Source organism: Schistocerca serialis, chromosome 8, assembly GCF_023864345.2.
Source record: "Schistocerca serialis cubense isolate TAMUIC-IGC-003099 chromosome 8, iqSchSeri2.2, whole genome shotgun sequence".
Classification (NCBI taxonomy): Eukaryota; Metazoa; Arthropoda; class Insecta; order Orthoptera; family Acrididae; genus Schistocerca; species Schistocerca serialis.
In genome coordinates this window covers 165,835,287-165,907,375 of record NC_064645.1, presented here as the reverse complement: position 1 = coordinate 165,907,375, position 72,089 = coordinate 165,835,287, and the positions used below count along the sequence as shown (strand labels likewise).

General features: G+C 42.9%; 1 protein-coding gene across 2 annotated transcripts; it reads left to right on the top strand.

Moving 5' to 3' along the window:
- Positions 1 to 24,083: 24,083 nt before the first annotated feature.
- LOC126416406 (cuticle protein 64-like) lies at positions 24,084 to 53,235 on the top strand. Of its 2 annotated transcripts, none has more exons than XM_050084119.1 (2): positions 24,084 to 24,222; positions 52,940 to 53,235. In XM_050084119.1, the coding sequence occupies exons 1-2, from the start codon at positions 24,211 to 24,213 to the stop codon at positions 53,177 to 53,179; spliced, it is 252 nt and encodes an 83-aa protein (XP_049940076.1). In that variant the 5' UTR covers positions 24,084 to 24,210; the 3' UTR covers positions 53,180 to 53,235. The 2 variants fall into 2 exon arrangements, with proteins under 2 accessions (XP_049940076.1, XP_049940075.1); XM_050084118.1 differs by lacking the exon at positions 52,940 to 53,235 and adding an exon at positions 30,479 to 30,913.
- Positions 53,236 to 72,089: the final 18,854 nt, after the last annotated feature.

Below are 72,089 nucleotides of genomic sequence, written 5' to 3'. Positions count from 1 at the left end.
CACACTCTATGCTGTACCCAGGATCTCTGTCAATACTGTTACCTGCCCCACCCACTATAACCACGGTGTCTTCCTTAGTGAAATCTTTGCAAAGTGATCCTAAATCCTCTGTCACCTGCTCCAGACCAGCACTAGGTTTAAAAAAATTGGTGACCTGGTATTCTGATCCTAGTTCATCCTGCAAGAGTTGGCCAACACCTCTTCCATGGGAACTACCTAACAACAACACTTTCTTTCTCTTTACTGATTTCCCTACATTCTTACTTTTCAATTTGCTGCTGAAAGTTTGTTGTGCCCTGTCTACACCTGTAACTGCTTGAGGCTCACCAGCTTCTAACTGAAGCAACAGGTCAAATCTATTTTCCACATTCACCATAAAGCTGTCAGACAAAGTTCTAGGCCTGTTCCTCCTGTTGCCTGTTGCCACTTCCCACCTCTCTTTACCCTTCTCCCTCCTTAACCTGTCAAGATCTCCCCTGGCCTTGTCTAACTCAGCCTGAAGGGCAGCAATTTTCCCCTCCTGTTCCAGTATCTTCCTATCTCTACTACAAATCCTACAAAACCACTGATGAGTCTCATTTACTTCCCCTATTCCCACGCCACTACAGTCACCCACATGGAAAAAACTACAGCACCCATCACACCAAAGCCCCGACCTAACAATTCTACGGCAAGTCAAGCACTTTTCACTCATGATAAACGTAATAATTTATTAAGAATAAGTCAGTTAAATTACAGATAAACACGAAAATATGGTTACACAAATTTGGCCTATACGCAACAGTGTGTAAACAAAAACAAAAGTGCAAAGTTTCTGAGACAACAAGTTAAACTTTACGCTACTTTCCGGAAATGCTAGTTAAATAATGAAGAGGTACGCTAAGTTAAATTGCTGGAGAGAGCAAGGAACAACTAAACGAAATTCTATAGATTTGCTGCAGCAGAACGTAAACAGAAAATACGACTGTACGGTCTTTTCGCGTTTTCTGCTATATTACGTAATGAGAAATGAAACCTTTAATGGTACACTTAAACGGCACACTAATACACTTATTTACCACGTAATCAGTACTAATCTATGTGTTTTATAATCTAAAATAACTTATCTTTACGAGAACACCAAACCTCGCGCTAGTCGCGTGGACGGGGTTTGCGTCCGTAAACTCCTGTACGTAAGTGTTCTATTGCGGAGTCCGTCACGAGTCAATACTCAAGCTACTTGCACATATGCCAAGAGTAGATGGTCGACTCAAGTGCGCGGCAGCAAAGGTACACTTCAGATTGCATATGAACGCCACAAGTTAGTACAAATCTGTTTCTCTCCTCAGAGGAACAGATAATGCTACGTGTGTGGAGTCGTATGCTCTACACTATTCAGTCTGGGAGAGTAACCACTAGACTCACTGCCGGTAATTACTCCAACCTACTTCTCTCCACACTCTCCAAGCACGGCAGCCAGACACCGCGACAGCTCTAGTCCATTGCAGACCCTCGAGTCCTCCTTCAGAGTTTTTGCAAATCTGGCCATACTTCGCCGCATGGATCCGTGCGCGTTGCTAACCAATCACGACAGAGACTACCATGTATCCGTGCGCGTTTGTACCCAACCACGACACAGAATTCTCCCGCGGTTACTGTTGCCGCCAAACTTTTAGTATGTATCTCTACTCGCTCTGCGCCAATCCCGTCACAGTCTTCCGCAAATTTTCCACTGTGGAACGAAATCGCGTCTCTCTCTATCGCATATAGCTCGTTCTCACTTCTTGTTGTGATGGCCCAGCCTCTCCCAACGTCTTCGGTGGTCTGAAGTGCCAGCCGACAAAGGGGTCCGGCCACGGCCATCTGTTAGATTGACATGACATAAACACCTTCCTTAGGGGTTACGGCCGTGTTCCAGCCTCTGCGGCCATCTCGTTAGTTTGACATGACACACACAACTTCCTTTTCTGTGTCCATTCTCTCCTACCGGTGGGCCAATTATCAATTATTATTCGGTGTATTAGTACTGATTTAGCATCATGTAAGGTGCAAAATCTGCTAACTTACAAGGTATCCCACTTTCGAATAGAGTATCAGCTTCAGTTCTGCAACCAGATAGTGGACACCTTCTATTAGTTGACTTCTTCTAATAGGTTCAACGCACACATCGACTGTTGTGAAGTGGAAACACAAACCAACGACCACGGCAAAATAATCCCCAGGCAGACGTCATATACTGACGAGCACGGAGCGTCGAGCACTGCGGATGGTGGTTGTCAAAAGTCGTATGAAATCATCAGAAGGAATAATTTGTGAGTTCGAAAATGTTTGCAACAGTCCAGCTACTACAGTGACAGTGCGCGGGGAGTTGACAACTGTGGGGTACAATGATCGAGCAGCTGCTCGTAATCCACACATTTCTGTAGACAGCGCTAAGCTACTCGAACATTTGAGATGGTGTAGCGCCACGCCTCTGGATAGGGGCTGACTGGATGCGAGTGGTTGGGAGTGACGAATGACGCTCTAGCCGATGACAATACAATGGAAGTTTCTGAGTTTGGTGAATTCTTGGAGAAGGCTACCCGCCATCATGCTTGGTGCTAACAGAGAAGTACGAAAGAGGTAGTGTTACGATATGGGGGTGTTTCTCGTACCTAAGGTATGGTTACCGAATTGGGCTGAAGAAAACGCAAAATCTTGAAGGACAAGAACACATTATATAACGTTGTGTACTGCATACAGTTTCACTTTGATAGTTTGTAAGTAGGCTGTTTAGGTTTTTATGTTGGTAACGCCACGTAGCGCTCTGTATGAAAATCACTGACTGTGCTGTGTGCAGTCTGTGTCTGGTTGACATTGTTGGAATATTCGCTATTGTAGTGTTGGGCAGTTGGATGTGAACAGTGTGTAGCGTTGGGCAGTTGGAGGTGAGCCGCGAGCAGTGGTGGATGTGGGGAGAGAGATGCCAGAGTTTTGAGAGCCGTCGATCTGGACGTGTGTCCGCCAGAAAAAGGAAATTTGTAAGACTGGATGTCATCAACTGATATATATATATATATATATATATATATATATATATATATATATATATGATGGCATCTGAACACTATTAAAGTAAATACATTGTTTGCTCTCTATCAAAATCTTTCATTTGCTAACTATGCCTATCAGTAGTTAGTGCCTTCAGTAGAATCTTTTATTTAGCTGGCGGTATTGGCGCTCGCTGTATTGCAGTAGTTCGAGTAACGAAGATTTTTGTGAGGCAAGTGATTCATGAAAGGTAAACGTTGTTGTTAGTCAGGGCCATTCTTTTGCAGGGATTATTGAAAGTCTGATTGCGTTGCTCTAAAATATTGTGTGTCAGTTTAGTGATGATCAGAATAAGTAAAGAGAAAACTGTCTGAGTACGTTGAGTTTTGCTCAGCTGTTTGTAAATCAAACAACGTGAGAGGTTTACTAGAACAGTAATTCATGATTTTACAAAGGGGACGATACAAGTGCACACTGCCATAAAGTAGCATCAATGAAGAAACGGTTTAAGGACAATGACATTCCTGAAGTGAAAAGGCATGCTCATTGTACAGTGGAGCACCTTTGGTGTTAGACAGAACACTGACTTCTTTCTAGACGCCAGTGTAGAATTCGTCGCTTCCTCAGGTTTCGGCTTTTTCGGAAGAATATGCTTCCATACCTCCACACACAGAGCTCAAGCCGTCACAAACCGAAGGATGGACACTGGTAGGTGTTTGAATACCTTCGACTAGATAATGTACACTTCGTGGCATAAAATCTTATTTGTTTGAAAACCGTGTCGTAGTGTCCGACGTTGACTCTAAGGCACTTTTAATGGCATGCATCTTTTGTCACTTGGTGTGGTAGCTTCAGTTTCTTCAGTTATGCTTCACTGTCTCTCTTTTATTTATTTTTTTATAATCCAGTGATCTACAAGCTATAAAATTCACCAAAGTTCTTAAACTGATCTAGCTACTCATAGTTTTTATTTATTTTTCTGTTTAAAGCCTCTCTCTTGAGGTACTTGTAATGGTAGTTCTGTTTATTTATTATTTCTTTATCAAGATTTTTAATTGTTCTAGCCACGTTCCTTACAAACACTGAATGTCACTACTTGTTAGTATACGGAATGATATGTAAAGCTCAACTGATTTAAGGACGAGCGTCTAAGAAAGGATCTCAGTAAAGGTAAAAATATTGCCCTACGACGTTAAAAATCTAATTTTTATACGAATATTTCAGCACTCTGAAATATGTTTAGTGCTGTAAAAACATCGCACAAAGATTCTGGTAATTCTTAGGGATGCACCATGGAAATTTTTCAGCGGTGATGGTGTAGTAACCATCTACTGCGCTACAAAATATTCGGCATAATTTGATTGGAAACGTATCTGCTTACCCGATAACAATTACTTCTCTGTATTAATTTGTTTACAAAATTATGCAGCGCCCTTCCGGGACGGCCTCATGAAATTTAATCGTTCAGATAAAAAAATTCATTCCTTTTATAAGTACCCCGTGCCTCCCAAATGCAAAAATGACTGGTAAATTAGTTATTTCACGAAGTCGAACCTCCATGATTCTTCATGATTTTAACCAACATGTTCGCCAGTGTCAGCGATTTTATTTCTGATGATTACTTGTAAGGAAATAAATAATCCATGATGCGTTGCTTTTATACTATGTTAGTGCATTTTACCGTGTTTACATGTGAGGTTTGAAAGTGGATCTCCATGATATTCACTCTAAATACTGTCATGCAAATTTATTGCAGAACTGATGTGAACAGCAAGTTAAATAAACAGATCAACTACCTCGTTTCTTAACCTTACTTAGATTAGATAATGCAGATTGTCATATCTCTATGATGACCTTTGCGATCGTTTAATTTACGCTCACGTCAGGTTATGTTTAGATACAGTGTAATGAATCCTGAAAACTTGTTTTGGACGTCCAAGTTACACCACAGATTTACTCTATTTGCCAGATATGCCAATTTCCAGCAATTTTCTGTGTCGCAGATATGTTCTCACACTTATCTTCGAAGCATTGGCTTACATAACATGATAGTATTTCTTGATGACGACGACTATTGTTAGATTCTTTGAAGTGTAAGCAATGTAACTCATACAGTAATCAAAATATCCACGGGTGTGCTGCCGGTCTATAGTGTCCAACGGGCACAATATTTCGGCGATCATACATGTCGCCATCATCAGGTGAACTGACGGACTGAGCTCCTGTGAACGTGCCGGCACGGAGATCCGTACGCTATGGCTGCTCAGAGAGAACTGGGTTCGGTCGCGGCGGCGGCCGATCTAAATACCCTCCGCCCGCGGCGCGCTCCCTCCGCCGTCCGCGCCCCGCGCCACGGTCGCGCGGTGGAACAGATTGCGACGGCGTCTGAGATGACGTCGGAGTGATGGCTCTGTCCGCCGTGATCGTCACAACTATACGTTTGCTCGATTTACTCTTGATTAACCCGATCGCTGGTTCCCAAGCCTTGCTAAGATTATAGCCACAGTCACGGTTTATGAGGTCGTCATTGGTGCGAATTTTGATGGCCTCTCTAACAACGCTGTCCCAGTATCTCGACGTCTGTACCAGAATCCTCGTGCGGTCATATTCCATGGCGTGATTTTCCGACAAACAATGTTCAGCGACCGCCGACTTGCTCGGATACATCAGACGAGTGTGCCTCTGGTGTTCACGGCATCGATCCTCGACGGTACGCATCGTCTGACCAATATACGACTTGCCACATTGACACGGAATCTGGTACACGCCGGCCTTCCTCAAACCGAGGTCATCTTTGGCGCTCCCCACCAGTGCACGAGTTTTATTTGGAGGACAAAACACAGTTCCGACCCGGTGTTTCTTCAGAATGCGAGCGATTTTCCCCGAGAGTGCGCCTGTGTATGGAATAAATGCAGTGCATACCTCCTCCCTCGGGACTTCATCCATCTCAAGACTATGCACACTGATCTGTATTTGCACGCAGACAGCAGCCACCACCCTTCACAGAGGAATGGGGTACTTAAAACTCTAGTACATAGGGCGCGCACTATCTCTGACGCAGAGAGTCTACCCCAGGAATTGGAACATCTGAGAACTGTATTTCGAAAAAATGGGTACTCAGAGTGGCAGATTCAACGTGCTCTCCGCCCAACCACTGCAGCACAACCTCTACTGAATCACAATAATTTTGTTATAACCTTCAGATCAATGCTGAATAAAACACAATGAACTATTTACAAATTATCCTCCTAACTTGCATTGGCAGTAACTGTGTTAAAATTGGTCCAAAACGCGATCTCTTATAACATATATACGAAGAACCACTACACTCCAAAGTACCGTGAAACCTCTGTGGAAACAGCAATTGCAATTGATCCAACTATTTAACGTTACTCCTAACACAGGCCGAAGCGGGAAAGATCTCACCGTAATATTCCTGTTGTAGCGGCGGTCTCCGACGGCGACGGCTCGGCCGTGCGGTCGGCGTGTGACGTCTCGGAAAGTACAATCCTACAGTATTCAAACACCAGACTGCCGTCCGTAAACTTCTCTAATTGCGACAATGATTCCGTCAGCAATCAGCTGGCGCGGCTAACGTCCTCTCAGAACGAAATACCAAGAAAGGAGACGACTTGGCTAATGTCCTCTCAGTACGAGATCTCCCAACGGAAGACTTCTACCGAGAGTATAGGAAGATCGCTCTTCACCTTTGTTTTCTCACCTCAACTTTTAACGAGCGAATCACATCACTAGAAGCTCTCAAGATACCCAGTTTGTCAGTGCCGGCCAATGTACGGCCTGGGAATAGAACTCTTTTCCACAATACTTTTATTTCTACAAAATTTCACAAGTAAACTCCGCCCTCGCCTGCTGGGAAGAACCACAGCTGTAGGCAATAACACGTTTACTGGAAGTTTTCTCCCAAGAGACCACTCGAGATTCCCCATCGTAGCGAACACAGATTCTTGCATTGAAAGTTTGTTATTCGGAACTCCTGGCCTGCCCCACGAGTTACTCGAAGGCGCAAAATTAGTGGGACATAGGCGAGAGCACGCACAGGAAAGCCTGTCCAGCTATCCACTGCTCTGTTTTGGTAAACACCTGAACACCTGCATCCGCTCGTCCCTCAGAGGTTGGCGACCGCTGTGGCCTCTCTAAGAGGATCACAGAAATCCTCCAGTTCACCATTCATACCATCAGGCTGTGGCCTTCAGTGGCTAGGCGGGGACGTAGCCGAGCTCTGTCTATCGTACTGCCATTCGGCAAAATCTTATGATTACAAAATCGCGAAATTCTCGCGTGCCGATGCGTTTCCACATAGATTTCCTACACTGTAACTTAGAGTATTACTACAACAAAACCTAAAGTGTCACGTTAAATGGACTCATGTAAGGTGCAAGGCTGTTGCCACCTTACAATGGAATAAAACACATTGGACCGTGGATCCTCGATTTAAATCGTCAACATCTGTATTATGCCATCCAATTTCTCAAAGCACACTGAACCAGGCCGTGCCATACTGCCCTGCTTCGGTGTAGTATGCGGTGTGTTATGTTACGGCCGTTGACAAGTGTTGACGACTTAAATATAGGACTAGGACCCAGTTCAATGTGACTTTATTCTATTTTATCTGATGAATGCCGAAATTATTATTTTTGGTAGCCTTTTCTGAGTGTATTAGCTTCATCAGTTGTTTTAAGGCCTGATGATGAGAGTCTTTAAATGGGTTGTTGAGCTGTGCGTAGGACAGAGAGGCGGCTGAATGCTCCCAATTACTACTGTAAAAACTTGGCGATCATTACGTCACGAGTGTAATGGATAATATTAAACTGAGCCTTGGTCATTGTACCCTGTTGATGATATATCCACGAGACACACAACAGTGGTATCTTGCACACAGTCAGTCCTAGACAGCGAGCGGGAATTCAAATCAGCGGGTACTGGGAACGAAAATGAACAATCACATCTTCCCTTCCCTTAGATGAAACCTTACGTGAGGGAAGGAAGGAACAGTGAATCACTCACAAGGCATATTAGCCTTTGGGTTACAGCACTGTATCATCCTATGAAGGTTATCACAATCCACCTCTAAATGCAATACTTTTACTCACTCCTGTACTTAGAACAGCATCAGTTTCTCATTATGTGGCTAGTGACAACATTCAACGCACTTAGGAGACTACTAGCTCTCTAATCTATTCACAAACCACTTCGTAAGTAACCACTTACTCAAAAGATTTAAACAATTTATTTTCACTGGCAGTATCATGCTCCTGAGTGGCATACTTTATGAAATTTGTACCCGAAATAGTCTCTTGGTCTTCGGATTCCTATGAGCAGGATAACCAGCGTCAGTAAACGTAAGACATGAAACAGGCCCACAAATCTGAGCAAGAGTTTCCTCTTGCCTTACCCTGCCCCTGGCTTACTGCTGTAAGCACTGTCACCTGACTTCAACAATATCGGCTTCCTCCCAGCATTGTAGGGCGCTCGATTTCTCATCAGCGAGTTTAAGATTGCTCCGTACACAGTTCTAGCTGTGAATGGCATCAACTTTCTTGGAAAGCAAATAATTCAACGTCCATAAATTTGACAGCAGAGAATTAGTTATAAAGGCAAACATTAACGTGGCCAGAGTTTGTCTGTGGGTCTCATGCGTGGCGGTATCAAAAGCATATCCCAACCAGGGCAGGGAACTGGCCCGATGCGTTTTATCCTCACTATGGGAGGCAATGAGCGCCAACTACGGTTGTTGTTAACTCTTTCAGCAAAAGATTGATTAGGATAAACCACCATAGTCGTGGTATTGCTAATGCCGACAGCGAAATACAGTTACAGAAGGACGCCGATGTAATGTTCACGGAATTACCAACAACCAAGACCCTACAGGCCAAATGTGACAAATACTGACTGGAGAAATTTCATGATAACACTGAAGGTAGTGACTCGCAGCAGAGTCAACCAACAAAACGCTTCAATGCGTCGACACACACAAGCATGTACTTGTTACCCTCTCATGAATGTGGACAAGGACCCACGTCGCCAATATACAGGGTGATTCAAAATGAATACCACAACTTTAGGAATTTAAAACTCTGCAACGACAAAAGGCAGAGCTAAGCACTATCTGTCAGCGAATTAAGGGAGCTATAAAGTTTCATTTAGTTGTACATTTGTTCGCTTGAGGCGCTGTTGACTAGGCGTCAGCGTCAGTTGATGCTAAGATGGCGACCGCTCAACAGAAAGCTTTTTGTGTTATTGAGTACGGCAGAAGTGAATCGACAACAGTTGTTCAGCGTGCATTTCGAACGAAGTATGGTGTTAAACCTCCTGATAGGTGGTGTATTAAACGTTGGTATAAACAGTTTACAGAGAATGGGTGTTTGTGCAAAAGGAAAAGTTCTGGACGGCCGAGAACGAGTGATGAAAATGTAGCACGCATCCAGCAAGCATTTGTTCGCAACCCAGGAAAATCGACTTGCAGAGCTAGCAGAGAGCTGCAAATTCCACAATCAACTGTATGGAGAGTCCTACGAAAAAGGTTAGTTATGTACCTGAATGTCAACTACCCGAGGCGATGGATCGGCCGCCAGGCAGCCCGTGACAGAGCACTTCATCACTGGCCTCCAAGAAGCCCTGATCTTACCCCCTGCGATTTTTTCTTATGGGGGTATGTTAAGGATATGGTGTTTCGGCCACCTCTCCCAGCCACCATTGATGATTTGAAACGAGTAATAACAGCAGCTATCCAAACTGTTACGCCTGATATGCTACAGAGAGTGTGGAACGAGTTGGAGTATCGGGTTGATATTGCTCGTGTGACTGGAGGGGGCCATATTGAACATCTCTGGACTTGTTTTTGAGTGAAAAAAAACCTTTTTAAATACTCTTTGTAATGATGTATAACAGAAGGTTATATTATGTATCTTTCATTAAATACACATTTTTAAAGTTGTGGTATTCTTTTTGAATCACCTTGTACATTCTTTCCAAAGGCTGACTACTTCAGATGACAAAAAACACTGCCGAGTATCAATCACTAGTTTTCTTATAGCAAACTTCTTGCAAGTAAGAACTTATTCCGTAATTTGTTTATCTATTCCCTTCCGTATATAGTATTCCCTGACCTTCTGGTCTTAAAGACACCAAGAAAGGGTGATGTTCCAAGCAGATCTCGACGTTTTCAGTGATTAATAACAGAGCCAAAACCTCTAATTCACATATGGAGTACTTTGCTGCAACAGGCCAGAGGGCTCACGATGCATAAGGAACAGGACACGCTACACCACTTTCCTCCTGTAGTAACACGCCTGTAATCCCTACCATCAATGCGTCTGATTGAACGATGAATTCTTTATGAAATTGGACGTTGCTAGCACTGGCCCAATACCCAATGCAGTTTTCAGACTTCGAATTTCCTCCGCTTTTTTCCTAAGATCATACAGTGGTGTCACCAGCTGGGAAAATTACAAGTTTTTCTGAAAAACACGATCACGCCCAACAAATCATGCTACTGATTTCGTAACCCTTGGGAAGCGGAAGTGGCTGAATACCTTTAGTATGGCTCTGATCTAATCTGACACCAATAGCGCAAACTATGTGCTCCAAGAATGAAATTTCGGATGGCGCGAACTTCACTGCGATGGCTTGACACCGAACCAAGCCTTGCGAATACGCTCTAGTACTTTATTAATATGTTCCAAATGTTCATCGAAACTTCCGCTGCAAATTACCAGGTCGTCAAAGTAGCGATAAACGCTACGGAACTTAACGTCAGGGAAATGTCTAAACTCCTGGACAGCACCGCAGCCCCCGTCGGCTGCCCAGATGTAACTCTGTTGTATTCGTAGAGGTTCCACTCAGTAGTAAAAGCCGTCACAGATTTCTATTCTTCAGATAGAGTAATATGATAATACGCCTTATTCAGGTCGAGAGCAGTACAAGTATTTCTTTCCGGAACCATTCAAATGAAATGTGCAGGTTGGCTAGTAGTATCGACTGAAGAACTATCGTTCTATTTAATGCTCAGTAGTCTGTCGCAGGATGTATACCGCCTTGTGCCTTGTGGATTGCCGAATACTCCCTGCCTAAGCAGTTTGTCTATGGCAATATTCATCTGCTTTATGTGAGGTGGGGAGAACCGATATGGGAGATGTCTTACTGGCATATTGTCAGTGAGTTCTGTCTTATATTCTTCACCTTTCACTTCACGCAAGTGATTGGACAATATATAAGGAAGCTGACTACATACCTGGCACAGCTGGCCAGCTTGTTCAAGAGATGAGTGATGGAACTCATGATCTTGCTTGCTACCCTCACTCATCATAAGCACTCTTATTAAATACAAAAGAAAATCTCCCTCTCCTCCAATATAGAATCTGTCCAACCTTATGGATAAAATCGGCCACTAGAATGGCAGGAACCAATAAACGGCGAGCCACCTTCATCTTATTTACCAAAGTGAAGTTTCGAATATGCATCTCGGTTATTGTACATATTGTACATTAACCGTCTTTGCCTGTAGCTTACTCTAAGCAAATATGAAGTTTGAGTTCTACATCTCGCACAAAACAGGAAAATATTCTTAAATTAATGTATGGATTAGATCTCGTACGACCTCTAAGAATGTCAAAATCTCTTTTTACTTTTGTATTGGAGTCGGAGTTCAGTTTCTTCCTTAAACGGACAGGTCTTACGGTCCGGAAATTTTTCCTACATAATAACTGGGGGGCTCAATGCTCCGTACAGCGCAAGTGGAAACGCAGTGAAGCTAACAGTGTTAGGCTCTCATTGGTTCACTGGTTGTGGGTAAAGTGCAGCTCGCCAGCTATAAAAGGCCACGTACTTTAAAATGGACTATAGAATTTTTTGCCTTACAATCGCACCCAGCGTGTAAGTAAAAAATATTGTAACTAATAGTCTGTGATAGTAGAGTTGTTGTAATACTGTATTCGTAAGATGTACGAGCGATGTAGGAAGTAGTATTTCTCGACTGGTATTTGAATGGGTCCCTCTGAATTTTTATCCCAAGGTTTTCTTCGATGTCGCAAGGTTTTCTTCGATGTATCTTCTTTTTAGCGTAACTCATTCCATTACAACCGCTGGTCATTTCAGTTACACTCCAGTGGTGCCCCACTTCTGAGTCTGTTTTTCTTCCGTTCACGGAGGCTGATGCAGATGTCATGTTGAGGAACAGTTTTTCCTTCGAAATCGCTATTAAAGCATTATCGTCCTTTCTAGGCAATGGTTGAGGTTTCGCAATAGTAACTGATGCGTGCCCATCGATTTTGTACGGTGTCTATTGAGACAGGCAAAGACACTGACGCGTGGCTCCAGGCCAGAAGATGTGAGTATAACATTTGAAGGGAGACCTGATATATACACAGGAAACGCAGTGAAGCCAACAAAGTCATGCTCTCATTGGTTCACTGGTTGTGGGAAAAGAGCATCTCGCCAGCCATCAAAGGCTATAGTGATCGGAAGACCGGCTGTGAACGGCCAGCTTTGGGCTCCGGTGTTGCGTACACGCACGTAGTGGATGACAGCGCGAGGAGAAACGGGCGACCGCTGTCAATGGAAGTTTATGCGGCACACCGGGGTTGTCTTGTTGGCACAGGGGTGAGGGCTGCAGCACCGGTACGGCCCCGAACAGTGATGAAGGCTGCAATCTGGCTTGGAGAACGATTTGCCTGTGGAACTAGTGCTCTCTGTGAATTACCCAGCTCCTGAAATTACATTATACAGTGTGGCGAGGCAATGGCAATGGCAATTAGAGAAGATTACGTAAAACGGCGCCTTTCAATGTGTGTTAGTTGATTGACAGTTGTCCAAGGAGCACGCATGCCCGTAATAATCGTTACGAGAGAAATTAAAAGTGCTGCTGCATTTTGTAACACGAAGGTTACTCGATTGAAGTAGGCCTGAAGATGACGTAGTGTATCGTCAAAACGGTAGCCTAAAAAATAAAACCTAAATAACGGCGACTGGTATTGTTTTATTGGACTATAGGTTTGGTGTGCCACTTACTAGTATCGCTTGGTTAATGCTATGTTATGTTTCTTCTAAATATTGGATATAATTTCTTGTTGTACTGGTAAAGTACGGCTGTCTGTGTCTAAGAAATATTTGCGTATTCATAGACTCATGTACTAGTTCTTCTTGAGAGTTCTTTGAGTACGTGCCTGGTATTGTGTGCGTAAGCTGAGTGGTGGGCAGTAATGGATACTTGTCTAATGCTGTGTTACTTTGTTTTTAAATATTTTATCTAATTGTTTCTTTTACTGGTCAATAACGGTCGCCGTCAGTTAAAGAATACTAACATCGCCTGTAGTCGAAATTCAACTAACTGTGTTATATTAAGGAATATCTAATGTCTTTTATTGGTATTTATTCGTATACAGATTCTTATTTCTTACCTGAACGCCACCTTTCAAAACAACAATAGAATTATCATTATCAATGTCCATATTATTCCTACAATGAACCGCCAAAGAAACTGGTATATGCATGCGTATTCAATTACAGAGGTATGTAAACAGGCAGAATACGGCGCTGCGGGAGGTAACGCCTAAATTAGACAAGTGTCTGGCGCACTTGTTAGATCCGTTAATGCTGTTACAATGGCAGGTTATCAAGATTTACGTAAGTTTGAACGTGAAGCTAGTGTAGGCGCGCCAGTGATGGGACACAGCATCTGCGAGGTAGCAATGACGTGGAGATTTTCCCGTACGAACATTTCGGGAGTGTATCGTGAATATCAGGAACCCAGTAAAACATCAAATCTCCGCCATCGCTGCGGCCGGAAAAAGACCTGTAAGAACGGGACCAACGACGACTGAAGACAATCGTTCAACGTGACAGACGTGCAATCCTTCTGCAAACTGCTGCAGATTTCAGTGCTGAACCATCAACAAGTGTCATAGTGCGAACCACTCAACGAAACATCATCGATATTGGTTTTCGAAACCGAAGTTCAGTCGTGTACCCTTGATTACTGCACGACACAAAGCTTTGTGCCTCGCCTGGGCCCATAAATACCTGAAGTGGACTGTTGACGACTGGAAACATGTTGCCTGGTCAGATGAGTATCGTTTCAAATTCTATCGCCCGGTTAAGAATCCGTGGACCCTGCATGTCAGCAGGAGCCTGTTCAAGCTGGTGGAGGCTCCGTAATGATGTGGGCCGTGTGCAGCTGGAGTGATATGGGACCCCTGACACATCTAGATACGACTCTGACAGATGAAATACGTAACCATCCTGTCTGATCATCTGTATCCATTCACGTCCATTAGACTTTCCGACGGACTTGAGCAATTCCAGCAGGACAATGCGACACCAAACACGTCCAGAAGTGTTACAGAGTGTTTCCAGGAACACTCTGCTGGGTTTAAACATTTCAGCTGGCCACCAGACTCCCCAGACATGAAGATTATTGAGCATATCTAGAATGGCTTGCAACGTGCTGTTCAGAAGAGACCTCCACCCCTCGTACTTATACGATTTGTGGACAGACCTACAGAATACATGGTGTCAATTCCCTCCAGCACAACTTCAGACATTAGTCGAGGTCATGCCACGTCGTGTTGTGGCACTTCTGCGTGCTCGCGGGGGCCCTACACGATACTAGGCAGGTGTACCAGTTTCTTTGGCTCTTCAGTGTATTATTCTGTGAACGCAAAAATTGTATCTCTCTTGCTTTCCGTGTTTCAGTCCGACCCGTTTGTGTTCTTTTCAGAGGCATAGATACAATATAATAAGGGAAGCCGCAGCTATTCAAAATGAAGAAACTGAAAGTTACGAGCTTACTTCCGGTTTAATGGTAACGGCGGCAAATGAATAAGAAGTTAGTTCTTTTTACTCTGAGACAAAATTAAGTTACAAAATGGAGCCAGCAAAAAACTTTATGTATAGTCATCCTTGTCCTCGATTGCTTCATTACTATGATGTTTCGTTTTCCGCGGCTGACATCATCAGCGACCTAACAGCCGTGGGATTGCTACCGCCAGGTAGGCGTAAGTTATTGCAAACGAACGATATGCAACGCTTAAACATGATCGTACCTAGAATGTAATTTCACGAAATGTTACTTTCATGTGTCATTTCCATATTATTGAAATATTTCTATCTTATTGAAATAATTCTTTTATTTCGCTTGAATTCTTGCTTAATTTGATGTGCGTCCTTCATATAGTGCATAGAAAAATTATTTTTGCGTTAACGCTGCAAATTACCTTTTCGTTTAAGACAAAACAATGTGGGTGCCGTTGTATCACATACAAAAAAATGGTTCAAATGGCTCTGAGCACTATCCCCTAGAACTTAGAACTACTTAAACCTAACTAACCTGAGGACATCACACACATCCATGCCCGAGGCAGGATTCGAACCTGCGACCGTAGCAGTTCCGCGGTTCCGGACTGAGCGCCTGAACCGCTAGACCACCGCGGCCGGCTGTGTATCACATACAGTAACGTCTGATGCGACGTGTTTTGCATTACAAAATCTCCACAGTAAATTCATCAAACCGAAATTATCACTATCAAACTTGTATGGAATGACCTTCAGTGTATATTTAAATATATCGTTCAGTAAAACATTTCCATTATCATTATGAATGTCCTCATTCCTGTCACTTTCTCTGTCTAGCTCTGCGTCTTTTAGTCGACTCGTTAGCGTTCTCCTTCTAGGCATAGCCTAAAACAAATATAGTTTCCGCATAACAAGGGAAGTCGGAAGTCGTACTTATTCAAAATGAAGAAATTAAAAATAAGGAACGTGCCTCAAATTAACAGTGGCAGATGACCACAAAGTAACACTTACACAAAAGTAAGCGAAATAACGCCACTAGTCTACAATGTTATTTACAGCTTCGTTAATATGGTATTTTGACTTCCATTGCTGATATTATCGACGTACCAGTTGCCGCATTATAGCTGCTTGAATTGCGTGTGTTATTGCAAATGAACTACGTAAAAATAAACGTCTCTAGAATGCGATTTCATGAAAAGTTTTTCTTTCATGTTTCATCTATACCATAGCACCTGAATGGTACGTTAGACAAGTTGGCAGAACTTCAATTTGAAATCAACACCTATCGGACATTTTAAAGTATTAAAATTGAAATGAATGAGCCCTCGGTTACAGTTATTTCAAGTCTTATTGACCAGGTTGCAACCTGTGGCTATACAGGTACGAGCAGCCCATAGTGGCTCGCTTTCACGCTTCCTTTTGATATATTTTGTGTCTAAAGCCCTCGCCGGCCGGAGTGGCCGAGCGGTTCTAGGAGCTACAGTTTGGAACCGCGCGACAGCAGGTTCGAATCCTGCCTCAAGCATGGATGTCTGTGTTGTCCTTAGGTTAGTTAAGTTTAAGTAGTTCTAAGTTCTAGGGGACTGATGACCTCCGAATGATAAGTCCCATAGTGCTCAGAGCATTTGAACCATTTGAACTAAAGCCCTTCTGGCTTTTTAATTATTTTATATGTGACATGTAAGCACTGCCTCTGTCTTTTATTGTTAGTCAGTACTTACACTTTTCATATAAAAATATCTTTACCTATACATTTGTAACTATGTTATAGGCCATTTTAATTGTTTAATTCTGATGAAGGCACTCTTAGAAGTGTTGATACCTGGTCAATAAGACTTAAAATAACGATGACCGAGGGCTCATTTGTTTCAATTTTAGTTTAGAAACGGTTACTGAACCAAGCAGCCATGTTTAAATGGAACATTGCGATTTTAATGTATGATAGAAACGATAAAATCAAAGCTATGAATACGAAAACATCTACTTCCTTTTATCCTCTCTTAATGGTTACGTGCATACGTGATTTTTTTGTTTCTGCGCGTCTATGGCAAAGTATCTCAAGAATTGTGTAAGTTTCATCTGTCTTCTTGTATAATTAATATCAAAAATCGGTACATCAATTTTCGTGTTGGCGTATTAATTTTATGATTTGTGTATTAGCTGATATCTAATAATGGCCACTTGCTTAATTCTGTGTTATTTGCTTTAAATGTTAAATCTGCTGTTTAATTGGTCTGTCGCAGCCGCCTACTTAATGCGATGAGGTTCTCTAGGAATGTCAAATTAATTGTTTTACTGGACAGTCCTGGCCATTTGGGATACAGAATTCTAGCAAAATAATTCGTAAAGTTACGTGGAGCTACACTTGAGCCGGCTGTTTGGAATTAGTGGACCTGAATTCTTTTATGAAATGAGTAACTGTCCAGAAACTTACCAGAGTCAAGGAACATAACATAACCCCCTTTAATTCAAGTTGTTTTTTTCTGCCGCAAGAGGTCTAATTGTATTGTTCTTTGGAATTAGCTATCCTGATGCGTTGTGTTACTGGAAAGAAATGTTTTTAAATCTTAAGTTGCGAGGTATTTAAATTTTTGTTAGATGAGGTCTGTCAGGCCACACTACTTCATTTTTCCTCAGCTTTTTAGAAATCTCAATCTGGTATTTTGATTGTTCAGAATAGTATTTAGCGACTAACAGCAACCAATAAAATAGATATGCTGACTAAACTCTGTGTATTTATGCTTTATTCAACTTAAAAGCTCAAAGAGTATTACTCATATTGATTCCAATTTTGTGCTACGTGGATTAGTAAAAATGTTTAGTAATTGATTGCACATTTAGAAATGAATGTTTGCAACTGAACCATTAAAATCTTGATGTATGGTAATGTATAGATTTTTTACATTTTTAATACATAGGAACTATCCGTTTACCGATGACGAACAACAGCAATGTTTTGCAAAGAAGGAAAAAACACTTGTGTATAATGTTCACAGCTGTCATACAGTTACAAAGAAAACATGAAAACTCACTTGTCAATACATGCAGCAGACAACTGAAAGAAACAATACTATTGTATTGTATACAAAAGAATACATGTTTTTGCAACGACGAAAACCACTTGCACTTCAAAACCGTTCTGCACTTTGTTTGTGAAGTTCCTTTGTGCATTTAAGACACACTGGATTTTTAGGCAGAAAACAAATATGTCTTCCCCTTCTCACGTGGTTCGCACAAGGAGCAAGTCTTCCTCTTTTCGAGCTTTCCTGCTACTGTGTGAGCGACCATCTGATACCCTCGGGACTCTTCGAAAACACGCCAGGAGTGGACGATTTATTTCCATGTCACTCAGTCTTCTATCTTGTTGAGGTTAGACGAGAGCTTTGTTCTGATTCTTCGTGTAATCAAGTCTGTCTTTCTGTCACGTCTGAAGGAGGTGTATAACATACATGAATTGCCACCTGATAAGGAGGTGTATAACATACATGAATTGCCACCTGATAAAATATTTCTGTTGGTTACTATTTTTTACTTCGGCCACTGCAGTAGTTGGGGCATATCTCACACAGAGGATCTATTCTTCCTTTGGTGCGGTTATTAAATTGTGTCATCTCCGGTTTCTGAGTTTTGATGTCAAAAGGTACCTCATGATACATTGATGATAATCACCGCTTATTTCTTTTCTGGCACGTACCAAATTACAGCAACCTTGTCTTTTGTAATTAAAAATAGCCAGGAATCTACTTCTGTGGATTTACAGGGAAAGAATTTCCGCTGGCTGCTGTGGCCGAGAGGTTCTAGGGGCTTCAGTCCGGAACCGCGCTGCTGCTACTGTCGCAGGTTCGAATCGTGCCTCAGGTATGGATGTGTGTGATGTCCTTAGGTTAGTTAGGTTTAAGTAGTTCTAAGTTCCAGGGAACTGATGACCTCAGATGTTAAGTCCCATAGTGCTCAGAGCCATTTTTTGAAGAATTTCCTTCGTATCTCTCTTATTTCGCCTCGTTGCGTTACACAAGTCATTAACTTTGTCTCTATTATAGCTCTTGGATCAGCCAGAGGTGGGTGCCGAGGAATAGGTGGATGCTTGGACCGAAACCAAAAAAAATTAGAAGCATACGTAATCTGAATAGCACTGTCTTTACTCAGCTTGGTACAGTAAGCCCCACAGAGTCCTTTATCAAAGCCTAATCGACATAAATAATCACAATACCGAAACACTACTATAGACTAACTGAGGATTTGGCTGACTTCGCAAGCAGGCTGGTTGTAACCTGTCCTGATATCGTGGCGGATTCTTTTTATGTTTCGTGGGCATGTAGCAGGAGATATGGCGTCAAGCGCGCCGCGGATTGGTAAGATCGTATCAGGGTTTACTGCCAACTCACGATGCATTCTGCCTTGTGTTGTATCGAAGCTGTAAGACACGACAATAAACACAAACTCTACAGAAGAAAACTAATTGCCCCTTCTGGCGTTCCTATTTGTTCATTGTGTAGGCTTCGATAGTCCTGTTGCATTTTATGTCGGTTTTGAGAACTTTCGTTCTTCTTCTGAAAGCGTATCTCCATCTGAATATCTACCAGTATAGATATATCCCCACAGAAAATAATCATTTCTAGCATCTGAAAGACACATCAGTCTTCGCCGAATTTGGGACGTTTCTTTTGCGTGATAAATGATTAAATCATTAACTCTACGGCTGCCGGGCACGTACACAACCGCCGCCAGTCCCAAAGCGGATAATATGTCCTAAAACAAGTTACAATTTACATGAAAACCACTTGAAACACACACTCCACGGATGATCAGAAACGGAATGAGGAACACCAGCCTCCTTAAAATAGCCACTGTGGAACGAAGTTCAGAACCATCTCCGGCAGCTACCCATGCCACAATAAGTTTCAACAATCTTCTTCGTTAAACACAGAATAAAAGACATACGAAACTCGGAGTTTGCAAATTACGAGCTGTAAAGCTATTCAGCGTGAGACGTCGAACCGAGCACAATTTTGCACGTCAAGGTGCCCAATGATAGGCACCTTACATCCGGCGTAAATAACATGTTACTGTTGTGGAATAAAAATATTTGATTCTAGTATTGTTATATCTTTGAGTGTAACATTTCTCCACAGAGGGAGAACGACGGAAGGAACGAAGATGAATTTTAAAGTAACTGCGGGAACGTGGTTATTAATGGTGGATGGAGATTACAACACTAGAATTTGCAAACCAATCTGAATTTCCATTTACATTAAATTAACGTGTAAAGTCACAGAGAAATAATAGTGAATATATTGGGACTACGAGAGTAATTATAAAAGATACTGCCCCATAACTTGCAAGCGTTCAATGTATGCCACAGTGAGCCCCCTGAAATTGTTATGATGATTCCGATTACTAACGCAAAAAATTTCAATAACAGCTCGTCACTGTCATGCACAATAATTGATTATTGCTTGCTGGTGATCTGTTGCGTCTGAAACTATTCGTATTAATATAGTGACTTATCTTAGCAGCCATTTCTGATCTTTGCAACTATTGTAGCTAATTTAAAATCGTACAGGAACCATCAAATTCGGAAGTTTGACGTTTCTGATTTCTGTTATACAAGCTATTCCTGCCAACATAAAAAAATGAGGATCACCCACACATTGATTTATTTCATATTGGTAAATAAGGAATTCGTTGAATGTTACTGGACAACATACTGTTGTCACTGAATGCCAGTCGTTAACTTTATAATAACCTGATTCAAATCTATGTTCAACCATTTTAAGTCACTGTTGTCACTGAACAGTGGCGGAGGAACTATCTCAAAATTTCACCTTTAATGAGTCAATCAGGTTTATCCGCTTTTCTTGTTAGGCAATAATTCACATGTCATGTGAAACGACGATGACATTCGAGACATCAAAAGCTCACAACTACTGTAATATTAATCAGTTTAGAGTACACTTCAACATACGAGGGACGTTTTATAAATAAAGCAATGCATTTTCTCTGAAAGCAGATTGGTTTTATTCTGGATTCCAATATACCATATTATCCCGCACTCTTTCGGGTATAGAACCCCAGTTTTCAACATGATATCGTTTCAATGTGACGGCCCTATCCCATCTTACTGGAAGGCTTCGTATATCCGTATGTTACCACTCTTCTGGTCGACGTCGGAGCCAACGTCTTACAGCAGCATCAACAATCTCCGCATCATCCACGTACTGCTTCCCGCGGGGTGCATCCTTCATTGGACGAAACAGACGGATATCTGAGGGTACCACAGCCGGGCTGTAAGGTGGATGAGGAAGAAGAGTCAAATGAAGTTTTGCATGCTCCTCTCGGAGGACTCACTTGTGTGAGGCCTTGCTTTTCCACGTAGAAGCAGCAGGTCGTTTGAAATTTTCTGGCGACGAACACTCCGAAGTCAGTTTTTCTTTCCATTTGGTTTCCTGAGGCTGCGTACGGCCGGCCGGCATGCCGGAGATCGGAATGCTTAGTGCGACCCCTTTGTTACGATGACAGACGCCTCATCTTGCTTTTGTTCTCTGCTAGGTCTGCGTACACATTCTGCAAGCGCCTATTACAGGTTTCGGCTGGGAACGTACCGCCGTTAAAGACGCCATTTTAAGGCTACGTATAATGCCGCCACCTATGGGAACTCCATGCAAGTATAGGGGCTCAAGTAGGAATACTCCACGATGGCACACACCAAATACTACATTTCCTCAACCTAAAATTGCTCGTCTTTACCTACTACTTCTCAATAGAGTCAGCGACAATTACAATGACATATAAATTGCAAAAGAATGCTACATGCAGACATACCTTACTGTATACATAATGTGGTTTCAAAGATTTGTACGATACCTGACAGTAACTGATAACTGACAAATGTAACGTACATAAAAAAATTAACTTTAACAGCGATAATTGATATCTGAAAATCACCACTTGGCACATGTCTGAGGTATCAACCTCTGATTTTACGACGAAAAACTATACTGGCCGCACGTTTCCAATTACAACACCAACGGTCTCCAGTTTCAGTGGTACTGAAAATAAAAAATAGGCTTACCCCACAATGATGTAGAACTGTCAGCCGAAATGTACAACCTAAGCATTAGAGTTCGTATCTGGGGAGAAACGACATATTTCTACAAGCGAAAGTGTCTTACTAGCCTTCCTTAAGTGAGCTTTACTGTGGCGTTTTCGTGGGAAAAATGAGTATAAAAATAAGAAAAATATCAATTCTTTGTTTGTGATGCAAATAAAATGACATCCACTGTTAATGTATTATACAGAGTCTAAAAAAGATGTGTCGACAATTCTGAGAAGTGGAAGTATTGATCAAAGAATTTCTTTCCGCTAAACGTAAGTTGGAGAACGCTCCCTTTCTGATATATAAGCATGTACTCACAGGAGGTGTTGACATTTAGTTGCGGAAATTTGCACAGTTGTGGTGTTGGCGCTCTGTCGACAGGGCTGGGAATATGTTTTAATGTATTCCAATATCTCAGTACCCTGTGTACACATAATTCCGGGCATTATGAAATCACCAGTAAGCTGCTTGGTTCGAATTCTGTCACACTGTAATTTTCCAACAACCTTAAGAGGTGTTCTAGAGGTGCTCATTGAGAAGACTCTCAGTTTTTGCCTCTTGTGGAGCCAGAAAACCTGTGCTCAGAGGACCCTGAACAAATCTACCGCAAAGGTTAACACATGGTTTTCTGCGACGTGGATATTTTCCAACGTAGAGGACCGGGATTGTACCCTACTGCTATTTGCCGGATCTAAGTAGAAATCAATTTTGAAAAATCAGTTGTTGAGTAGAATGCCGCCACCACTACAAAAGTAGTACAAAACAGAAAAGAAAACACAGTCAACAATACGTGCTTAATGTAGCACAGTAATAGTAAACACAAGAGCGAAGTCACTGAAATAAATACTAGTGCACTGTAATGCACAGCTACATGTGCGATTAGTTTATCAGACAGCAGTAATCACTACTAAGTCTGGTTCTGCATAATAACTGGAACCACACATGTGAAAGGAAACCATCTAGAATGCTGCTATACAGGAAAACACAAAAGCACACAGCCTTTACGGTGCCAAGTTCACTGGATATGCTTTCCTCGTTTCAGTGCGAATGAACAACTCTCGAAACACTGTGTATACGGCATTTTTAGTAAATTAACTACACCAATTTGATGAAAGCTTTTGAGTGTTGTGAAGAGAATGTTATTTATACCATCTCATGTCAGCATTAAAGTCCACAGATTCACTAGAACTTATAAAAATATTAAAAGTTTTTTCGTAAGTTGAACGCTACGTCGAAACTACATTTCAGAGATACTCAACAAAAAATTAATAGCTTAGTTTGGCCATTTTACAAGAAAATCTTTCTTAAGCAAGCTTTCAAAAAGATTCAAATGGCTCTGAGCTCTATGGACTTAACAGCTGAAGTCATCAGCCCGTAGATTTAGAACTACTTAAACCTAATTAACCTAAGGACATCACATATATCCATGCCCGGGGTAGGATTCGAACCTGCGACCGTAGAAGCAGCGCAGTTCCAGACTGAAGCGCCTAGAACCGCTCGGCCACAATGGCCGGCTAAGCAAGTTTTACACCTCAATTTTAACAAGACGGTGTATGTATTCTGGGCAAGTTTTATTGGCTCAATATTTTGTCGTGCAATAATATGAATTTGAATTTTGTAAAACTTATTAAAATGTGCATATTCCCTTTCAGGTTATTGTTCCCTTACTGTATGAAGTATCTTTCTTTTAAAACGGTTATTACAAATTACGTAGTATATTTCTGTTGTTGAAAAGTTATTTTATCTATGATAGATATAGTCTGAGCACTATGGGACTTAACGTCTGAGGTCATCAGTCCCCTAGAACGTAGAACTACTTAAACCTAACTAACCTAAGGACATCACACACATACATGCCGGAGGCAGGATTCGAACCTGCGACCCCAGCGGTCGCGCGGTTCCAGACTGTAGCGTCTATAACCGCTCGGCCACTCCGACCGGCAGATATAGTCAGACGTGATTTGTCTTGACAGCACGTGTTCCCTTTATTACTGAGGAAAATCGCATCTTTTGCAAGCTGCATCAAAGCTGTCTTCGGTGCCAAGGTTACGACGGCAACAAACTCGACTACAGGAACAAACCTTTCTCCTGAGTGAAAGAACCACGCCTCCGACTGACACTGGCTGATGTAGGCGACCTAGAAGTAGACCAGTTCTAGCAGTGGACAGTACCGCAGCGGAAGGCCGCCCACTGTGGCAGAGACCGCCGCGCACGTTGCAGTACGATATAAAAGACAGGTGCCTGCGGTCTGCAGGTACAGTCTGCTCCCACAGCAACAACCTTATCCACACAGCAACATGAAGTTCTTGGTAAGTGCCTGTGTTCTTCTGGAGAGTGACATATAATCAGCTCATTGATGTAAATAGATGTGTACTGTCAATAGATCCAAATCACTTGAGAATTTGAGTAATGTGTTACAAGGGGTACCAACACCAGTTATGTTGACTGAATTGTTACGAGGACCTTCCCGCTGCGAACGGATCGTATATGAGTGGCCCCGCCTTTTTCATCCACATCTGTAGTCCGCAACCAGATGTGGGATGCTTGTCTTCCTCTTACAGTTCCTTGGCGGATATTTAGCATTAGCTGCTGAACAAACATGAATCACTCTAATTACACTTTCGTGGTCACTATCCGATATGTGTGCAGCAGCAGCTAATATCTGCTTCAACTTATCCTAAAAGTTGGGCCATCAAAATAGTAATAGCAAATGTTACTGTGGTGCAGTACTAATTTTCAAACCTTCCATCTTTAGAAGCTGATCATTTAAGCGGGGTAGGACGTCAAACGGGCCGACTTGGAGCAGGAGAGGCATCAAAGGACATTTTAATTTCCAGTGTCTATAATTTTAGAAATAAATTCATAAAACTTTCTCAGCATCACCACGAAGGATCCAGAATTCGCACTCATTGCAGTGGAACTTCGAAAACATGTCAATTTTCTTACATGTGAAATTTCATAATTTTTTTTTTTACTTACTAATGGCTGCATTCATAGCTATGAGTACACTTTTCTTCATAAGTTAGAGAGATTCTTCTATGAATTTTGCACAGCATACATACCATACTTAGAGGTGTATGAAACTCTAGAATTTATTTAATTTATGAAAAAACGAATGAGATGCTATATTTTAAAGTTCATGTTTAGAAAAAACACAAATTTTATAGTTAATTACCTCAATTTTTACTACAGTTTTTAATAGATTTGGAAAATTCTAGAGTTTCATACACCTCTACGTATGGTTTGTATGCTGTGCAAAATTCATCGAAGAATCTCTCTTACTTATGAAGAAAATTGTACCTATAGCAACAAATGCTGCCATTAGTAAGTGAAAAAAATGATGAAATTTCAGAATTAAAAAAAATTACTTCGTTATGTTTTCGAACTTCCACTGCTATGAGTGTGAATTCTGAATCCTTCCTGGTCATGCTGACAATGTTTTATGAATTTATTTGTAAAAGTATAGACAGCTGAAATTAAAATGTCCTGTGGTACGTCTCCTGCTCCAAGTCGGACCGTTTGACGTCCTACCCCCCTTAAAGGAGACTTCCACGCTGTGTAAACAATCCCCAGATGAGCGGTGCATCATTTCTCTGTGTATTTCTCTTTATTACGTTTAAAAATGACCCACCAACAGAAAGGTAGCATTTTTCGAGGGCACTTACAACATTCTAGGTTCAAAATGGCTCTGAGCACTATGGGACTTAACATCTGAGGTCATCAGTCCCGTAGAACTTAGAACCACTTAAACGTAACTAATCTAAGGACATCACACATATCCATGCACGAGGCAGGTTTCGAACCTGCGACCGTAGCGGTCGCGCGGTTCCAGACTGAAGCGCCTAGAATCGCTCGTCCACAACGGCCGGCCTACAACATTCTAGTTCTCCCTGGTAGCAAAATAACGTGACTTGATTATATGAGATAACCTATGCGATTAACTATGAGACAACTGTATCATGGCCAAGATAGTGTCTATTTACTCTACCGTTGTTAAGCGATGTAGCTCAGGTAGTATTTCGTTGTTACCTATATATAATGAGAAGAAAGTGCACAGAATCCTGACCACACATCTGTACCTGCCCCAGTAATTTTTTGTTATAAGCTAATAATGACATTTGAGCCATCGCTAAACGTGTAAGATATTCTACCTGGTATTGTTAGTCTTCAGACTAGGCCGAATAACGTATTTCAAACTAATGAGAAGTTATTTTATGGCAGAAATAAGTGTCATTTATTAATTTGAGTATTTCATCTGATGCACCAACAGTACTTCGCTGAGTTTAAGGCAGTAGCATGGCAAATAGTCAGTAGGAGGTAATGTTGGCTACAATTACGTTGCTGCATTAATCATACCTGATTTGGTTCCCACACACTCCCCTCTTCAGAACAATGAGTTTCAGCTGATTTCCTACGAGAATTACTTTTTGCCTCTCTGTTCAAGACAATTTCGTTAGAAGCGTTGTGCAGCTTCTGGATGTGTGACATAACATGAACTTTGAGTGTACGATCGATTCCGTGTTGCATCACTTGAAAATTCCTGTTCAGATTTACAGTCTGTTGGAGAAAGTGCCCACGACTTGCTTATCTAAATACGAGCTGTACTGTTGTGAAATCTGATGGTCACAGTTTAACAAAAATTGATTGAAAAATGGTCAGCGTTTCGCCTCACTATATAAAGCTGCGCAAAATATGGAATGAAATACTCCAGAACATTCTCATGAAATTGCCAACAACCGAATATGCTTCCCCAGTTTCAAGAATCCGTATGTTACCGAGATTATTGGTCAGACAGTGGTGCTTGAGTTACCTTTTGCAACAAAAGAAAGGAGTAAATTGCATAAAAAATTTACAGATGGGTAACAACCACGTAGCTGAAACCATTACAGTCCATTTTGAGTCTGCACGGTGATTGCGAAGAACTCACGAGTTATCACTGAAATACTGAATTAAATCAAGAATGAATGGTTACGTTCCCTGTAAATTACAGCATTTCATTGTTAGGGTCCCTGTACAGGAATCCTTTCGAAACCCCTGATGTAGAACTCATCACATACTATGACTGTAATCCACAAATGTATCACTGCAATTAAAAATATACAAATCTACTTTAGAACAGCAGGATGTATCTAGTGTAATTGCACTACAGAATACGGGCACTTCAGAAACTGTTATATAGGAATGGATTGTGTACCCATATCTGTTACCTATTTAAAACCTAGCCTGCTTCGGTGGCCGAGCGGTTCTAGGCGCTTCAGTCCGGAACCGCGCGACTGCTTCGGTCGCAGATTCAAATCCTGTTTCGGGCATGGATGTGTGTGATGTCCTTAGGTTAGTTAGGTTTAAGTAGTTCTACGTTCTATGGGAGTGATGACCTCAGATGTTAAGTCCCATTGTGCTCAGAGCCATTTGAACCATTTAAATCGTAGTTGCGGGCAACATAATGTTTATGCGTCACTTTAGGATTCCCTTCTCACAATGACCTGTAAAAATGTTACTAATTGACGCCCTTAACTTTGACAGACTAGGGCAATAGACTAGATTGAATCAGATGCAGTTCCTGAATGTACCTGTGGCTAAAATAACCGGGACTATCACACAGTACTTTGTTTTGCTATTTTCCGTTGCCTCTGTTAGTTTCTTCCTTAATCGATGTTATATCGTCCTTCTAACTGGGTGATGGCAGGAACATTATGAGAGCTCAACACCTTACATCTCTGGAAGCCTCCTAGAACCTAATGAAACATTGGAGGATCCATAAAATATTTTAGATTATCTTACATATAAGACCTAAATGGAACATTTGGAACAGGAAACTGATAAAAAAACGTCAAGTTATTTCCGTCCAAGTGTGGTCCATCCAACTTCACAGCTTGCATGTTACTTCACTACTTCACTACTACGTACTCTAGCAGTCAGAAGCCATCTCAGATCCGTTTGCAGGAAGGACTAGTACTGGGAGTATAGCTATGTCTGTCAGCAGCTAGCGACAGTAACCAATAGTTTGCAGAAGGATTCTGAAACTGAAATGGATAATGAAATTTCTTGCTTGTAGGTGTCTATACGAGAAGCCTGTTTGGCACTTATTTAATATTTTCCTGTTCAGTTTTAACCATATGTACTGGCAAGAGCAGAGGATTTCAAGTTAGTCTTCAGCTGTAATTAAGTTTCTATGTTTGCATACGAGAGGACTTTTGGCAGCCCATGTGACTTTTATTAATGTAACTGAGTGTCGCCTGTTCAGTCGAACAAGTCCGACAGAACAGATAGCACTCATTTACATTAATACAATAGAGCGTGATTTCTCTATGACATATGATTCGGCGCGGATGCAGAAATATCGTTCTAATCCCTAGGGAATCAAGAATTTGCAAGTAGGAGGTATAATGGACGAGGGAAGCTGGTAAGCAGCGAGCGATAAGACGAGTGTTTGGGTCGGGCGGGGGGCGTGTCTGGGCAGCTGAGACAGTTAAAGAAAACTTCCTACAGGAGTAGAACGTCCGGGTTGGAGTCCCGATCCGGCAAAATTTTTCAACTTCTGCCATTGCAATACTGAAAAGTTCTTTGTGGTTCGTAGAAGTGATTTGCCACCTCCCCAGTTTCTCTTTCTTCCCTCTTCCTCTGTTTCAGAAAATCAAGTAAGTTTTATTTAATGCTGCACTACACTGTAAAGTGACGGAGACAAATGACAGTGTATTTCATTATTGTCTCCAAATCTGTAAACAACGGTGACGATGGGAATGTTTTACCAGTCGTTCAGTTTCTTCACAACAGAACTCTGCTCAATGGTCAAGCAGCCATTCCAGGACCGCTTTGTGGAAGTTATCTTCGTTGGAAAATTTGCGACTGCTGCCAATCAGTTCTTCTGTTGGCTGTACATTGTGGTCTGTGCTTGACGTCGATGGCCTGTTTTCACGATGAGCTTCAACTGCGTCTGTGAGTTCTTGGTCAAATTGTTGGCACCATTTCACTATGACTAGGCTCGATATTACTAGGAAATTTGTGGTAAGATCTTATGGGACCAAACTGCTGAGGTCATCGGTCCCTAAGCTTACACACTACTTAATCTAACATAACTGACTTACGCTAAGGACAACACACACACCCTTGCCGGAAGGAGGATTCGAACCTCCGACGGAGGGAGCCACGTGGACCGTGAAAAGGCGCCTTAGACCGCGCGACTATATATTACTAGAATTTTATTGTAAATCGGTGTAGAATTTGAATAAACTGCCAACAAGAATGGTACTGTACTGTTCCACATACTTCGACTTTGAGATAGATTTCGAATAACCACTCCACCTGACACGCACACTGTGATGCTCCAGTTAAGCGTACCACAGCAGAAATCGGTCGGCTGGAGACCGAGAACAAGTGCTCTCTTCTGACAGCGAACTCCTCTTTTTTCCCCAATAGTTTTAGGTTCGGACTACATCTGTAACTTACTGTCGTGTTGCGCGTTCGCTACCTTTACGACGAATGGGAGGAAGATGACCAAAGGATGTGTTGCCGTAAGAATCTGGACAGGCAAGCAAAAGAATACTAGACACAAATTCAATTTAAATAAAGTTATTGTACTCAACTTACTCCGAGAAACTGCTACACTACTGTCACTTGTTACAGCCGTAGCTAGTTACAAGCAGTGGCCTAACCCGGGCGTGCGTCTATACACACTGAATATTTGCCAGTAGGGCTACGAACAATTCGGAGTAATGGTCGGCACCAACGAGCAACAGGAACTGCCACTAGAAGCACGGAACTACAAGTAGAAGCAGAGAACTGGTCTTAAGGTGACCGCAGCTTATAACTTCGTCCTGTCGGTTCTGGAGTTTCTTCAACGGCAGCGATGTTCAAAGCGCCGCTTGTGGCACGATCAAGAATCTTCGAAGCGCCGTCTCTGGCAGTATCGTTAAGCTACGACACTAAACATGCTTTTTGAAGTCCCCTCGTAGATACATGAAGTCTTTTAACACTCTACGGCCTATTTATGCCCCAGTCCTTTCTAACAAATGCCGATAATACAGTCTCGCCAGGCTATTTCTAATAAGCTATGTGCAACAATGTCAAGTAAATCCTAGCGTATGTTATTCCTTCATGACCTTGGAGTCGCTGTCCAAACTGTGCCATGAGGCTCCTGGCGCTTATGAGTGCTCCTTAGCATCAGACAGTAATAGATGGAATTCTCTCTCCCCCATCCATATAGTGCATGATGTTACCTGGGAAATTTTATATCTTTTCGTGGAATTGCTGAGGCCGCAAAAATTGAGGATATTGACATGTGGAATAAACTGGTCTACTGCCGGATGTTTGTGTCGCTCTGGCACAATATTTCGGTCACGTAACTCGCTGCCTTCTTCAGGTGCTACCTGAGACAGTCTCAGGTAGCACCTGAACAAGGCAACGAGTTACGTGACCGAAATATTGTGCCAGAGCGACAGAAACATCCGGCAGTAGACCAGTTTATTGCACATGTCAAGATCTCGCCGGGAAAGCCTGAAGAGTTGCATATTGGTATGTTGTTGGTGGTGTCAGCGAGTGACAGCTGCGTCGTGTCGCCTTTCGCAGGTGGTCGTGCTGGTCGCGTGTGTGGCGATGGTGTCCTGCCAGCAGGAGCTGCAGCGCGAGAAGCGTGGATACCTCGGCCTGGGGGCCGGACTGCTGGCCGCCCCCGCCGTCGCCGCCCCCGCTGTGGTCGCCGCCCCCGCAGTCGCCGCCGTCGCTGCCCCTGCAGTTGTCGCCGGACCCGCCATCGGCTACGGATATGGCTACCTCGGCGGTGTCCACGGAAGGCTGGTGCACGGTTGAAGCGCCTTCCTCTCTAACCAGCTTGTATTGTGTTTCTTTGTTGCTGTGGCCTCATTAAAGCTCCTTTTTGTAATATAACATACTGAGTTTCTTTGTCATTTTCTCTCTTAAAGTACCAGAGTACCTATTTACATCGTAGTATCATGATTTGACATCACCAATGGAGTCAACAGAGAAAGGGAGTGCCATCCACATGATACCGTTAATGGTTACACTGTGGCTATGAAAAATAAAACAAATGGAAGTTCACAAAATCACTGAATTAATTCAGAATAGTCTTTCCCCGAATCAAAACACAGCTGAAATCGTTTTAAACGTGTTTTCTAAAAGTCACTCTAGCCCTTTATTGGAGTTGCGTTTAGTGCTGCAGTATAATTTTCTTGTGTTCTTATTCGCGTCGTTTCATTGCCATATTCTGTTTTGGGAGTAACCACACGGTGGCTGGGGCAAAATCCATACATATAGGGTATGTGATCCATTTATCGGCCAAAAACTGGTGCTCATACTTTGCTTTTTGGGCTGGGGTGTCCTCACGGAAGTGCAACCAGGAACTTGCCTCTCGATACTCGGGTCGAATTCGGCGAGTTCACGCGCACAAATGCTGGGGACTCAAAAAACTCGATATTACCTCAGTGATCCACTGACATTTGCTGACGAGTGTCAGAGTCGTAGTGTTGAATTCCCAGGTAGGATGCCAGCTGCAGAAATGTTTTGACTTTCTACACAGCTTTTCTTGAAGCTTCAAGGATAATAACGACGCTGCTCCCTACGAGATAACACTTCAGTTTAGAATTTCACATAATAAGCGGTCCTAACGGAACCGGGATGCAGGTGCTGTATATACGAAGAATATGTGCCAATATGCAACCTGTTTCGGAGAGAACAGCACGTGAAATTAAAGAAACAAGCAGCTATAACTCATATTTTAAATTTATACTGGAATTCTCAGTTGAAACTTTAACGATACCGCGAAGATGTCCTGTATTGGAGCTATCAATGGAAATTAATATAAAAACGGTGGAAAAATCATGTTCTAACTTATAGGGTAGATTATTCAGGAGGCATCAGATGACAGTGGAACGGTTTCTTACCACATAAGCGGTTTCTCAAGCTACTTGTTGTAGTTCAAAATTTTCAGCTTTATTTTAGATGCAGTTGATGTCGTATAGAGGGAGCAGTTTGCACGACAGATTACCTTTAATTTAAGAGCGCCAGTTTTCTGTATAGGTCTGAAACAGAAATTTAGCCCAATTTTTGGAAATGAGTTACATTTTACACCATGAGGCACACATTATACGAAATACAGCCAGCCTTTGGGACAACAGTAATTAAAAATTACCGAAAAATAGTTAGATGTGATTGTAATCAAATGTAACACAGAAACGTTCCACACTCTTGACCATTAAGGACCATGAAGGAAGCAAACATCAAATGTCAACATGGCGTTAAGTATATCATATACTAGGTTATGCAAATGATTAGCATTTCAACACAACTACACGAGACAGTTAGGTCTTACGGCATTTAGATTCTCTATATGTGGAACGAATTTTCGTTTAGAATTTCTATACGAATACAGCTTGCTCAGAAACATTTACTGCGACAGTTCAGAACTCAACAGCGGCAGGAGTGTGTTTTATCCATACTCGTTTTGGTTACCACTCATTCTTACATACGCCATCATATTTCAAAGACAGTCGTGTGAACACATATGGCTCCCCTTCGACTTCGCCACATTCATCGACCACATTCTCCTGTATCGCGTGCGCGTTTCAACTGATGTGCAAAATCCTAATGCCCCTAATGTCCCCATTACCAGTAATTTGAGGCATTATAATCAGGTAAGCGTGGAGTTCATGCTACTGGACTTCTTGGACCACTATCCGTTCGTATTAAGATCGCGTTAGTGTCGTATGAAGGATGGAAAGCGGAAAGGCACTCCATCGTGCATAACCAACATCGGCTGTCTTAAACGCGGCCAGATTACCGCGCAGCACATCTTAATTTTTCCTGGAATATTTCCCGTCATTCACAATTCCTGCCCATACAATGATACTAAAGCGAAACTGCTACCTCACTTCGGCAATCACCGAGGATTTTTTGCATCAGCATATGCGAATTCAGGACATTCAGCACTCCATCTTAAACCATATCGGCAGAACGGTAATCTCGCATGCTGATTTCGTTACCCGATAGCTTGCATATGTTAGAAATGATGTAGGTAACGTAACGTGATTCGTGCATCGATAGCCAAAGCGGTTAAGACGACCGCTCGAGTATGGCGGAAAACCCGGTTTCGAGTCACAGCCCTATACAAATTTTCATTGTCGTCATTCCATTACGCAGTCGATGGTGCAGTTGCGAATTTAGATCCCACATGTGAGATGATGTAGGGAAATGATTCAGAAAACACATTATATGAAATTATTTTACTGCATCTTTATTCATACATGTCCCATCATCATCATCATCATTTAAGACTGATTATACCTTTCCGCGTTCAGTATGGAGCATAGTCCCCCTTATAAAATTCCTCCACGATCCCCTATTCAGTGCTAACATTGGTGCCTCTTCTGATGTTAAGCCTATTACTTCAAAATCGTTCTTAACCGAATCCAGGTACCTTCTCCTTGGTCTGCCCCGACTCCTCCTACCCTCTACTGCTGAACCCATGAGTCTCTTGGGTAACCTTGCTTCTCCCATGCGTGTAACATGACCCCACCATCTAAGCCTGTTCGCCCTGACTGCTACATCTATAGATTTCATTCCCAGTTTTTCTTTGATTTCCTCATTGTGGACACCCTCCTGCCATTGTTCCCATCTACTAGTACCTGCAATCATCCTAGCTACTTTCATATCCATAACCTCAACCTTATTGATAAGGTAACCTGAATCCACCCAGCTTTCGCTCCCATACACCAAAGTTGGTAGAAAGATTGAACGGTTCACAGATAACTTAGTCTTGGTATTGACTTCCTTCTTGCAGAAAAGAGTAGATCGTAGCTGAGCGCTCGCTGCATTAGCTTTGCTACACCTCGCTTCCAGTTCTTTCACTATGTTGCCATCCTGTGAGAATATGCATCCTGAGTACTTGAAACCGTCCACCTGTTCTAACTTTGTTCCTCCTATTTGGCACTCAATCCGTTTATATCTCTTTCCCACTGACATTACTTTCGTTTTGGAGATGCTGATCTTCATACCATAGTCCTTACATTTCTGATCTAGCTCTGAAATATTACTTTGCAAACTTTCAATCGAATCTCCCATCACAACTAAGTCATTCGCATATGCAAGACTGCTTATTTTGTGTTCACATATCTTAATCTCACCCAGCCAGTCTATTGTTTTCAACATATGATCCATAAATAATATGAACAACAGTGGAGACAAGTTGCAGCCTTGTCTTACCCCTGAAACTACTCTGAACCATGAACTTAATTTACCGTCAACTCTAACTGCTGCCTGACTATCCATGTAAAGACCTTTAATTGGTTGCAAAAGTTTGCCTCCTATTCCATAATCTCGTAGAACAGACAATAACTTCCTCCTAGGAACCCGGTCATATGCCTTTTCTAGATCTATAAAGCATAGAAACGATTCCCTGTTCCACTCATAACACTTCTCCATTATCTGCCGTAAGCTAAAGATCTGGTCCTGACAACCTCTAAGAGGCCTAAACCCACACTGATTTTCATCCAATTGGTCCTCAACTAATACTCGCACTTTCCTTTCAACAATACCTGAGAAGATTCTACCCACAACGCTGATTAAAGAGATACCTCTGTAGTTGTTACAATCTTTTCTGTTTACATGTTTAAAGATTGGTGTGATTACTGCTTTTGTCCGGTCTGATGGAACCTGTCCCGACTCCCAGGCCGTTTCAATTATCCTGTGTAGCCATTTAAGACCTGACATTACACTGCGATTGATGATTTGCGACTTAATTTCATCCACCCCAGCTGCTTTATTGCACTGCAATCTATTGACCATTTTCTCCACATCCTCAAATGTGATCCTATTTCCATCATCATTCCTATCCCATTGTACATAGAAATCTGAAACATTACTGATCGTATTTTCACCTACATTGAGCAACTCTTCAAAATATTCCCTCCATCTGCCCAAGGAATCCACAGGATTCACCAGCAGTTTTATTGACCTGTCCAAAATACTTGTCATTTCCTTCTTATCTCCCTTTCGAAGACTGCTAATTACACTCCAGAATCGTTTCCCAGCAGCTTAACCCAAAGTCTCCAACCTGTTTCCAAAGTATTCCCACGATTTCTTCTTGGATGCTGCAATTACCTGTTTGGCTTTGTTTCTTTCTTCAACGTAACTTTCTCTGTCTACCTGAGTTCAAGTATGTAGCCATTTTTGATACGCCTTCGTTTTCCTTTTACAGGCTGCCTTGACTGTATCATTCCACCAAGCTGTTTGCTTCATCCTACTTTTACACACTACAGTTCCAAGACATTCTTTAGCCACTTCTAGTACTGTGTCCCTGTACCTTTTCCATTAATTTTTTCAATGACTGTAATTGACTCCATTCAACTAACTGGTACCTTTCTGAGATCGCTGCTATGTTCTTGTGCCTGATTTACTTATCCTGAAGTTCTCCACTCTTATCCTCCAACGTATGGACCTGACCTCCTGCACTTTCGGCCTCACAATCCCAATTTCACTGCAGATTAAATAATGATCAGTGTCATCAAAGAATCCCCTGAATACACATGTGTCCCTCACAGCCTTCCTGAATTCCTGATCTGTTATTATACAGTCAATGACAGTTCTGGTTCCCTTGCCTTCCCAAGTATACCGGTGAATGTTCTTATGTTTAAAAAAGGAATTTGCGATTACTAAGCCCATATTGGCACAGAAATCCAAGAGTGGTTTCCCGTTCCTGTTTGCCTCCATATCCTCTCCAAATTTACCCATAACCTTTTCATACTCTTCTGTTCGATTTCCAATCCTGGCATTAAAATCATCCATGAGCAGAACACTGTCCTTGTCCTTTACTCTAACAACTACATCACTGAGTGCATCATAAAAACTATCCATCTTTTCTTGATCTGTCCCTTCACAATGCGAATATACTGACACAGTCCTAATTTTCTTGCTAGACAGTGTCAAATCAATCCACATCAGTCGTTCGTTTACATACCTTATTGCAACTACGCTGGGTTCCATTTCTTTCCTGATGTAAAGCCCTACACGCCACTGTGCTGTTCCTGCTTTGACTCCTGACAGGTAGACCTTGTATTCTCCCACTTCCTCTTCTTTCTCACCCCTTACCCGAATGTCACTAACAGCTAAAACGTCCAGCCCCATCTTACTTGCAGCCTCTGCCAGCTCTACCTTCTTCCCAGAGTAGCCCCCATTGATATTAATAGCTCCCCATCTCATTACCATTTGTTTGCCAAGTCGTATCTTAGGAGTCCCTGGTTTGTCAGTTAGAGGTGGGACTCCGTCACCTCTAAAGGTCCGAGGCATTTTGCTCTGATTGTTGCCAGCATCATATTTAAAGTACCAGGGAAGCAGGTTGCTAGTCTTACTTGCCCCGAGTCCCATTGAGTTTTACCCCTAACGGTTGAGGGACTAACCGGTGGATTTGGTAGTCTTTGCCGTATGAGCACAAAGGTGACCACGAATCAGAATATGTCCGAGATGCCCAGCCTTATTCCTAAGTAACTGGTATCCCGACTGTCGGGACCACTTACTTGGCCACTCATACGTTGCCCGTGGTTCATGAACTAGGGCATGACAACAGGAACTCACACCATGTCCCATATCGGAAAAAATCCTGAAAAGATGTAGGAAGTTTGCAGATAGTTTTAGTCACAGTGCAAGATGTGAACTTAGTGCTCCACGAAGATTCTGACTGTTGCAGGTTTGTTATCGCACAACAAGAATAAGAAACTTAAAACAGCTTTAAACGATGGGTATACCATAAACGAAGAGAAAGGAAACGAAGACGTACACAATACATAATTATTTGACTATGCGAGTAGAACTGAGGATACAGATACACAGTAATCAGTGTGTCTGCGAATAGGAAGTTGACATGAGTTGTCACACTGTGTCACTACGTCTTCACTGTTTTCAAAGCTTCAGACCTTCCACGAGTTTCACAAATCTTCAAGTAAGACTTTGATATCTCTTTCGCACTTTTCTATTTCCCTTACCTTTTCCTTGTGTAACAGACAGTGGCCTTCTGCATATTCTCATACTGGAACATGAGATTGTGGTAATCCTTGTTGGCTCCTAGAGGATCTTTAACAATATATTCTACGGGAAATTTACAGTACGTGGAGCTGTAAAGAAGCTGCTAGTCTGATCAAGACGGAAGTGATAAATGTCTCCAACCGATGATCGCATTTTCAGGACACGTTCATCCACAACATATTTTTCGGCTACGAGTCACATACGACTGTAATTGCACTAGGAACATGTCATCCAAGGAGGTACGGCACTAAACAGGATGGAGCTTGTGGCAGTCGCTGACCACACGGAGTCAGGCGTGAGGCACTGCTGTGGCCGTATTCGGCCTACTGGCAGACAACTTGTTACGTCTTTCCATATGACTATCAGCTTCGCTAATAAAGGACTGCTCTCCATAAGTAAAAATCAGTGCACCGTACTGTCGATAAAACGCCGTTGGTAAGAGCGAAGTATTCCTGTAGCTTTAGCCCAACTGTTCAATATACCGGGTGATCAAAAAGTCAGTATAAATTTGAAAACTTAATAAACCACGGAATAATGAAGATAGAGAGGTAAAAATTGACACACATGCTTGGAATGACATGGGGTTTTATTAGAACCTAAACAAACAAAAACAAAGTTCACAAAATGTCCGAGAGATGGCGCTGGACAGCAAAACGTCAGTAACTGCTACCGTGACGGGTGAAAGGTACGCCGATATGTTACAGAATCGCATCTTCCCCAGCCTGGCTGATAAACACCTGCTGGAACGTACGATGTTTATGCAGGATGGCGTTCCACCCCATTTTGCTAGACGCGTGAAAGATCTCTTGCGCGCGTCGTTTGGTGATGATCGTGTGCTCAGCCGCCACTTCCGTCATGCTTGCCCTCCCGGGTCCCCAGACCTCAGTCCGTGCGATTATTGGCTTTGGGGTTACCTGAAGTCGCAAGTGTATCGTGATCCACCGACATCTCTAGGGATGCTGAAAGACAACATCCGACGCCAATGCCTCACCATAATTCCGGACATGCTTTAGAGTGCTGTTCAGAACATTATTCCACGACTACAGCTATTGTTGAGGAATGATGGTGGACATATTGAGCATTTCCTGTAAAGAACATCATCTTTGCTTTGTCTTACTTTGTTCTGCTAATTATTGCTATTCTGATCAGATGAAGCGCCATCTGTCGGACATTTTTGAACTTTTGTATTTTTTTGGTTCTAATAAAACCCCATGTCATTCCAAGCATGTGTGTCAATTTGTACCTCTCTACATTATTCTGTGATTTATTCAGTTTTCAAATTTATACTGACTTTTGAATCACCCAGTATACTTGAGATTTTGGTTTAAAATCAAAGGGAGTCATCTAGCTCGGAGAGAATCTAATTGCGACTGAAAGTCTGTTTAACGGGAAGAATGGCTCAAATGGCTCTGAGCACTATGCGACTTAACTTCTGAGGTCATCAGTCGCCTAGAACTTAGAACTAATTAAAACCAACTAACCTAAGGACATCACACACATCCATGCCCGAGGCAGGATTCGAACCTGCGACCGCAGCAGTCCCGCGGTTCCGGACTGAGCGCCTAGAACCGCTAGACCACCGCGGCCGGCTAACGGGAAGAAAGGGAACTTACTAGCGAACTGATCTCGTGCTTCTCCATCGCTCAAATATCTACAGTGACGGTGCTACTCTGAGAGATATTTCACCGGACCCACAGACACTATATGAAAAATGTGGGAAAATGTGGTTAAAACTGTTGGGTAAATAATAGCGGAGGGAAGGTGATGTACGCCCTTCTGAATCAGAAACTGTGGTACTCTGAAATAACGATTTTTGTCTCATGCGAACACTGTAAATTAAGAACGAAGGAACGTTGTCTATTTCACTATGAGAGGCTGGCAACAAATTCCTTGATAGTCACAATAAGGATTGGAAGGATCACAGTAGCCAGGTGCGTAAAGCACGACATTACAGTTTGTGTGAAAAGTCCAGACATTACATCCCATTTTTTTGTCTCATGGATGAATTTTTACTTTGCGGAGGAATGTGCTCTGACACGAAACTTCTTCGCGGCTTAAAACTGTGTGCAGTAACGGGACTTGAACTGGGACCTTTCTGTAACGCGGGCAAGTGACTCACCTACTGTGCTGTCAGCACACTACACATGCATCGCTCCCCCCTGCAAACCCCCAAAATCTCCCTTCCGGCTGTGTTTCGTTGTCTGCTCTGTTTAAACACAATCACAGGTTCACAATTTTTACTGTCAGGATGAATGGTGTATTGTATACTCTCTGACGGATCTTAATATTACGCCCATGTTTTTAGTAGCGCGTTGGTTCATTCTTCATGAACCCCACTCCAATTTAGAACATTTATGCTCTTCTGAGGCGGACAGTTATCCAATTGCAAGATGCCTTTCACGCCACCTCTATCGTGGAAGACATCAAGCATGAGGGATGCAGATGGTCAGTAATGATGTCCACATAGAGTGCAGTCGTCATAGTGGCTTCTGCTCGTGATAGGTTCTGTGGAAGCCGAAGTGAATGCTTTCCATACGAAAATACTGCCTCCACCAGCCTGCGTAGGCGGCACTGTGCACTTTTTGTGAAGCTGTTTGCCTCGATCCCTTGTCTACTGCAATCGTAATCGACGACGTTTATGGGACAGAGCCGGCCGCGGTGGCCGTGCGGTTCTGGCGCTGCAGTCCGGAACCGCGGGACCGCTACGGTCGCAGGTTCGAATCCTGCCTCGGGCATGGGTGTGTGTGACGTCCTTAGGTTAGTTAGGTTTAAGTAGTTCTAAGTTCTAGGGGACTTATGACCTAAGATGTTGAGTCCCATAGTGCTCAGAGCCATTTGAACCATTTTTATGGGACATCACGCCATCATGTAAGAGTTGTATGCTACGTATGGTACGGAGCCGAATGTTCGGAAATGTGAGCTGAACACTGTGCTACGAAACTTGAGCCTCCACCAATAATGTCGTCAGATCTGCCAGAGATATTCAATAACCCTGCCTTATTCAGAGGGCAATATTTCTACTTCAGGTTTCTGTGAAGAGGCTTGGACGTCCTACACCTTATTGCCTACTCCGTGTGTCACCATTCTTCAAACAATTTCCGTACATGCTCGCTACAGTAACACACGGGAGGTTTTCAGCGTTACCGTTAGCGAAATGCTCTTTCGCGAGGGCTGGACCATAGCATTCTCACCGTGGTCAAATCAGTACGTCAGTGGCTTTCTCCATTTGCGTCCCGTATCTTCACATTCGACTCTGCTCCAGTTATATATTTTCCATTCGGCTCTTTGTAATTACACAGCTTTCAAAATGATGGACAAACGCTGCAGAGAAATAGCTGCAGTTTGTATATGACAGAGGGACCAAATTGCATTAAAACGCCGTTTAGTAAGCAATAGATTTCCGGTAGTGAATGATAATAGAAACAGTACCAACAGTATTTTAAATTTTTTGCATTTATGCCACACAGAATTTGTGTCTGGGGGATTTGAGGTCACAAACTCATGTTCTGTTGTGGTGTGAGAGAGAAGGAGTAGATAGGGCATACGGAGAAGGAAGAATGAAACAACCACTATTCTTTCGCCGGCCGCTGAGGCCGAGTGGTTCTAGGCCCTTCAGTCTGGAACCGCGCTGGTGCTATGGTCGCAGGTTCGAATCCTGCCTCGGGCATGGATGTGTGTGATGTCCTTGGGTTACTTAGGTTTAAGTAGTTCTAAGTCTAGGAGACTGATGATCTCAGATGTTAGGTCCCATAGTGCTTGGAGCCATTTGAACCATTTGAACTACTCTTTCAATTCTGGAAATGAAATAGGAATGAACATCGCAAGATTAATTTCAGGTAATTGAAAACAACCAAGAATGTAATTTGATTACAAAGTGTTGTATGTATTAATGCTATGCGTTTGCAAGAGTATCTCATTCAGATCATATTATCTGGCTGCAGATACACCGTAGAGCATTCGTGTAAATAACCTGTTATTGCTGTGGAAAACAAATTCACGATTCTAGTATTGCTGTCTTTATGAGTGTGACATTTCTCTACAGAAAGATAAGGAGTAAAGGAACGAAAATGAATTTTAATGTCACTACGCGGACGTGGTTATTAGAGGTGAATAGCCAGCCCAGTCTTAATCCCCATTTTCATGTACTGAACATGTAAAGTCACACAGAAAAAGACTGAATATGCTGAGACTGGGATAGTACTTGTAAAAGATACTGCCCCATAGCTTGTAAATATTCAATGAGAGGAAGAGTGAACCACCCGCAGTTGCTATGATGAACCCCTTTACTAACGCAATAAATGTCATCGTCATGCACAAAAGCTGATTATTGTTGCTGATAACCTGTAACGATTGAAACTAGTTGCATAAATAAAGTGACTCATCTTAGCACCCATTGTTGATCAGTGCAACAATTGCAGCGAATTTATAGTTGTGCAGGAACAATCAAATTCCGAAGTTCGTCATTTCTGGTTTCGGTTATACAAGCTGTTCCTGCCAACATGAAAAACTGAGAATCAGCTATACATTGATTTATTTCATGTTGATAAATAAGGACATCGTTAAATATTACTGGATAACATCCTATTGTTACTGAATGTCAGTCGTTAACTTCATAATAATATAACTTATATATCAACTTCAGTGCATCCTTCATTGGGGCAAACAGACCGAAGACGAAAGGTGCGGGATCTGGGCTGTAGAGTGGATGAGGAAGAACAGTAAAATGAAGTTTTCTGAGCTCCTCTCGGGGGTTGACTTGTGTGGGGATTCGCGCTTTCACGTAAAAGGAGAAGTTAGTTCGGTTTTTGGCGAAGAACGCTCTGAAGTCGGTTTTTTTTCTCTTTTTTCAGTTTTCTGAGGCTGTGTGCGGCCAGCTGGCACGCAGGAGATCGGGCAGGTTTGCGCGACCTCGTTGCGATGATGGCAAAAGCATCACTCAACGACTCACCGTGATTTTGTTCACTGGCAGGTCTATGTAGACATCCTGCAAGCGATTATGTATATTTCTTAAGCTCTGATTCTCCGCTGAAAGAAACTCAGTCACATGGCTCTACTTGGAACACCCCTCCGTACAGACGTCATTTTGAAGGCAACGTACAGCGCCGTTATCTATGGGAACTTCATTGAATTGCATTTTCAACCGAAAATGGCAGGAAGAAAAAAAGTTGCAATACTTACTGAACACCCCTCGTATATCCCAGCTATTTTTTAATAGTTTGAATATTAATTAGAATGACATACAAAGCAGAAAAGAATCCTACATACAGACAAACCTTATCGTAAATATAATCCAGTTTTAAAGACTTGTACGATAACTGACAGTTACTGATATCTGACAAATGTAACTTCAATAATAATTAACTTTAACAGCGATGACTGATATCTGAAAATCAACACTTGGCACATGTCTGCGGCAACCACAAAAACTGTACTGGTTATACTGTTCCCGCTAACAACACCAAGAGTCCCCAATTTCAGTGGTAATGAAGACAGTTAATAGGCTTGCCTCACACTCGACCTATCAGCCGAACTGTACAGCCTAAACATTCAAGGTTCGTGTCTGGAAAGTAACGGCATATTTCTAAACACGAAAGAGCCTTACAAGTTTTCCTTCAGTGATCTTTACTGCTACGTTTTCGTGAGGAAAGTGAGTATAAAAATAAGAGAAGTATAAGTTGTTTGATTGTGATGCTCATTAAAAACTATCCACTGTTAAAATAATATACAGAGGGTAAAAAAAAGTCGACAAATCTGAGAAGTGGCAGTACTGGCAGTAGTGGCAAAAAAAGAAAAACAAGTCCAGTGAACATAATATAAGCATTCACTCGCAGAAGATGATGGCATTTGGTTGCAGAATTTAACTCAGTCGTTGTTTTGGCATCAGTCGACAGAGTTGGGAATATGTTTTGATGTATTCAATATCTCAGTACCCTGTATACACATTAGTCCGCCCATTATGAAGTCTGCAGTAAGCTGCGTGGTTCGAGTTGTGTCACACTGTGATTTTTCAACAACCCTCTGAGGCTTTTCAGAGGTGCTGACTGAGAGGACGTCCACTGTTTACCTCTTGAGGAGCCAGGAAACCTGTGCCCCTAGAACCTGAACAAATCTACCGCAGAACTTAACTCATGGTTTTTTACGAAGTGGACATTTTTTAAGGTAGAGGGCCGGGAATGTACTTCACTTCTATTTGCAGAATCAAAGAAGAAATCGTTTTCGGAAAATCACGTACTGAGTATCATGTCACTATCAGCAAAAAGTAGTACAAAACAGAAAAGAAAACATACTGAATAATTCGTAATTAATATAGTGCAGTAAGAGTAAACACAAGAGTGAAGCGACTGGAGAAACTAGAAGTGCACTATAATACATACCTTCAGTTGCAATTAGTTTACTAGACAGAAGCAATCACTGACAAGTCTGGTACGACGTAATAGCTCGAATCACATATCACAAAAGAAACCATCTACAATACTGCTACACAGCAAAATACACTCCTGGAAATTGAAATAAGGACACCGTGAATTCATTGTCCCAGGAAGGGGAAACTTTATTGACACATTCCTGGGATCAGATACATCACATGATCACACTGACAGAACCACAGGCACATAGACACAGGCAACAGAGCATGCACAATGTCGGCACTAGTACAGTGTACATCCACCTTTCGCAGCAATGCAGGCTGCTATTCTCCCATGGAGACGATCGTAGAGATGCTGGATGTAGTCCTGTGGATCGGCTTGCCATGCCATTTCCACCTGGCGCCTCAGTTGGACCAGCGTTCGTGCTGGACGTGCAGACCGCGTGAGACGACGCTTCATTCAGTCCCAAACATGCTCAATGGGGGACAGATCCGGAGATCTTGCTGGCCAGGGTAGTTGACTTACACCTTCTAGAGCACGTTGGGTGGCACGGGATACATGCGGACGTGTATTGTCCTGTTGGAACAGCAAGTTCCCTTGCCGGTCTAGGAATGGTAGAACGATGGGTTCGATGACGGTTTGGATGTACCGTGCACTATTCAGTGTCCCCTCGACGATCACCAGTGGTGTACGGCCAGTGTAGGAGATCGCTCCCCACACCATGATGCCGGGTGTTGGCCCTGTGTGCCTCGGTCGTATGCAGTCCTGATTGTGGCGCTCACCTGCACGGCGCCAAACACGCATACGACCATCATTGGCACCAAGGCAGAAGCGACTCTCATCGCTGAAGACGACACGTCTCCATTCGTCCCTCCATTCACGCCTGTCGCGACACCACTGGAGGCGGGCTGCACGATGTTGGGGCGTGAGCGGAAGACGGCCTAACGGTGTGCGGGACCGTAGCCCAGCTTCATGGAGACGGTTGCGAATGGTCCTCGCCGATACCCCAGGAGCAACTGTGTCCCTAATTTGCTGGGAAGTGGCGGTGCGGTCCCTACGGCACTGTGTAGGATCCTACGGTCTTGGCGTGCATCCGTGCGTCGCTGCGGTCCGGTCCCAGGTCAACGGGCACGTGCACCTTCCGCCGACCACTGGCGACAACATCGATGTACTGTGGAGACCTCACGCCCCACGTGTTGAGCAATTCGGCGGTAGGTCCACCCGGCCTCCCGCATGCCCACTATACGCCCTCGCTCAAAGTCCGTCAACTGCACATACGGTTCACGTCCACGCTGTCGCGGCATGCTACCAATGTTAAAACTGCGATGGAGCTCCGTATGCCACGGCAAACTGGCTGACACTGACGGCGGCGGTGCACAAATGCTGCGCAGCTAGCGCCATTCGACGGCCAACACCGCGGTTCCTGGTGTGTCCGCTGTGCCGTGCGTGTGATCATTGCTTGTACAGCCCTCTCGCAGTGTCCGGAGCAAGTATGGTGGGTCTGTCACACCGGTGTCAATGTGTTCTTTTTTCCATTTCCAGGAGTGTATAAAAGCACACTGCCTTTCCGGTGCCACGTCTACTGGACGAGTTTTCCTTGCTGAAACGAACACTCAAAACATTTGACCCTTCTTGTTAACACTACGCATATTACATTTTTCGTAAAATAATTACACCAAATTGGTATAAGCTTTGTTTGTTGTGAGAAGAATGTTTTTATACTAACTCATATCAGCATAAAGGCCACACATTCACTAGAAATTATAGAAATGTTGAAAGTGTTCTCAGGAGATGAACGTTACGTCGAAATTACGTTGCAGTGTAACATAACAAAAAATTAATAGTTTAGTGTGGTCGCTCATTGTAGAAGAAAATGTTTTTTAAGCAAGCAATTTTAAGAAGACTGTGTATACGTTCTGGGAAAGTTATAGAGACATCTGTTCGATATTTTGGATTGTAATTAAATTAACATTTTGCAAAAAGCTATTAAAATGTACATGTGCCCTTACAGGCTATTGTCATCTCACTGTATGAAGTATCTTCCTTTTAACATGTTTATTACTAATTACGTAATATATTTGCCTTTTGGAAACGTTATTTTATCTATGAGAGATAGCGGATAGCGGATAGGCACTTGGTGCAGGGAGTGCCAACTGGCCCTTAACATAGACAAATGTAATGTATTGCGAATACATAGAAAGAAGGATCATTTATTGTATGATTATATGATAGTAGAACAAACACTGGTAGCAGTTACTTCTGTAAAATATCTGGGAATATGCGTACGGAACGATTTGAAGTGGAATGATCATATAAAATTAATTGTTGGTAAGGCGGGTGCCACGTTGAGATTCATTGGTAGAGTCCTTAGAATATGTAGACCATCAACAAAGGAGGTGGCTCACAAAACACTTGTTCGACGTATACTTGAGTATTGCTCATCAGTGTGGGATCCGTACCAGGTCGGTTGACAGAGTAGAGAGAGAAGATCCAAAGAAGACCGGCGCATTTCGTAACAGGGTTATTTGGTAATCGTGATAGCGTTACGGAGATGTTTAGCAAATTCTTGTGGCAGACCCTGCAAGGGAGGCGCTCTGCATCGCGGTGTACCTTGCTGTCCAGGTTTCGAGAGGGTGCGTTTCTGGTTGAGGTATCGAATATATTGTTTCCCCCTACTTATACCCCCCGAGGAGATCACGAATGTAAAATTAGAGAAATCTGAGCGCGCACGGAGGCTTTCCGGCAGTCGTTCTTCCCGCGAACCATACGCGACTGGAACAGGAAAGGGAGGCAATGGCAGTGGCACGTAAGGTGCCCTCCGCCACACCGTTGGGTGGCTTGCGGAGTATAAATGTAGATGTAGATGTAGATATAGACATGATTTGCCTTGACAACACATGTTCGCACATTGGTGGAAAAAAAATCACTTCTTTTGCAAGCTGCATCAAACCTGTCTTCGATGACAAGGTTACAAAGGCTACAAACTTTAGTACAGGAACAAACCTTTCTCCTGAGTGAAAGAACCACGCCTCCGACTGACACTGGCAGACACAGGCGGCCTAGAAGTAGACCAGTTCTAGCAGTGGACAGTGCAGCAGCGGAAGGCCGCCCGCTGTGGCACTGACCGCCGCCCATGTTCCAGTACGATATAAAAGACAGCCGCTTGCGGTCTGCAGGTACAGTCTGCTCCCACAGCAACAACCTTATCCACACCGCAACATGAAGTTCTTGGTAAGTGGCTGTTTTCGTCTGGAGAGTCGAACATAATCAGCTCACTGATATAAATGTGTACTATCAATAGATCCAAATCACGTACGAACTTGAGTACTGTACTACAAGGGGTGCCAACACCAACTATGTTGACTGAGTTGTTACGAGGACCTTTCCACTGCACATGGATCGTATATGAGGGTCCCTGTCTTTTTTATCTACACCTGTAGTCCGCAACCAGACGTGCTATGTTTGTCTCCCTGTTACAATTCCTTGTCGGATTTTTATCAATAGATACCGTCACTACATGTCTGCACAAGCCTGAATCATTCTAATTACACTTTCTTGGTCACTATCCGATAAGTGAGCAGCAGCAACTGATATGTTCTTCAACTGAACCTACAAGCTGGGTCCTCAAAATAGTCATAGCAAATGTTTTGCAATGCGTTACGAATTTTCAAACTTTTCATCTTGAGAAGTGGATCATAAAAACGAGACTTCCACGCTGAGTGAACAAACCCCAAATTAGCCACGCACCATTTTCTCTTTATCTTTTCTCTTTATCTCCGTTTAATGCAACACGGAATATGTCCCACCAACAGAGAAGGAAAGTATTCCAGGACACTTACAACACTCTAATTGTCTCTTCTAGCAAAATAATGTGACTTAACCTATGTAGTGATTAGTTATGAGAGAACTGTATCATGGCCGACATAGCGTCTATTTTCTCTGCCGTTGTTAGGCAGTATAGCTCAGGTAGAATTTCATTGTTACCTACATATAGTACGAAGAATGTATACAGAATCCTGACTCGACATCTGTACCTACCATAGTCATTTTTTGTTGTAAGCTAATAATGACGTTAGATATATTTCAGAGCCACATCTAAACGTGTAAGATACGCAATCTGGTACTGTTAATCTTCAGACTAGGCTGAATAATATTTTTAATTAATGAGAAGTTATTTCTCTGCAGAAATAAGTGTCATTTACTATTTTGTGTATTTCATCTGCTGCACCAACAACACTTCGCTGACTTTAAAGCAGTAGCATGACAAATAGTCGGCAGAACGTAATGTTCGCAAAATTACACAAATCAGAACTGATTTTGATGCCACACACTCCTCTTTAGATTAAGGGGTTTCAAAAGATTCCCTAGGAGAACTACTTTTTGTCATTCTGTTCATGACAAGGTCGTTAGATCCGTTGTTCAGCTTCTGTATACGTGACACAGTATGAAGTTGAAGTGTGTAATCGCTTCCGTGTTACACTACCTGAATAACTCCTATTCAGATGTATGTTTTGTAAGCGAATGTGACCATGGCATGCTTATCTAAATACGATATGTACTGTTGCGAAATCTTATTGTCTCAATTATAAGAAAAAATAACTGAAGAATGTTCAATGTTTCGCCTCACGACATGAAGCTGCACAACATGTGGATGTTGGGGTACTGAAGAATTTCTTTTGAAATTGTCACTAATCGAATACGCTTCCGCCTGTTTAAAGAATCCGAATGTTGTCGAGTTTCTTGATCAAACAGTGGCATCTTAGTTACCTTGTGCAACAGAAGATAGGAGCAAATTTCATAAATTGAAAACGAGTAGAAACTACGTAGTTGAAACCATTACAGTCAATTTTGTTCCAGCACGGTGATAGCAAAGAACTTACGAGTGATTACTGAAATACTAAACTAAATCAAGGATGAATGGTTTTGTTTCCTGAAAATTACAGCATTGCATAGTTAGTGTCCCTGTATAGGAACCCATTGAAAAGTGCTTATGTAGAATTCATCTCTTACTTCGATTAGAATCCTAAATATATCAGTGCAATTAAAAACAAACAAGTGTACATTAGAACAGCAAGATGTGTCTAATTCAGATTCGCTACAGAATATGCGCACTTCAAAAATAGGTGTATGGGAGTGGACTGTGTCCCCAGGTCTGTTACGTATTTAAAATTTAGTTGCGTACAACTTAATGACAATGAGTCGCTTTAGTATTACTTTCTCTCAATTAGCTGTAAAAATAGTTGCACATTGACGCTCGACAGACTGAGGCAGCAGTTTAGATTGAGCAGTAGCTATGGTTAAAGTACCCGTGACGTTCACACAGACCTTTGTATCGCTATTTTCCGTTGCCTCTGTTAGTTCATTCCTTAAACGATGTTATACTGTTGTTGTATCTGTGCGATGACCGGAACATTATCAGGCCTCGACGCTGTTTACATATCTGGATGTTTCCTAGAGCCTATTAAACTTTGGAGGACCCATAAAATATTAGAATATCTTACATGTAAGAACTGAATGGAACATTTGGAGCAGGAACCTAACAGAAAAAAGTCAAGTTGTTTCCCTCCAATTGTGGTCGATCCAGTTTCATGGCTTGCATGTTATTTCACTACTTCAAACTCAAGCAGCCAGACTCCATCTCAGATCCGTTTACAGAAAGGACTGATACTCGAAATAGAGCTATATCTGTCAGTAGCTAGCGATAGTAACCAATCGTTTGCGGGACTCTGCAATAGAAATGATAAGTGAGTTTTATTACTTGCTTCGCTACGAAAAGCCTGATTGGCACCTATTTCATGTTTTCCTGTTCAGACTTAATCATATGCACTGACTGGAGTACAGGATTTCAAGTTCAGCTATATAGAGATTTCTACGTTTCCATAACTTTCCTCAATTGCTCAATTGAATACGAGGCGACTTCTGGCAACCCATGAACTTGTATTAACGTAACTGAATGTCGTCTGTTCAGTCGAACTAGTCCGATAGAACAGATAGCACTGGTTTTCATTAACATAATGGAGCGTGATTTCTCTATCAAATATATTTCAGTGCGGATGCACAAATATCGTTCGAACCCGTACGGGAATCAAGAATTTGCGAGTAGGAGGTGTGATGGACGAGTGACACTGGTATGCAGCGAGCGATAAGACGAGAAATGGGGTCGGACGGGGGGCGTGTCCGGGAAGCCGAGACGGTTAAAGAAACCTTCCTAGAGGAGCGGAACGTCCGGGTTTCGAGTCCCAGTGTGGCAAATAATTCGAACTTTCGCCACTGCAATATCGAAATGTCATTTGCAGCTGGCAGCAATGATCTGCTGCCTATTCCCTTGCTCTTTCTTCCTCCTTGCTCTGTTTCAGAAAATCAAGTCGTCAATTCGTTGGCAATAGGAACCTGTTCAGTGGTCAAGGAGCCATTCCAGGACCGCTTTGTGGAGGTAATCTTCGTTGGAAAATTTGCGAATGCTGGCAGTCAGCACGTTTATTGCCTTTACATCGTAGTATGTGCTTGATGTCGAAGGCCTGTTTTCATGATTACTACCAACTACTTCTGTGAGGTCTTTGTCAAATTGTTGGCACCATTTCATAATGACTTGGCTCGATATTACTTCTGATCCATATATCACTAGAATTACACTTTAAATGTGTGTAGTATTAAAATTAAATGCAGATAAGACTCGTACTGTGCCACAAACTCTGGAGTACGATTCCAGTTACAACGCCGTTTGACTCGCACATTGTCATGGACATGATAGTACTGCAGGATATGTGTGTCGGTTGGAAACACACTGAGATCCTCTTGTCCCTCAATAGTTTTAGGTTCGAACTACATCTGTAACTTACTGTCATGTTGCGAGTTAGTAAACCGTTATGCCCCCTTTGTTAATGACAGCTGGGTGGAAGGTGGCCAAAAGATCTATCGCCGTAGCAATCTGGACAGCTAAGCAAAAGATTCTTTCTTTTGCTGCGGCCTTTATTCCGCATTGTGTGCAGGGTTGGCAGGGTTAAGTACGGAATTGGCATGGTTAATTTTAAGGGGTGGCCAGATGCCCTTCCTGCCGCCACCCCGTACCCCCCCTGGATGGAAGTAGTGTACCCCAGCTGTCTGCGTCTAGTGTAAATCGTGAAATAGTGTGAATGTGGTTCAAATGTCTACGAGTCGTGTAACTGAGGCAGGACGTGGGGACCAGCCCGGTATTCACCTAGTAGGATGTGGAAAACCGCCTAAAAACCACATCCAGGCTGGCCGACACACCGGCCGTAGTCGTTAATCCGGCGGGCGGATTCGATCTGGGGCCGGCGCGCCTACCCGAGTCCAGGAAGCAGCGCGTTGGCGCTCTCCGCTACCCTGGCGGGTAGCCAAGCAAAAGATTACTAGACACAAATTCAGTTTAGATAAAATTGTTGTGCTCAAGCTTTTGTGAAAAGTTGCTACACTTATTACAGCCGTAGCTCTAGCTATAAACAGAGGCCTGATCCGACAGTGTATCTATATGCACTGAAAGTTTGCCAGTACAGCTGTCGTTAACTTGGAATAATGATCGCCACCAAATGGCAATCCGTAACTCTCACTAGAAGCAGGTGGCCGCAGCTTATCACATGGTCCTGTCGCTTCTGAAGTTTCTTTCAACGGCAGCGATGTTCAAGGCACCGCTCTTAGCACGAAGAAGAATCTTCGAAGCGCCGGATCTGGCAGTATCGTTAAGCTACGACACTACACATGCTTTTGAAGTCCCCTCGTAGATACATGATGTCTTTTAACACTCTACGGCATTTTTATGCCCCCGTTCTTTCTATCAAGTGCTGATAATTTAGTCTCGCCAGGCTATTGCTAATACTGTATGTGTCACAACGTCAATTGAATCCTTTTTTTTCCATTTTTTGTGTGTCATCAGTCTACTGACTGATTTGATGCGGCCCGCCACGAATTCCTTTCCTGTGCTAACCTCTTCATCTCAGAGTAGCACTTGCAACCTACGTCCTCAATTATTTGCTTGACGTATTCCAATCTCTGTCTGCCTCTACAGTTTTTGCCCTCTACAGCTCCCTCTAGTACCATGGAAGTCATTCCCTCATGTCTTAGCAGATGTCCTATCATCCTGCCCCTTCTCCTTATCAGTGTTTTCCACATATTCCTTTCCTCTCCGATTCTGCGTAGAACCTCCTCATTCCTTACCTTATCAGACCACCTAATTTTCTACATTCGTCTATAGCACCACATCTCAAATGCTTCGATTCTCTTGTGTTCCGGCTTTCCCACAGTCCATGTTTCACTACCATACAATGCTGTACTCCAGACGTACATCCTCAGAAATTTCTTCCTCAAATTAAGGCCGGTATTTGATATTAGTAGACTTCTCTTTGCCAGAAATGCCTTTTTTGCCATAGCGAGTCTGCTTTTGATGTCCTCTTTGATCCTTCCGTCATTGGTTATTTTACTGCCTAGGTAGCAGAATTCCTTAACTTCATTGATTTCGTGACCAGCAATCCTGATGTTAAGTTTCTCGCTGTTCTCATTTCTACTACTTCTCATTAGCTTCGTCTTTCTCCGATTTACTCTCAAACCATACTGTGTATTCATTAGACTGTTCATTCCGTTCAGCATATCATTTAATTCTTCTTCACTTTCACTCAGGATAGCAATGTCATCAGCGAATCGTATCATTGATATTCTTTCACCTTGTATTTCAATTGCACTCCTGAATCTTTCTGTTATTTCCATCATTGCTTCCTCGATGTACAGATTGAAGAGTAGGGGTGAAAGGCTACAGCCTTGTCTTACACCCTCCTTAGTACGAGCACTTCGTTCTTGAACTTCCACTGTTATTATTCCCTATAGCTTACCCCTACCTTTTTCAGAATCTCGAACAGCTTGCACCATTATATATTGTCGAACGCTTTTTCCAGGTCGACAAATCCTATGAAAGTGTCTTGATTTTTCTTTAGCCTTGCTTCCATTATTAGCCGTAACGTCAGAATTGCCTCTCTCGTCCCTTTACTTTTCCTAAAGCCAACTGATCGTCACCTAGCGCATTCTCAATTTTCTTTTCCATTCTTCTGTATATTATTCTTGTAAGCAGCTTCGATGCATGAGCTGTTAAGCTGATTGTGCGATAATTCTCACACTTGTCAGCTCTTGCCGTCTTCGGAATTGTGTGTATGATCCTTTTCCGAAAGTCAGATGGTATGTCGCCAGACTCATATATTCTACACACCAACGTGAATAGTCGTTTTGTTGCCACTTCCCCCAGTGATTTTAGAAATTCTGATGGAATGTTATCTATCCCTTCTGCCTTATTTGACCGTAAGTCGTCCAAAGCTCTTTTAAATTCCGATTCTAATACTGGATGCCCCATCTCTTCTAAATCGACTCCTGTTTCTTCTTCTATCATCTTAGCGTATGTTATTCCTTCATGATCTTGGAGTCGCTGTCCAAACGGTGTCATGAGGCACCTGGCACTTATGAGTGCTCCTTAGCATCAGACATTAACAGATGGAACCCTCTCTCCCTCACTGGAATAGTGCGTAATGCTGCCTGGGAAATTTTATATCTTTTCGTGGAACTGGTGGGCCGCAAAGATTGAGTATGTTGTTGGTGGTGTCAGTGAGTGACAGTCGTGTCGTGTCGCCTTTCGCAGGTGGTCGTGCTGGTGGCGTGTGTGGCGATGGTGTCCTGCCAGCAGGAGCTGCAGCGCGAGAAGCGTGGATACCTCGGCCTGGGGGCCGGACTGCTGGCCGCCCCCGCCGTCGCCGCCCCCGCTGTGGTCGCCGCCCCCGCAGTCGCCGCCGTCGCTGCCCCCGCAGTTGTCGCCGGACCCGCCATCGGCTACGGATATGGCTACCTCGGCGGTGTCCACGGAAGGCTGTTGCATGGTTGAAGGGCCTTCCTCTCTAACATCCGTGCGCTGTGTATCTTTGTTGCTGTGGCCTCATTAAAGCTCTCATTTTGTAGTTTAACATATTGAGTTTCTTCTCTCTGAAACACCAGAGTACCTAACTACATCTTAGTATCACGATGTGACAACACCAATGAAGTCAAAAGAGAAAGGGAATGCCATCGACATGAAAACCATTAATGACTACACGGTATATCCCAGTTCTGTTAGGACTGTGGCTGTGAAAAATAAAAGCCAAGGATGCTTTCAAAATCACTGTATTTATTCCCCTGAATCAGGACACAGCTGAAATCGTTTTAAAGGTGTTTTCTAACAGTCACTATAGCCTTTTTTTGGAGTCGCATTTGGTACTGCAGTACAACTTCCTTGGGTGTCCTTAATCACGTCCTTTCTTTGCCACGTTCAATTTTGGGAACAATTAGAGGTTGACCCGGGCCAGTTCCGGACTAATAGGATGTGTGACGATGACTGTGCCGTCCAAAAACGCGTGCACAGGCTTCGCTTTGTGGGTTCGGGTGTCCTCATGGAGGGGCGATCAGGGACCTGCACCTCGGTATTCGGATTGAATTGAAAAATTCTAACCCAAAAACGCTGGAGGACTTAAAAAACATTATGGTCTCACTGTTGCATTGACATTTTCCGACGCGTGTCAGACACATAATGTCACATTCCCGGGTAGGATGCCTGTCCCATCAAAGCTTTGACTCTCTACACATCTGCTTTTTTTTTTGTACCTTCAGAGATAGTAATGGCGCAACTCGCCACGAGATAACACAGCAGGTTGGAATTTTACACAAGCAATCCTAACCAAACTGGGACGCAGATGCTATGTACGTGGAGAATGTGTGCCAATATGCAATCTGTTTCAGAGACAACTGAACGTGAAGTAGATTAAATTAATGAAACTAGCAGCTATAGCTCATCTGCCAAAATTGTAATAGAGTTCTCAATTAAAATTTCTACGAAACCATGAAGATACCCCATTATTGGAGCTGTCAATGGAAACTAATATAAAAACAATGGAAAAATCATGTTCAGAGCACATATGGTACAGATTTCACGAGGCATTAGAGGACAGAGGAATGGTTTCTGATCACATAATTGGTTTTTTAAGGTACTTGGTGTAGTTCACAATTGCAACTCCCTTTTTGACACTGGTAATAGTGTGTAGAGGAAGGATGACAAATTACTTTTAATTTATGAGTGTTGGTTTCCCGCATAGGTTTGAAACCGAAATTCAGGCCAATTTGGAAAATGAGTTACACATTACACCTTGATACACAAATTATACTTATGAAATACAGCTATCCTTTGGGACACTACTAACTAAAAATTTCGGATAAATAGTTAGGTGTCATCGTAATAAATTTAACACACAAGCGTTCCACACAGTTTTAAATTAAATTGTAATACCATGAAGGAAGGAAGCATCAAATGTCAACATGGCATTAAGTACAAAACATGCTAGGTTTATATTATTTATTTATTTACGCTTCAAGTTCCGTAGGACTGGATTGACGAGCAAATCTCCAATGTCATGGAACGTGTCAGTATATGAAATTACAACATAAAAGTAATAGCAGATAAAAATAAAATGTTCATGAACCCAAATGACGTCAAGCCATAAGTTTAAGTTTACGCAATCAACAATACAACATAAGAATCAGCTTAATTTTTCAAGCAGTTCCTCAACAGAATAGAATGTGTGACCCATTAAGAAACACTTCAGTTTCGATTTTTGAATTGTTGTGGTGGCTTATTGAAAATGGATGCAACAGTATACTACACACCTTTCTGCACAAGAGTTAAGGAAGTTCGATCCAAATGCAGGTTGGATTTCTGCCGAGTATTAACAGAGTGAATGCTACTTATTCTTGGGAATAAGCTGATATTGTTAACAGGAAACGACAGTAAAGAATATATATATTGAGAGGTCAACGTTAAAGTACCCAGACTCGTGAATAGGGGTCGACAAGATGCTCGCGAACTTACACCACTTATTGCCCGATGCGCCAGTTTCTGAGCCAAAAATATCCCTTGAGAATGGGAAGAATTACCCCAAAATTTAATACCATTCGACATAAGCGAATGAAAATAAGCAAAGCAGACTAATTCTCGTGGTGAACAATCACTTAACTTCAGGAACCGTTCGATAGTAAAAATGACAGCATTAAGTCTTTGTACAAGATCCTGAACGTAGGCTTTCCACAACAGTTTACTATCTATCTGAACACCTAGACATTTGAACTGTTATGTTTCACTAATCATATGCTCATTCTCCGAAGTGAAAGCACCGGGTTTTGTTGAAATCTGTGTCAGAAACTGTAAAAACTGAGTCATTTAGTTTATTCCCCAAGAGCCATGAACTTCTGCTATGAACTGCCCTGTTTGAGACCGAGCCAATGTTGCACACAATATCCTTTACTACGAAGCTAGTGTCATCAGCAAACGGAAATATTTTAGAGTTACCCATAACACTAGAGGGAATATCACTTAAATAAACAAAGAACAGGAGTGGCCCCAACACTGATCCCTGGGGCAAACCTATTTGATCGTACGCCCCTCAGACCCCACATCACAGCCATTCTCAAAACTGTGAATAGTGACCTTTTGCTGTCCGTTGTTAAAGTAAGAGGTGAACCGATCGTGAGCTGCTCTCCGTATTCTGTAATGGTCCCACTTCTGGAGCAATATTTTGTTATCAACACAATCAGACACTAAAGATGTACTAAGTAAGCCCTCGGTCACAATTTTTAGTTTTTGACCAGCTTTTAACACTTCTATGGGTTTCTTCATCAGAAATTAAATATTTAAAGTGGCCTATAACGTAATCACAAATTTGTGGGAAAAAATTTATATAAAAGTGTAAGTATTGACTAGCATTACAAGAAAGAGACAGTACTTACATGTCACGTATAAAATAAATATCAAGCCAGAAAGGCTTTAGTCACAAAAATTTTAAAAAGAATACATGAAAGGCGAGCCACTAAGAGTTGCTCGTACCTATAAAGCCACAGGTAGCAACAGACAGGCTCCCGGGTTAGCAAGTGTGGGCAGGTGAACACTACACCAAGAGTGCCATCTAGTAGCAGTAGATTTAAGTAGGCTACTTAACATTTAAAATATAGACAGCTGAATGTTAAAATGAACAGTATTTAGTACATGAAGCCGCAGGCAAAGTTTCATTTGACAACTGTGGTGTCACCGCCAGACACCACACTTGCTAGGTGGTAGCCTTTAAATCGGCCGCGGTCCGTTAGTACACGTCGGACCCGCGTGTCGCCACTATCAGTGATTGCAGACCGAGCGCCGCCACACGGCAGGTCTACAGAGACTTCCTAGCACTCGCCCCAGTTGTACAGCCGACTTTGCTAGCGATGGTTCACTGACAAAATACGTTCTCATTTGCCGAGGCGATACTTAGCATAGCCTTCAGCTACGTCATTTGCTACGACCTAGCAAGGCGCCATTATCGGTTGCTATTGATATTGTAAATAATGTACAGACAAGAGCTACGTTCAACATTAATGGATTAAAGTTAAGTATTCCACCATCTGCGTCCGTTTTTCTAAGTTCTAATTTCCATTCTCCTGTTCCAGACCTCAAGTCAGCCTGCGTGAGCTTAAACGCGTGCCTTTCGGCTTCCTCTAAATTTAGTGGGTTGGTCTCCTGCCAATCCACAAAAACAACAGCAGACATCGTAACTTTTTGCTTATATAAAAGCATAGAAATACAGTTTGAAGACTGAAAACTGATTAACAGCACAAAGAGTAGCACTACTTACACGTCAAGTGTAAAATAAATACTAAGCGAAAAAGCGTTAGTCGCAATTTTAAAGTAGAAGCATGGAAAGCGAGCCACTACGGGCTGCTCGCATATGTCGAGCCACAGGTAGTATCAGACTGAGGCGCCGCGTTAACAACTGCGGGCAGGTGAACATTGCACCGAGAGTGCCATCTAGTAGCCACAAGTACAAACTGGCTACTTAACATACAAATAAAGACAGACGAATATCATGATGGATATTATTCGGTACGTAACATAAAAGGCAATATTTTGTTTAACAGCGGTAGATAATGTAACATTTTGTCTACATCAGACCTTAGAAGTACAGTTTAAAGTATGAAAACATTATTATAGAAAATACAAAAACGGCTGAACGACACAGCCTGCAGAAAACGATATAACATGAAATACAGCCTTTCGCCCCTACTCTTCAATCTGTACATCGAGGAAGCAATGATGGAAATAAAAGAAAGGTTCAGGAGTGGAATTAAAATACAAGGTGAAAGAATATCAATGATACGATTCGCTGATGACATTGCTATCCTGAGTGAAAGTGAAGAAGAATTAAATGATCTGCTGAACGGAATGAACAGTCTAATGAATACACAGTATGGTCTGAGAGTAAATCGGAGAAAGACGAAGGTAATGAGAAGTAGTAGAAATGAGAACAGCGAGAAACTTAACATCAGGATTGCTGGTCACGAAATCAATGAAGTTAAGGAATTCTGCTACCTAGGCAGTAAAATAACCAATGACGGACGGAGCAAGGAGGACATCAAAAGCAGACTCGCTATGGCAAAAAAGGCATTTCTGGCAAAGAGAAGTCTACTAATATCAAATACCGGCCTTAATTTGAGGAAGAAATTTCTGAGGATATACGTCTGGAGCACAGCATTGTATGGTAGGCAAACATGGACTGTGGGAAAACCGGAACAGAAGAGAATCGAAGCATTTGAGATGTGGTGCTATAGACGAATGTTGAAAATTAGGTGGACTGATACGGTAAGGAATGAGGAGGTTCCACGCAGAATCGGAGAGGAAAGGAATATCTGGAAAACCCTGATAAGGAGAAGGGACAGGATGATAGGACATCTGCTAAGACATGAGGGAATGACTTCCATGGTACTAGAGGAAGCTGTAGAGGGCAAAAACTGTAGAGGAAGACAGAGGTTGGAATACGTCAAGCAAATAATTGAGGACGTAGGTTGCAAGTGTTACTCTGAGATGAAGAGGTTAGCACAGGAAAGGAATTCGTGGCGGGCCGCATCAAACCAGTCAGTAGAGTGATGACCAAAAAAAACTCCACGAGGAAACCCGAAATTAAATGTCAAGTAACGGCTTTACACGCTTGAAGAAATTTATATTAAGCACCGGCAGCTGCTCATTGAGAATAAGGCTATCATTTCGAGAAAGATGTCTAATTCTTCAAGAATATCTAATATACACCCTTTCTTGTCGGTGTGCGAAAATGCTAATACCGTGAATAGCTTTAGGCGAGTGACCTGTTTTCAGAAGAAGGTCGCCGGCCGGAGTGGCCGTGCGGTTCTAGGCGCTACTGTCTGGAGCCGAGCGACCGCTTCCGTCGCAGGTTCGAATCCTGCCTCGGGCATGGATGTGTGTGATGTCCTTAGGTTAGTTAGGTTTAATTAGTTCTAAGTTCTAGGCGACTGATGACCTTAGAAGTTAAGTCGCATAGTGCTCAGAGCCATTTGAACCATTTTTTGAAGAAGAAGGTCGGCAAAAGACGAATTTTGGGTGTTAGTGCCATTTTTTCTTAATAGATGTTCTTTATATCTGGTTGTAAAGGCACGTCCTGTTTGTCCTATGTAGTAAGAAGAACAGGTGACGCTGAAAATCTTATAGACGCCAGAACTTTCTAAAGGAGAACGAGACGATTTTAATTACGAATGAAGTAGGTACAAAAGGCTACGTTGCAGTTGTATTTATTACGAGCAAGGCGTTGGATCTAATAGGAAATGGGACCCAAGAAAGGAATAAAAAAATATTTTTTGGGTTAGATTCAGTGATAGAGGTGCCGGGCGTAGTAACTCTTTTAACAGGTTTCTTTTTAAGGATGTCATCTACTATGCCAGGTTCATATTCGTTATTAACTGCTATCGTTTTGAGTAAATTGATTTCGTCATTGAATTTTTCTTTCGAGAGTGAAATAGAAGTGGCTCGATGAATCGCAGAGTGAAAGAAAGGGTTTTTATGAGATTGCGGATGCATGCAAGACGCAGGTACGATCTGGTCAGTATATGTTTCTTTACGAAAAATATTGAATGAGATTTTATTTTCTTCTTCTGTAAGCGTCAAGCCAAGAATGTTTAACTGGCGGGCCACGTTTTCGAGTTCGATGGTGAAGGACATTTTCTCATGAGATTGAAAATACGGTCAATGCCATCAGTAGGTCCCTTGTAGATGACTAAAATATCATCAACGTATCAGAAATAGGAGAGAATGCCTAGTGGTGCAGCTGAAAAACAACTGAAAAACTTTTCTTCTAGAGAGTTGAAAATATCAGCAAGAATACCAGCTAAGGGTTTTCCCATAACGAGACCGTCGGACTGCAGGTACAGTTGTTCATTAGATTCAAATTAGTTGTATTTGACTACTATTGCGATGAGATTCATGATTTGTTCATCTGAAAGATCTTTTTTGAAATGACGTAATTTTTTCTGTGCAATTGTAAGCATTTCTTGTACAGGAACGTTAGTATAAAGATTTTTCATATCTGAACCAAGCAGCCATGTTCAAAACTCTGACACTCAAACACCTTAGTGAAATCAAAAAATATGCCTAGCGTTCGAAACCTTTTATTTAACCCATCCAATTCCTCACAGAGAAATGAGAATATAGCATTTTCAGTTGTTAAACGACTTCTAAAGCCGCAATGTACATTTAATAGCAAATTATGTGGTATAAAATGATCAATTATCCTTAAATACACAGCCTATTCACTAACTTTAGCAAACACTGATGGTATAGAAATACGTCTAAAATTGCTACATTATCCCTTTCTCCCTTTTGATAAAGCCGCTTTACTACTGAGTACTTTAATCGTTCAGGAAACTGACCATTCCTAAAGGAAAAATTACAAATATGGCTAAATATAGGGCTAACATGTGCACTGCAGTAGCTACTTTAGGCACTCCATCATATCTATGACAGTCCTTAGTCTTCAGTGATTTAGTATGTTAAGCAAATGATTAGCACTTCAACGGAACTACACGTAAGAAGTAGGTCTTACGTCATTTAGATTCTCTACATAAGGAAAGAATTGTCACTCAGAAATTCTATATAAATGTAGTTTGTTTAGAAATATTTACTGCTACGAGTCAGAACCGACAGTATCAGGATCGTATTTTATGGATACCCATTGTGATTATCTCTCATTCTTACACATAAATCATCAATTTTCAAAGACTAGCACACTCGTGTGAACATATATGGATCCTTTCGACATCGCCACATTCATGGAACACATGCTCCTGTAACGTGTGCACATTCCGATTGATGTGCAAAATCCTAATGCTCCAAAATGTCTCCACTGCCGGTAATTTGACTTGTTACATGCAGGCGAGCGTGGAGTTGAGTCTGCTGGACTTCTTGGATCACTATCCGCTCGTTGAAAGTCCGTGTCAGTGTCGTATGTGGGATGGAAAGTGGCAATGCGCTCCATCGTTCATTACCAACATCGGTTATCTTTCTGCCTCAGTAAATTTCTCCAAAATTTAGGCGCAGCACATGATAATTTCTCGTGAATGATTTCCATCACTCACAAGTCCCATAAAATGATTCTAAGGCGAACCTGCTGTCTTGCTTCGACAATCACCCAGAATTTGTTGCCTCTGCGAATTGAGGACATTCAGCACTCCGCCTTAGACAATATCGGCAAAACGGCAATCTCGCGTGCTGATCTTGTTGCCTGATAGTTTGCATATCCTGTAAATGATCAAGGTAATGAAGCGACACGTACAGAACTGCCCACGTTGTATTTTTTCCCTGCTTTCAGAAGCTCCAGTTTTTCCTTCATTCGTTTCACAATCATCTCCTACTCCGCAACAGCCTAGTGATGAGACACTGGACTCTCATTTGGGAGGACGGTGAGTTCATCCCCCTTGCTACAATCCAGAATTAGATTTTCTGTGGTTTCCATAAAGAGTCTGAAGAAAATACCGAGAAGGTTCCTTTGAAAAAGGCTTTACTACCCCTTGTTTCCACAACACGAGCTTATTCTCCATCTCTAATGACCCTCTCGCCGACTGGAGGTTGAACCACAATTTTTATTTCTTCCTCTCAGTATTTACCCACCCATTCCCACCGTCCGAACTATGAAACCACTAAAGCGGTCCCATGTCCTTCTTGCGGATGATGCAATCTGTGCGAGTCCCTGAAAGAACCTGCTGACGACTTCTTTAGATGAAATGCAGCTTCAGGATGTTATCCAACATACATAACATGCTGATCAGCCATAAAATTATGACCACTGATCTACTGACGATACAAACGCGTCGAGGCGACAACAGCATCACCTGGCGAGGAATAACTTATAGACAGACACGAGCACGGTGCAAATGTTCAAATGTGCGTGAAAAGGACCAAACTGCTCAGATCATCGGTCCCTAGACTTACACGCTATTTAAACTAACTTATGCTAAGAACAACACAGCCGGCCGGGGTGGCTGAGCGGTTCTAGGCACTACAGTCTGGAACCGCGCGACCGCTACGTCGCAGGTTCGAATCCTTTCTCGGGCATGGATGTGTGTGATGTCCTTAGGTTAGTTGGGTTTAAGTAGTTGTAAGTTGTAGGGGACTGATGACCTCAGAAGTTGAGTCCCATAGTGCTCAGAGCCATTTGAACAACACACGCACCCATGCCCGAGGGAGGACTCGAACCTCCGGCGGGAGGGGCCACGTATTCCGCGACATGGTGCCGCTAACAGCGCAGTCACTAAACGCGGCTCGCACTGTGCATGTGGTATCGGGCAGAGTGCTGTTCGTGTTTAGAATGGGGAAGGCGCGCAGTCTGAGTTTGGCCAAGGGAAGACTGTGAAGGCCTGGAAGCTCGGCACGAGCTTTTCGGAAGCGGTACTACTTCTCGGGTGTTCGAGGGATGCAATGGTGAGTGTCTTCAACACGTGGCGAAACTAACGTGAAACAACGTTCAGATATCGTGGGGTTGAGCCGGCCCTCTTTGGAGATGTCAGACGTTGTCAACTGGGTAGAATGGTAAAGTATTACAGGCGGCGAAGTGTGGTGGATTTGTTCAAATGGCTCTGAGCACTATGGGACTTAACATCTGAGGTCATCAGTCCGCTAGAACTTCGAACTACTTAAACCTAACTAACCTAAGGACATCACACTCATCCATGCCCGAGACAGGATTCGAACCTGCGACCGTAACGGTCGCGCGGTTACAGCCTGCAGCGTCTAGAAAGGTTCGGCCACACGACCGGCAACTGTGGTGGAACTAAAACCGGATTTTAATGATGTACAGAGTACAGGTGAGTCTGAATGCACAGTGCACCGAACATTCCTAACGACGGATCTCCGCAGCCGACGAACCATGCATATGTCAATGTGAACACCACGACATCGGCAACTGCGTATGAATTGGGCCGTGACCATCGGCACTGGACGTTGGTGCAGTGAGATAGCGTTGTATGGTGTGATGAATCCTCATACCTTCTTCACCATGCCGACGGGAGGTCGCGAATCCGTCTTTTTCCAGGGGAACAGCTCCTTGAAACCTGTATTGTGGGACGGAGACAAGTTGGCGGCGGCTCCATTACGCTCTGAGAAGCATTCAAGTGGCATCGACGGGTCTATCTACATCTACATCTACATTTATACTCCGCAAGCCACCCAACGGTGTGTGGCGGAGGACACTTTACGTGCCACTGTCATTGCCTCCCTTTCCTGTTCCAGTCGCGTATGGTTCGCGGGAAGAACGACTGCAGGAAAGCCTCCGTGCGCGCTCGAATCTCTCTAATTTTATATTCGTGATGTCCTCAGGAGATATAAGTAGGGGGAAGCAATATATTCGATACCTCATCCAGAAACCCACCCTCTCGAAACCTGGACAGCAAGGTACACCGCGATGCAGAGCGCCTCTCTTGCAGAGTCTGCCACTTGAGTTTGCTAAACGTCTTCGTAAAGCTATCACGATTACCAAATAACCTTGTGACGAAACGGCTGGCCGGAGTGGCCGAGCGGTTCTAGGCGCTACAGTCTGGTTCTAGGCGCTACGGTCGCAGGTTCGAATCCTGCCTCAGGCATGGATGTGTGTGATGTCCTTAGGTTAGTTAGGTTTAAGTAGTTCTAAGTTCTAGGGGACTGATGACCTCAGAAGTTAAGTCTCATAGTGCTCAGAGCCTTTTGAACCATTTTGTGACGAAACGCGCCGCTCTTCCTTGGATCTTCACTGTCAACCCGATCTGGTACGAATCCCACACTGATGAGCAATACTCAAGTATAGGTCGAACGAGTGTTTTGTAAGCCACCTCTTTTGTTGATGGACTACTCTCCCAATGAATCGCAACCTTGCACCCGCCTTACCAACAATTAATTTTTTATGATCATTCCACTTCAAATCGTTCCGTACGCATACTCCCAGATATTTTACAGAAGTAACTGCTACCAGTCTTTGTTCCGCTTTCATATAATCATACAATAAAGGATCCTGCTCTTTATGTATTCGCAATACATTACATTTGTCTATGGTAAGGGTCAGTTGCCACTCCCTGCACCAAGTGCCTACACGCTGCAGATCTTCCTGCATTTCACTGCAATTTTCTAATGCTGCAACTTCGCTGTATACTACAGCATCATCCGCGAAAATACGCATGGAACTTCCGAGACTACCTACTAGGTAATTTATATATATTGTGAAAAGCAATGGTCCCATGACACTCCCCTGTGGCACGCCAGAGGTTCCCTGTAGACGTCTCTCCATTGAGAACAACATGCTGTGTTCTGTTTGCTTAAAACTCTTCAATACAGCCACACAGCTGGTCTGATATTCCGTAGGCTCTTATTTTGTTTATCAGGCGACAGTGCGGAACTGTATCGAACGCCTTCCGGAAGTCAAGGAAAATGGCATTTACCTGGGAGCCTGTATCTAATACTTTCTGGGTTTCATGAACAAATAAAGCGAGTTGGGTCTCACACGCTCCAGTGGAGCTTGTACAAAAGGCCATAACGGCCAAGGAGTATACTACACTGGTTGCAGGCCACGTACACCCTTTCCTGACGATCATCTTTCCAGATGGCCGAGGCATTTTTCAGCAAGACAATGCCGCTTGTCACACGGCCAGGAATGTGATGAAGTGATTCGAGGAACACAGTGGCGAGTTCCTAACTCGCCAGATCTGAACCCGGTCCAACACACCTGGGATGTGATTGAACATAGAGCTCATCGCCCCTCTGGCCAGAATTTACGGTGACTTGTATACGCAGGTCAGCTTTGCGACTTACCAAGGCCTCATTGATTCTATGCCACTACGCGTCGCAGTCGTTATTCGTGCCAAAAATGGGCATACCGGATATCAGGCAGTGGTCACAATGCTCTAGCTGGTCAATGTAGATGCCCCTCGTTGTATGAGGACGTGTGAAAATTAGTGCCTCCGAATATTTTACTCTCTTCTTTATGTAGATTGAGATATTACATGTCATGCCAACACCACGGTGGACTTTCCAGTTACGCTGACGAAAGTTGGAACCCTCTGTCTGAATTATAGTCTGTAACACGGCTTTGTGTAACTACACTACTGCCCATTAAAATTCTTACACCAAGAAGATGACGTGCTACAGACGCGAAATTTGACCGACAGGAAGAAGATGCTGTGATATGCAAATGATTAGCTTTTCAGAGCATTCACACAAGGTTGGCGCCGGTGGCGACACCTACAACGTGATGTCATGAGGAAAGTTTCCAGCCGATTTCTCATACACAAACAGCAGTTGACCGGCGTAGCCTGGTGAAACGTTGTTGTAATGCCTTGTGTAAGGAGGAGAAATGCGTATCATCACGTTTCCGACTTTGATAAGGGCCGGATTGTAGCCTATCGCGATTGCGGTTTATCGTATCGCGACATTGCTGCTCGCGTTGGTCGAGATCCAATGACTGTTACCACAATATGTAATCGGTGGGTTCAGGAGGGTAATACGGAACGCCGTGCTGGATCCCAACGGCCTCGTATCACTAGCAGTCGAGATGACAGGCATCTTATCCGCATGGCTGTAACGGATCGTGCAGCCACGTCTCGATCCCTGAGTCAACAGATGGGGACGTTTGCAAGACAACAACCATCTGCACGAACAGTTCGACGACGTTTGCTGCAGCATGGAGTATCAGCTCGGAGACCATGGCTGTGGGTACCCTTGACGCTGCATCACAGACAGGAGTGCCGGCGATGGTGTACTCAACAACGAACCTGGCTGCACGAATGGCAAAACGTCATTTCTTCGGACGAATGCAGGTTCTGTTTACAGCATCATGATGGACGCATCCGTGTTTGGTGACATCGCGGTGAACGCACATTGGAAGCGTGTATTCGTCATCTCCATACTGGCGTATCACCCAGCGTGATGGTATGGGGTGCCATTGGTTACACGTCTCGGTCACCTCTTCTTCGCATTAACGACACTTTGAACAGTGGACGTTACATTTCAGATGCGTTACGAGCCGTGGCTCTACCCTTCCTTCGATCCCTGTGAAACCCTACATTTCAGCAGGATAACGCACGACCGCATGTTGCGGGTCCTGTACGGGCCTTTCTGAATACAGAAAATATTCGACTGCTTTCCTGGCCAGCACCTTCTCCAGATCTCTCACCAACTGAAAACGTCTGGTCAATAGTGGCCGAGCAACTGGCTCGTCACAATACGGCAGTCACTGCTCTTGATGAACTGTGGTATCGTGTTGACTCTGTTTGATTCAATGCCCAGGCGTATAAAGGCCGTTGTTACGGCCAGAGGTGGTTGTTCTGGGTACTGATTTCTCAGCATCTATGCACCCAAATTGCGTGAAAATGTAATCAAGTATCAGTTCTAGTATAAGATATTTGTCCAACGAATACCCGTTTATCATCTGCATTTCTTCTTGGTGTAGCAATTGTAATGGCCAGTAGTGTACGTCAGTGCATGAATTTAGAATTCGGAGAGCTCGTCAACACATGGAGCACCCCCCCCCCCCCCTTCCGCATGACAATACCAGACAACACACGAGCGCTGCGACATCTCAACAATGTACGCCGCGCCGACCACCTTGTGAGCGACAATGCGGCGGCTGGAAGGAACAGCCTCACAGCAAAGCCAGCATAAGGCAGCAACTCCGAGCCTTCCAGCACATTCATCGGCGAGCGCATCCTAGAAGACTCGTTCATGCGGAACTGTCTTCTTTAGCCGAGGCTGCCTGGCCACCCAGTCGAAACCTTTCAGCTCCAGACCGCAGCCTATTTAGTTCGGCGCAGCGGCCCTCATAGGTAGAATCATCACAGCCTACGATTGGGGATCACAGCTGATATCACCCGGGACTTTGCAGCTCCGGTAAGCGCTTCATCGCGTGGACTCGCGTCGTCATTGTGAGCGGCTCTCCGAAGAGTGGTAATTGGTGACTGTTCCACATTTCGTCGAAACTCTATTTCGGAAGTGAAAATGTTTCGCTGCTTGCTCAGCAGAATTTTTTCAGTATACCAAAAGAACTAATACCACCGAGCTGCGGATAGAAATTTTCCAGTTACGTTTAAATAAAGAATGAACCTCATGTTACGTAATTCATTTCTTAGATTCTCCATTGAATTTAAGCCACGTTTTTATTGTTATATACTTACTTTATATGTATGACACTGTGCTAGTTGTCGGACTATAATTAATGTGGTAGATGCTACCTGAATTTCAATGTTGATTATCTCCACGCCACCAGATATAGCATTGCTCAGTGCCGCCTATCATCCTAGATACAGTCCCATCTTGGCCACATCCGGTTTTCATCTGTTTCCAAAACTTAAGGAACGCCGTCGAATACTTCAATCTGACAGTGATGAAGCGGTGCAATCAGTAGTGTGGTTGTGACTCAGTCAGCAAACTCTACATTGAAGGTATCGACAAACTGGTCTCTTGATGGCCGAAATGTGTTCGTCGCCAGGGTGACTACGTCGAGAGATAAATTATAGAAATGAAAAATAAATATGTAGAATTTGTACATCCAGCATGCAGGGGTTGAAATAGGGCTGTAACGTTTATATGATTAAGATAACTGTTTGAGGAAACCGACTCCAGTTGCATAGGAAGTTTTATTAATTTATTGATGACTCGTTTCGGACAGCTTGTCCATTATCAGATCATCAATAAAGATGTCTTGCATTACAACTTGAAATAGTTCAAATGGCTCTGAGCACTATCGGACTTAACATCTGAGGTCATCACTTCCCTAGAACTTAGAACTACTTAAACCTAACTAACGTAAGGACATCACACATATCCTTGCCCGAGGCACGATTCGAACCTGCAACCGTAGCGATCGTGCGGTTCCAGACTGCAGCGCCTAGAACCGCTCGGTCACACCGGCAGGCACATTACAACTAGACCTGTTGATACCACAGTGTTGTTGAAGTGTGGGAGCAACACTGTATATTGCCACGTTTATATATTTTGTGGCCAGTAACTTACAAGCACGTCTGGTTGTAACACTGTACTTATGTATGAGTGCATGGATAATTTGATGACTCCATTTCAGCGGTTTTCTCTCCACGACATCGTTAATCTTATGGCTGCTGTAGGAGATAGTTATATATGCTGTGTCTCACTACAGTACGTTAGTCAGAGCACAAACTGGCCCTATGTAAAACGAGCAATGAACGCAGACTCGAGAACAGCACACAACAATGGGTAAGTACCTGGATAAGTATCTGAGCATGTGTAACACAGGCAAGCAACACAGCTCAATGAAACTTGGACATTAGACATTACCAGGTGTAGAAGTATGATACCGGAATTTCTCTGTAGACGGTGCTAGCTGTCGGGGTAGGGCCCGTGAGACTGCGTCTGCAGCGCCATCAGTTTCCTGTAACGTCTGACGACGAATTTCAACACACAGTATCCCAAGTTCCTTACGTCGGTATGTTTAAAACCCTTAAACAAGTTAAGTTTTTGCCTGAGAACCACGATTCACGGACAGCATTGATTTCCTGTTATGATCTGAAGAAAACTGCTGCAGAATCGCATCGAATGCTTGTCGAAGCTTTCGGCGAACATGCTCTTCGTTAAATACAGTGTTCCGAGAGATTAAAAAATTCGGAGGTGGTAATTTTGACTTGGGAAACGGCGAGAGAGGGGACCACCGAAAGGTTCGAAGACAACGAATTGCAGGCCGTACTGGATGAAGATGATACTCAAACTCAACAGGAACACGCAGAACAACTGAATGTAACACAGAAGCCATTTCTCTTCAGTTGGAAGCTATGGGAAAGGTGCAGAAAGAGGAAAAATGGCTTCTGCATGAGCTCAATGAGAGACAGACAGCAAACCGAAAGACCACTTGTGAAATGGTGCTCGCCAGATACAAAAGAAAGTCGTATCTCCATGGATTGGTGGCAGGTGCTGAAAAAGGGATATACACTACTGGCCATTAAAATTGCTACACCAAGAAGAAATGCAGGTGATAAAAGGGTATTCATTGGACAAATACATTATACTAGAACTGATATGAGATTACATTTTCACCAATTTGTGTGCACAGATCCTGAAAAATCAGTATCCAGAACAACCACCTCTGGCCGCAATAACGGCCTTGATACACCTGGCCATTGAGTCAAACAGAGCTTGGAAGGCGTGTACAGGTACAGCTGCCCATGCAGCTTCAACACAATACCACAGTTCATCAAGAGTAGTGACTGGCATATTGTGATGAGCCAATTGCTCGGCCACCATTGATCAGACGTTATCAATTGATGAGAGATCTGGAGAATGTGCTTTATGTTGGTAACGCCACGTAGCGCTCTGTATGAAGATCACTGACTGCGCTGTGTGCACTCTGTGGCTGTTTGGCATTGTTGGAATATTAGCTACTGTAGTGTTGGGCAGGTGGATGTGAACAGCGCGTAACGGTGGGCAGCTGGAGGTGAGCCGCAAGCAGTGGTGGATGTGGAGAGAGAGATACCAGAGTTTTGAGAGATTACTATGTGACAACGATCTGGACGTGTGTCCGCCAGAAAAAGGAAATTTGTAAAGATGGATGTCATGAATTTATATATATATATATATATATATATATATATATATATATATATATATATATATATATATATATAGGGTGTTACAAAAAGGTACGGCCAAACTTTCAGGAAACATTCCTCACACACAAATAAAGAAAAGATGTTATGTGGACATGTATCCGGAAACGCTTACTTTCCATGTTATAGCTCCTTTTAGTTTCGTCAGTATGTACTGTACTTCCTCGATTCACCGCCAGTTGGCCCAATTGAAGGAAGGTAATGTTGACTTCGGTGCTTGTGTTGACATGCGACTCAACGTTTGGGCAGACATTGTTGGTGATATCTTGATTGGGCCCCATGTTCTTCCACCTACGCTCAAAGGAGCACGTTATCATGATTTCATACGGGATTCTCTACCTGTGCTGCTAGAACTTGTGCCTTTACAAGTACGACACAACATGTGGTTCATGCACGATGGAGCTGCTGCACATTTCAGTCGAAGTGTTCGTACGCTTCTCAACAACAGATTCGGTGACCGATGGATTGGTAGAGGCGGACCAATGCCATGGCCTCCACGCTCTCCTGACCTCAACCCTCTTGACTTTCATTTATGGGGGCATTTGAAAGCTCTTGTCTACGCAACCCCGGTACCAAATGTAGAGAATCTTCGTGCTCGTATTGTGGACGGCTTTGATACAATACGCCATTCTCCAGGGCTGCATCAGCGCATCAGGGATTCCATGCGTCGGAGGGTGGATGCATGTATCCTCGCTAACGGAGGACATTTTGAACATTTCCTGTAACAAAGTGTTTGAAGTCACGCTGGTACGTTCTGTTGCTGTGTGTTTCCATTCCATGATTAATGTGATTTGAAGAGAAGTAATAAAATGAGCTCTAACATGGAAAGTAAGCGTTTCCGGACACATGTCCAATAACATATTATCCTTCTTTGTGTGTGAGGAATGTTCCCTGAAAGTTTGGCCGTACCTTTTTGTAACATCCTGTATATATATAAAAGCCGTACCTTTTTGTAACACCATATATATATATATAAATTCATGACATCCATCTTTACATATTTATATATATATATATAAAATAAAATAACGTAAGAACTTTACCAGCACCGTCATTTACAAGTTTTCAACAGGGACGTTTCAAACTGTGTCCCCTCTATCGGAATTTAAAAAAAAAATGGTTGACAATACACGGACCCACAACTTCAAACAAATTACGAAAGACACTTGTCATGGATCTCTTCAATAGTCTCAAAATGTGTACATAGTGCCTGTTAATACTGTTAATATAGTCCGAATTTCTCTGAGCCGACCGTTGTGACCGAGAGGTTATAGGACCGTCAGTCCGGAACCGCGCTCCTGCAGGTTCGAATCCTGCCTCGGGCATGGATGTGTGTGATGTCCTTAGGTTAGTAAGGTTTAAATAGTTCTAAGTCTAGGGGACTCATGCCTCAGATGTTAAGTCCCATAGTGCTCAGAGGCATTTGAACCATTTTCTTACTGCACCAACTCCTAACTAAAAGAGACGATCTGCATCCACATAACTACTTTCTCATCTTAATTAATCAAATGTTAACATGTGGAACGTCACGGTTAGGATCACTACTAAATTTCGTAAGCTGTACAAGTTTCAGAACGAGCTAACCGCTACCTCTCTCAGCAGTTAGACTTAAACGATCCAGGCAGATTATTACCAATGTTCTCTCCTGTCGTGCGGTTTACTACGTCATATGGCAAAACGGGCATTCAACTAATGGTCTGACAATGTCAAAATCTCCAGGAACCATATCTCAGACAAAATGCAACGCTTTTTGACTTCGTAGTACTATTCACATTGTAGAAAATAGCTCTCGCGCCGTCGTATAGCGGCCAGATGTCTGCGATGGTGGACTGTCTCTGGATTCCGCCGTCGCCGCTGCCCATTCTCTGCTTTGCTGAACATTTGATGGGTATTGCTGCGCTTTTTCGGCTGGCTGGCTCTGAGCACTATGGGACTCAACTGCTGTGGTCATAAGTCCCCTAGAACTTAGAACTACTTAAACCTAACTAACCTAAGGACATCACACACATCCATGCCCGAGGCAGGATTCGAACCTGCGACCGTAGCGGTCGTGCGGTTCCAGACTGGAGCGCCTTTAACCGCTCGGCCACTCCGGCCGGCGTTTTCGGTCTGGATACCTTCAACATACATAATAAATGCTGATGCAACAATTAAAACACGATAACATGAATCCTTTCGTATTTCTTCCTACAACTCACGTGACATAGCACATATGCGTAGACGAGCAACTTCCTTTAACGTACGTCGAATTAGACACAGTACAGAGCTCTTCTTCGCCTTCACATATCTGCACATTCACGACATACTGTGGTAACAATGTTTGTAACAGTTTTTCATATCCATAGCATTTTAATTCTATAGCTTTTACAGAAAACAACAGAGTTTTATCTCTTTGGGAATGCTGTAAAAGAGAGTGTACTGTGTGCGTTATACATTTTCAATCAATTCCTGCCATTAAAACTTCAAACTTGGCATTATGTGTAGCTTCCTTTTGTAAGCAAATAAACTTACACCACCCACAGTACAATTACCTCCTCCTAAAGCCAGTTAATTAACAAGGACACTTTATGAGTCTGAAACAATAGCATTTTTACTCGTCTTATCACCAACGATATTTATGAATTGGTAAACTCCTTGGTTAACTATACGTACACGTTCCTATATCTCGGTACTACACCCTGTCTCTCTCCCTTTATAGTTTGTTACACCTCACTCGCTCTATAGAAATAAATTGCTTTTAGTTACCCTCAAAGAACTTAAAGAAACTTGACGACCAGTCACTAGTATATGATAACCTTTCCACATAACAT